The sequence below is a fragment of the Coregonus lavaretus genome (genome assembly GCF_964263955.1).
Source record: "Coregonus lavaretus genome assembly, contig: HAP1_SCAFFOLD_1505, whole genome shotgun sequence".
NCBI lineage: Eukaryota > Metazoa > Chordata > Actinopteri > Salmoniformes > Salmonidae > Coregonus > Coregonus lavaretus.
The window spans coordinates 1-72,089 of record NW_028163653.1 but is presented as its reverse complement, the minus strand read 5'-3'; the positions used below and the strand labels follow the sequence as shown (position 1 = coordinate 72,089).

Sequence of the window (72,089 nt, the reverse complement as noted above, 5' to 3'; positions counted from 1 at the left end):
GTATATATTTAATTTCTATATCAATAACGTTATAAATGGAAAAACTCTCTCACACAGAACTGGAAAACTCAGCTCACACAGAACTGGAAAACTCAGCTCACATTCACTCCACATTCACACTGGAGTTAGTCCCTGACAGCTCTCATTCACTCAATACATTATATCTAAATTTCAATCTCTTGTTAACCAAATTTAAATCAGCTTAATATCCACATTTCAATCAATCTTATTATCCAAATTCTAATCTTAATAGTAATAATTTCAATCCACTTATTATCCACATTTTCACATCCACATCCACTATTCCCAAACACACTTGGTAATCTCCCTTATTACCCTCTGTGCATCTTCAACGATTGTCTCTGTCGTTCCTTCCTATACACCATATGTATCTTCACTATACATGTAAAATAGCACAGGGTGCACCATGTGCTATTCTCTACTGTGGCTGCAGACCATGTAGACACTTCTCTTATAAAAGCCTACAGACAGCTGTCAGCGGGGCATGGTACAATTACTTGCCCTCGCTCTAGTCTTCTCTCTAAGACTAGCTCTAGTCTTCTTCCATATGTATCACTGCCGCGGTTCGTCTATAGTCTCTACAGTATCTATACTCTATAGTATATGTAGTCTCGCGTATCTATAGTCTCTCAGTGTCTGTAGTCTCAGTAGTTTATGTAGTCATAAATGCTATGGTCCCTATAGATTGTATAGTCTTGCCGCACACATGCACTTTCACACATTCACTCAGTAACTACACATTCACACAACTTTCACATCTACATTCACTTCACACACAACTCACATCCACATTCACTTCGTGCTATTACTTGACTTAAGACTAGTGGTACCCTCCTCCATTTTTATGTTTAGTTTTATTGGTTTTATTATAATAATATTTTTTAAAATTCAAATTCTTTTAAATTGACTTACTGAAGTCAGTTGCCGTCCCTCAATTGTTTGCGGATGATGTGTCTCCTCCTGGGCAGCTCACAGTAAGGGTTTGGTCTGGACGGGCATTCATAAAATGCGCCACCGGTTTTCCTCACAGACCCCCACTGGAAAGCTCCGCAGGCAGAATCAATCATTATTTTCGTGACGCCAAATTGTCGTGGAAATTCTACACAGGGACACACAAAGTCAATATTAAATTAATCATATTTTATTATCGGTGCGCTGGAGAGGTTCCAACCAACTCAATGCACCAAGTACACATGTCGATCAGGAGCTCACACGGGGCAGTCCCGTTAGTTCTCTTATATACTTACACAGAAAGTAATATTTGCATGATTTAGCTTATTCATTATTCAGAATTAATTCGTCATTAACATTTGCTTCATTCATGTGACCCACACACACACAATTATGTATTTTTCTTCACGAATTGACTGTGGGATTACAGAGGTGGTTGTAGATATGAAAGTCACAGTAATCACTCAGAACTACAGTTGGTTGATTAGAAATTAATTCTGTCCATACAACAGCTGTCACTAGGGGTCACATTCACTAGAAATAATGTATCTAGAAATGTATGCAATCACCTATTGATATGAGCAGCAGACAGCAGGGGCAGATTGGCCTTCTGGCAATTCTGGCAAAAAGCAGTGGGGCTGGACAATTTTTGTTTTTTTAATATAAAAATAAAACAACGAAAAAGGTGACATGGCCGGCGGCTCATGGGCCTGTGAAGATGTATTTTGTAAAGATTTGTGCGCAATTTCTCTGTTATACTAATCTATAATGATCCTTTGGATGATCAAGTAGGCAATGGCCGGCCCCCCCTACCAAGATGGGCAAGCCGGGTTTTCTGATAGGCTGAGGTCACGCAAACTCACATTCAAAGTCAAATGCTACATCAGCAAAGAGACCTGCTCTGACTCTGTCATCAGTTAGACGGCCAAGATCATGGTTTGAAAAAAATGGAAAGGGTGTCCATAAATGTAGAAAGAGCACATTCTACATTGTCACCTCACTCAAAACTTCCTATGTTTTGGGCGGCTAAAACCATGATTTGGTCAAACAGTAAAGTGCATTATCCTCATGATTCCTGTAATGAAAGTGTCTGCCCTCCCCATGTGCCTGTGCCCTCATTGTGGCCTGCTGCTGCATTGAGCGAGCCACTCTCCTCTCCCCCATGCGCTCGAGAGAAAAAATGCATTCTAAATGTACAACAAGCTTTGTTTCCTTGTCGAAGAGAGGAGGGTCTCAGCTTTCTGTATATATAGTCATGTATTTCTCAACATTCACCTCAATAGCAACTATTTTACAACCAAGATATTTGATATAGCTTTGACATATGGAGACCATGGGTAGTAGCCTACAACCACAATTTTTTTTAGGACATTACATTTACTGTTGGTTACTAGGAGTGGGTATTATATTTAGAGATAGCAATGAAGTTCATGTGTTTTTAGTTTCCAGTTCTTCAGGTGTTGAAACCCAAATTAATTAGCCTATGATATTATTTAGTGCACATAATCTTTTTTTTATTTAACCAGGTAAGTTGACTGAGAACATTCTCATTTACAACAACAACCTAGGGAAGAGGACAGGGGATGAATCAACCAATTGGAAGCTGGGGATGATTAGGTGGCCATGACAGTATGAGGGCCCGATTAGGAATCTAGCCAGGACACTGTAGTTAACACCCCTACTCTTACAATAAGTGCCATTGGATTTTTTATGACCACAGAGAATCTGGACACCTGCTTAACGTCCCATCTGAAAGACAGCAGCCTACACAGGGCAATGTCCCAATCACTTCCCTGGGGTTTTGGGATATTTTTATTTTAGAAGAGAGGAAAGAGTGCTTCCTACTGGCCCTCCAACACCACTTCTAGCAGCATCTGGTCTCCCATCCAAGGACTGACCAGGCCCAACCCTCCTTAGCTTCATAGGTAAGCACAGTGGTATTTTTATTTTTTTTAACCTTTATTTAACTAGGCAAGTCAGTTAAGAACAAATTCTTATTTACAATGACGGCCTACACCGGCCAAACCTGGAAAACGCTGGTGTCACACCCTGGCTCTGGGACTCATTATGTTGAGCCAGGGTGTGTGCATTTCTATGTGTTCATGTTCTATGTTGGGTGTCTAGGTTGTCGATGTCTATGTTTGTATTGAGTGACTCCCAATCGGAGGTAACGAGTGTCAGCTGTCGGCTCGTTATCTCTGATTGGGAGCCATATTTAAACTGTGTGTCTTCACCTTGTGTTTGTGGGTTTTTGTTCCTTATGCGGTCAGTGTAACCGTGGACTTCACGAGTCGTGTTTTGTTTGTAATTTAGACACTTTAATATAATAAAGTCATGTTCGTTTCACACGCTGCGCCTTGGTCTACTCTCCTTTACGACGATTGTGACAGCTGGGCCAGTTGTGCGCCGCCCTATGGGACTCCCAATCACGGCCGGTTATGATACAGCCTGGAATCGAACCAGGGGGTCTGTAGTGACGCCTCAAGCACTGAGATGCAGTGCCTTAGACCGCTGCGCCACTCGGGAGCCCTGCTAAACTACATAAATAAGATTTAAGTAATTCATCTCTATTGAACAAAAATAAATCAGGAAATTCTGGAGTCCTATTCTGACAGTAAAATATAGCAACTATTGTCTACCTGTGAACCCAAAATACATGGCAATCACTGGATTATGTTGCACATCAAAATATCTTGAAACATGCATTCCTGCTTGGATATGTTAGATGAAACAACTTATTTCTTGAATACCTCAGTAGTCTATTTATTATACTTCTTAATAAAGCACTATGAATGACTTTATAAGATAATTACTCGTGATTTGGGTTCGACCAAATCATGGGCTGGTGCCACAAACTGTAACAGTAAGTGGCAACAGTGACACCAGTGGAAAATGATCATCTGGAGGCCTGTAATAGTGATTAACACTTAGGATAGGTGTTGATTCAGGGGAACACATATGAAAGGCACTCATTTGCAATATAGCATTAGGCTAGATAGCTGATGTTTTGGCGGTGTCGGAGTTGTAACTACGTTGTAGCTGTCAAATTGGGGAGCAGCTGCTCTTGATTATTGTCACAAAGCCACACCCCTCCCACTCACGTTTGACGTTCAGAACGAGAAAGTGTAGAAATAATGACGCTCAAATTAAAAATCATGATTCAAAATAATGTATCAGCCTAATCGAGGTGTAGATTAACATTTCAGATTCCAGTGTTCGAAATTGTAATCAACGCTGCATGGGATTTCTCTTAATGCTAATGGCAGCCAATGGCAATGTCCGCTTTAGGTATAATGCCAGGAGCCGCTTGTGAATTTGACAGCTCTAACACTGTTCCACCCCCAAACACTGCCAAAACAACAGCTATGCGGGTGTTGGCTAAAGCAGATCTGATTGAATAGAGCTCTAAATCATTAGCTTGGCTTTTATAACGTATAACAACAGACAGGCAGACAGACTGACAGAGAACAAGAAAAAGCACAGAGTGACAGCAGAGAAGATGCTGAGACAGACAGACAGACAGACAGCACAACAGGGAGGCAAACAAAATAGCTAGAGCAGAGGCACAGTTATAGTGGTGAGTTGTGTCTCCAGTGGTGCTTTTACATATTGTATTTGTTTTAAATATGAGCTGGTTAAAAAAAGAGGACTGTCTCGTCAGTCACTGGTACAGAAATGGTTGAGAAACGCTGTACTGTTATGTGTCAGCACTACTGCCTGTGTCTACATCTAGAGTGGATGCTGAATGTCAGACAGAAGGCTCAAGCCTGGTGTAGATGTAGGTCTGTGATAGGGTATGGGCAGTGGCTGATAGGGTCTGGGCAGTGGCTGATGGGCTTGTGGCTGATAGGGTTTGGGCACCATTCCGGGGTGAGTTGGCGGCACAAGTAGTTGTCGGGGCTGGTGTGGATAAAATGCCAAGGCCGAATTCTTGTCCCTGGCAAACAGTATGGAAGAGCAATATAGTTGTCTCTCTGTAGTGGCTCCAGTTGGGATCCGCCCTCCTTGTCATTAGGCAGCCTTCTTTTCTTCATGTCTGCTGTTGTCTCTCGACCTAGTAATGCAGCTTGTGCTCCAGACAGTGTGTGTCAGCCAGGCTGGAGAAGCAAAGCCTCAATAAATGAATAAATGTGAACACCAGTCAAGAGTGGGTTTCCCTCGGAGGCTGTCTCGCCGCTGCATGTCGGCCACTGCACCGATGACTTGGTTGCTAATTTGGGAGACCCCTGTGTGTGTGTGTGTGTGTGTGTGAGAGAGAGAGAGAGAGAGAGAGAGAGAGAGAGAGAGAGAGAGAGAGAGAGAGAGAGAGAGAGAGAGAGAGAGAGAGAGAGAGAGAGAGAGAGAGAGAGAGAGAGAGAGAGAGAGAGAGAGAGAGAGAGAGAGAGAGAGAGAGAGAGAGATTGCACAGTGTGTAGTGTGTTTGACATAATAAACGATGTGACACAATTTCTCCCTAGTGGAAATAATAAGACCTGCATTATCACGTCCTCCGCTTTACAGGTTTCTTCAAAATGAAAGTTGTTGGTCAGAGTCGATTTTGGCCTCCTGCGTCCAGAGATCTATTTCTAAATGTTGACCATATAGTTGTACAGTATTTAAATCTCCACATATTTTCAAGACATTTCTGTTCATCTTGTGAAGTCTCACATCAACAACAACAATGTAACTTTTAAGCTTTTGTAAAAAGTAATCAGGTTTCATGGATTTCATGTTCTTTAAAGCCACACACACAACAATTGAAAATGTACACTGAAATCAAATTATTGTTAGATTTTATACACGCAGTACAAATGTATTAACACTTACTGTACACTTAGAAAAAAAGGTGCTATCTAGAACCTAAAAGAGTTATTCGGCTGTCCCCATAGGAGAACACTTTGAAGAACCCTTTTTGGTTCCAGGTAGAACCCTTTACACAGACGGTTCTACCTGGAACCAAAAAGGGTTTTACCTGGAACCAAAAAGGGTTCTCCTATGGGGACAGCAGAAAAAACCTTTTGGAACTGTAGTGTATGTTATTTGTAGGTGTTGTCGTCAATCAAGAAGTCTGCTTAAGTTGGATCGTGTTCAAAGGCCTTTATTCAAACCACGAGGTTCCAACGTAAGTACGGACACAATATCCGGAGAACCAGACCCCAAATAAATCTTGCTGCATTCTAACTCTTCGTCACCGCTCCCCCCTTTATATAGCCTTCCAAGAGTTGAATAGCTCCCTCTACTGTTCAATCCCCGTATCTTACCACCCACTTCCTGTTTGTCATAAGTGACGTCACGCTAAAACCTTCCCTCTGGATAACAATAATCAACCTTCCATTTCTTCATGAAAAACCTTTAACAAAGACATAATTTTAATATACTACATATTCCCCCCTTCGAGACAAAACTAAAAAGTCTCGACAACAATAGGATTATGACCAGTAACAATTTATCTTATTGAGTATTTTTAACCTTAAACCAAAAACATTCTTCTCTAGAGTGTAAATACCTTTCTTATGAAATAACTGTTTATGGAGTGTAAATACATTACTATGACATAGGAAGAAATCTCTATGGAGTGTAAGAGCGAAAAACTGTCTGGCAGCCATCTTTTCAATCAAGACAGTAAAATTCTCTTACGATCCCTCTGCCCCAGGCAACCACCTCGGTACTCCAGATAACCTCATAAAGCATGTAAATACATTTGAAACTATAATACAATTAACTACACATGTAAACCCCTGTAAACAAAATCCTATCCAGAAACATCCACTCTCAGGCTGGTCAACCCATAGGACCTGAAAGGGAATCTCTCCCTGTCTAAACGTCCTTTCCCTAACCCCATCGAAATAAACAAAAGCATCTAAGATCCTCATCTGCATTCAATAACATCAAACATCATTCTACTAAAATCAATACCTAAGAATATGACACAATTATGTATTACACATCAAATATGTCTATATTTCATTGCAGACACTGGAATGTAGTCCACTACACTTCATCTCCTCCGTAGTCTCGACTTCCAATTGACTTGTTAATGATGAAATCAGCCACACCCTCCTTGTTTCATCTCCTCCAGTCATATTGTCTTTGTTTGAGTATTCCAATCTCCACATGTTCTCCCACATGCCTCTGGAAGAAAAAGAAAAAGACCAAACAGTATCTTTTCCAAAAAAAACACTTTCAAATTAAACATCACTATCCACTAAGACTATAAAACTGATATATAAATGATGCATGAATCACATAAACCCATTCCCCCCTTGATTCATAAATCATACTAAAAATCACACTAATATTGAAAAAACATTGTAAAATGATCAAATAATCAAAAAGGATATTTATCCATCAGTAGTCCATCCAGACCCCCTCGTCCATCTTCGTCCAGATCAGGAACAATCAACAACGGCATCTGAGTGTTGTCTCCAGGCATCACAACACCAACCCATCTTAATATCATAGCTTTTGCAAAGGTCAGTAACAAAGTACAAAAGCAAAACATGACACACAACGCTATCAGAGCTGCGACTAAAATCTGAACCATCACTGCTCCTATTGGGCCTAACTGATCTTGCAACCAAGACTTCGCCGACCATCCAGCTTTCTCAGATCTTCCAAATGCATCCCTGATATTCTTCAAAGCATCTATAACACTTGTGATATTATCGGAACTATCTGGGATCAAAGTATAACAATCATCCCCCGTCAGATTCATAGCCAAACATAAGCCACCTTGTCTTGCCAAAATATAATCAAGAGCCATGTCATGTTTCAACAACGTCAGTCTGTGACTTCTTTGAGCATTTGACAGAAGGTGAAACCCTCTTATTGTTTCATTTGCAAAGCCCTGCAATGTATATGTAATATTATCAATATGATCTGCTAAGAATGTTACACCATACCATGGAAAAAGACCAAGTCCCCACTTCTCTCCCAGACTTATTCTCCAATGGTAGGCTTCAAGATTAGTAAATTTAGCCATTTCTCTTTTAACCCTATTTTCACCAGTAGTTTCAGATTGATCTGGATTCGGTGCTACTCCTCTCCTAATTGTAAAAACCTCATATGGCAACTTCAATGTTGACATGTAACAACACCCTTTCCATCCATAGGGTAAAAATATATATGCTTTATCACCACAAACCCACCAAATATCTCTAAAATTCCCAATAGTTGCATTGATAGGGAAAAATTGATCCATCACCATCAAAGTCCTGCCCTTCTTACTACCTGGAGCATAAAAAGTTACATTATATTTGTCACCTCTACCCTTTCGTCCGGGTTTACCCAAAATCAACATATACCCATCACAATCTGATATTCCCATGAACATACCATTTACCTCATCTGTATTATTAGCACAAATACAAGTTTTAGCTCTTACTGCTCTCACCTCAAATGCTTCAGGGATCACTGTCACCTGACTTTCTTTACCACCCACCATATGCACATAGGGAAATTCATTTAACCAAGAACACTTATAACTAGGCTTATACAAATGGTGTGACACCGACATGTCTTTGTCTGTCAATACTCGTTGATGATACAACAGCCATTTCAACGCATAGGCCTGACACCCACCCGCCAATGGTTGAGCGATCGTCTGTAAAATTGAACCCCACGTCTCTGGTGCTGGAATTCTCAACAGACATGGACCCTCAAGATTCCTCACTGATCTTACAGCATGAGTTAATTGCTGGAACCAAAGATTTCTACCTGCCCATTGATCTTTAATTTTCAAAACCGCCGCATCAAATCCATATGCTTTCCATTTAGCGTCTCTTTTCCCTACCGAGCGAGATTGATCAGATGTATCTTCTGATGTTAAGTTGAACCCAAAAAACCCATCCTGTTCTTCCATGATATTATCCTGTACTATTTCAGATGAACCTATATTGTTTTCAATGACTACTTGCTGAGTCATTTCAGTTACATCGTTTACTTTTAGAAAAGTTGTTGTTGGTGTCGGTATCATACCTCCTACATTTGTTATTGCCGTCGTACCCTTAAATCTTTTCAAAGTTGACATTAAAGTAGTTGATTTAGTTGATGTTTTTTGTTCTAAAATTGGTGCTGGCACTATCGGTTCCCTTGTAATCGAATGCGATATATTTATGGCTTTACCAACTGTCAATGTTGAAAGAGTAAAATTGCTTCCCATTGTTGTTCTAACAGACTGACGTGTTGATGTTATTGTTGTTACTTCATCCCTAGTTTTCGTAACGTTTTGGTCTGACTTTTCTCCTAACTGGTCTAGGCCTATTTTGTCCAATCGAATCACTAGCTTCTCCTTTAACCGAGTTGCCCTTGGTGATCTCTGCTGCTTCACATCCCACTGAAATACTCCCTGTTGCTTCTGGGACGTATTGGAAATCAATTTCTCCAAATCCTCCTTCCTTTCCAACCCCTGCATCGTCATCTCTGGCATAATCAGAAGTGTCATCATTATCAACGTTAATCCCAACATTGACAATCTCTCCCTCTTCCTGTTCTCCCCTATCTCCATCTTCTCTCTCTACGCGTGGCACCTCTTCTGTAGGCGCTTTAACACAATGTGACAAATGATACCACGTAGGAGATCCCTTAACCTGGACAGCTGTTCCAGTACTACGAACCACTTCAAATGGTCCGTCACGACGTTCGTTATACCACTTCCTCCTGAATACCTTTACGAATACTTTGTCTCCCGGTTGTACTGTATTCCTCTTATCCTCCTCAGGCGCCTTCTGCACCTCTCCTTGTCTTTGCCTGTCAGAAACATATGTGGACAACTTTTTATGAAAATTGGCCATATATGTAACGTACGCTCTCATTTCATCTTCCAACAGGGCCAAGCTTGGACCCTTTCCACTTGTTCGTAAACAAGGCGTTGGCATCCTTCTTCCTGTTAACAACTCATGGGGTGTCATACGTAGATCACGTAGCTCACTTGAGCGACACACCATTAGTGCTAAAGGAAGCGCCGCTATCCAGTTTAGACCTGTATGTTGACAAATCTTCACAATGCGGTTCTTCAAGACACCGTTCATTCTTTCACACATCCCCTGACTTTGTGGGTGATAAACTGCTCCAAGACGTTGCTTAATTCCCAATTTTTGCAACATCAATTTTACTGTTTTATCCACAAATTCTCTTCCATTGTCTGAGGATATTCGATCGGGTAATCCCCACCTGCTTATGACTTCTTTACATAAGAACTTGGCAACCGACTGAGCATCCTTACGCTTGGTTGGACAAGCTTCCGTCCATCGTGAAAATCTATCTACAACCACCAACATGTATCTTTTCCCATCAACTGGTTGTATCATATCAACAAAGTCAATGACCAACTCACGCATAGGACCCCTGGGTGTAGGAATGTAACCTGGATGAACAGGTATCCCTCTTCGAACATTATTTTTAAGACAGATAGTGCATCTTCCTATCAAATAATCAATTTGTTCAAACAAATATGGAGCCCAAAAACCATATTCCTTTGTGATCTTTCTGTGAACCTCCCCCCTCGCAACATGAGCTAAGCCATGTGCTTCTTGAATCATCAGACCTAAGAGGTCTAGAGGCGCTACTATCAACCCCTCATGGTTTCTCCACAGACCAGTAGCATCTTTGACCGCTCCTCGGTCTAGCCATAGCTGTTGGTCGATCATAGAAGCGGCTTCTTGCATCAAAATTACATCTCGAAGCGTAATTTTGTCTTCCAAGTCCACTACATGAGTGACCAGAAACACTTTCCCCAATTTGTCCGCTCCTGCAACGGCTTTTGCAGCTTCATCAGCAGCTTTGTTCCCTTGTGTCACTCTTGACATATCTGTCTTGTGAGCTGCACACTTAGCTATCGCTATCTCTGTAGGTTTCATCATAGCATGCAACAATTTCATGATTTGTGCATGATGCTGTATCGGAGAACCATCCGATTTCTTGAACCCTCGACCTTTCCATACCGCCCCAAACAAATGACATACACTATGTGCATATGCTGAATCAGTGTATATGGTTACTCGCTTACCTTCTGCTAACAAACATGCTTCTGTTAGCCCCACAAGTTCAGCAAGTTGTGCAGACGCAGGCTGTGGTATTACTTCAGCCTTTTCAACAACAAATCCCGTCCCTCTGCCTCTAATTACTGCATAACCAGCACATAACTTATCTCCTACCCGATAGCAAGACCCATCCGTCCAATACTCCAAGTCTGCTTCACGTAACGGAAAGGCTTGTAAATCTGATCGAAGCCTCGAATATCTCTCTGCTTCTTGGACACAATCATGTGGCTCACCATCCTCGGAAGTTGGTAAACTCTCGGCTGGATTTACTGTATCACATCTCACAAGGGTGACATCCTCCTGCTCTAAGAGTCTATGATAGTCTCTGAGCCTGGGCATAGTCAATGTATACTTCCCATAGTTCAGAAGATTTCTGAGACTATGATGGGTAAGAATTGTCACGGGATAGCCCATCGTAACCGATGATGCTTTGTCATACATGGAATACACCCCCACCATTGCTCTGTAGCATAGTGGTAACCCTAGTTCTACCTCTGAATAAGCAGTAGAGTAGTAGGAAATAGGCTGAGGATTCGTCCCCATGCCTGTCGGTTGACAAAGAACCGCACATGCATATCTACCTCCAGTAGAAGTAGACACATATAGCAAAAAGTTCTTTGAATAATCTGGTAGTGCAAGTGCAGGTGCCTCCTGCAACCTCTGTTTGATAGTTTCAAATGCCACATGGCCTTCCTGTGTCCAAGAAAGATTGCTATGGAGTTGACCACTCTCAGTACCCCTCACCATAGCCCTCAATGGTGCCATCAAACTAGTATAATCCTCTACCCAAGCTGAGGAATAACCAGCAATACCCAGAAATGTCATCATTTCCCTGACTGTTCTAGGTTTTGGAGCCTTACGAATAGTTTCCACCTGCTTGTCCGAAATGTTTCTGTGACCATGAGTTATGTTTTGACCTAAATATACAACTTTCTCCTGACAATATTGCAACTTTTTCTGTGACACCTTGTGTCCCTTTTCTGCCAAAACCTGTAGTAATTTAATTGAGTCCCTATGACATGTTTCCTTATTTTGTGAGCAAACCATTATATCATCCACGTACTGAATGACAGTGCTCTGCAATATCTGATCTATCCCTACCAAATCTTCCTTCAGTACTTTATTGAAGATATGCGGCGAATGCCGGTACCCCTGTGGCATTCTATTGTACTCATAGAACTGTCCCTTATAGGTGAACCCAAATAAATCCTGACTCTCTACACTAAGTGGAACACTGAAAAATGCTCCACATAAGTCCAGTACTGTAAAATGTGTCGCATCTGGAGGAACTTGAGCTAACAAGGTATGAGGATCTGGCACATCCGCTGGAAAGTCAATCACTATTTCATTCACTGCTCTCAAATCATGAGCTACACGATAGCTTCCATCTGGTTTTTTTACAGGCCACAAAGGCGTGTTACTCCGAGGGTGTTTTGTTGTCCTTAAAACCCCTACTGTCGAAAGTCCATCAATTTGTGGTTCAATCCCTTTGATTGCTTCCTCTGTCAATGGATATTGATTTTTCCATGGAGGTTTGGCTCCTGGTCGAAGTTCAACCTTCACAGGTTGAGCTGATTTTACAAGTCCAATATCAGTACTATGTTGAGACCACAACCCTTCTGGAACTTGTTTCAACATCTCCTCTTTCATAGGATCTGAATCAATCTTCATATTGCAAATAGATTCATGTGTCATTCCTACAGCCTGTGGCTCTCCTTGTCCTTGAGCCGAAATCATTATTTTGAGAAATCGTTGATCTTCACTTCTCCAAATCGCCAAATTTTCTTTTGTTGGTCTGAAAGTAAGTTTCTCTGCTTCTGTCATCATCTCTCCCATTTGCTTTTGCTCATAGCCTTCTGAAACCAACAAGGTAACATGTGGCACACTCTTCTCAATCTCAAACTCTTTATTCAGATAATCATCTGTGTTTATCTTCATAGCTGCTCCTTGTGGTCCTAAAATAATGCAACTTGAGCTAAGTTGAACATTCTTCGGTTGATGACTCAACCATTCCTCTGAGTGTGATTGAGCAGCCTTCTTGAAATACTTAAGCGTACAATGGAATGGATATTCCGGAAGCTTTGCATCAGGCATATTTGCAACAATAAATTTTTCCCATATCTTAGCTTGTTTCATAAAGTCTTCACTGAGATTTCCAATCCAGAATACTGAAGACGAATCCATCTCCGTCATCATCGACAATTGGTAAACCTTTTCCTTTGGCATTTCTATCAGACAGCCGTCTGGTGTACATCTGATTGTACAGTTCAACTTGCACAAGGCATCTCTTCCCAATAATGCAACAGGTGTATGTTCTGATACCAGTATGGGTATCTTAATTTTGTGATCTTTATAGCAGAGCTCAATTGGTTCCGTAAGAGGAATCAGCTGTTTTACTCCCTCAAATCCGATTGTCCTAACGAGTTGATTGGACATAGGGAGATGTGTAGCATCTTCAGGTCGAACACAGGTGAACGCTGCTCCGCTATCCGCCATTACTTCCAATGGTCGGTTGTTTATTTTCACCTCAATTGTTGGATCTCTTTCCGATCCTGACGCTACCAGCTGACACCTCCCTTTCGGATCATCTAGGCACCTCTAGAATCCGTGCTCCGGACCCCTGTAGGGGTTCACTGGTCCTCCAGATGATTTTGCCTGGCCCCTGTATCTTCCTCTGAAATTCCCTCTAATGTTTTCTCCTGCCCAATTGCACTCCCGGAAAAAGTGACCAACCTGTCCACAATTATAACACACCTCTGGAGACGGCGGGAAGTATGTCTTAACTCTTCCTCCCCTTTCTAATCCTTCTCGTCCTCTTCCTCTCCAATTCTGTGTCTGCCCAGAAATTGGCTGTGGGTATGAATTAACTGGTGCCGCCATTGGTGGCTGGTACAATTGCGGTTGGAACTGTTCTGGTTGAAGCTGTGGCAGTGCTTGTTGGTTCGGTACACACGGACTCTGCATAACCAAAGCTTGTTTCTTATCCTTTTTATTCTCTCCCAGTTGTATCAGATTAAGTTTCCGAAGAGTTTCTTCGTCCTGCTCTTTCTGATTGAGTTCCTTCTTCCTGTACAGATCCACTTGATGAGCTATGTGATCTGTATAGACACCTTTTGTCATGCTTCCCAGTCCAACCACTTCTGCCAGTTTGCTTCTTACTGGGGAGGGCAGTCCCATTTGCAGTTTAGCTCTCAAAATTGACTGCTCAATTTGACTCACATCTGGATCATTTCCAGTAATATTTCTCCACACTTGATGAACTCTTGACACATAAGCTCTCGGATTTTCTTGTTGTCCTAGTGGATCAATCAGAATATTATCAGGATGCACATTCGTTGGAAATGTATCTTTCAATGCTCTCCACAGACGATTCCTACTTGCAGCCAACAATTCAGGATCGTTCACTGCCGTCCCAACATATCTCATGAGTCCAGCCCTCTGGAAGACTTCTTCCATATCTGGAATCCCAATGAGATTAGCCAACAGTCTCTTAACGTCTCCTATAGCAGACTGTGTTCCCACCGTAATTTCTTCCAATTTCGAAATCCAAGGATAGGCCCCATTCTGAAGAATAGGCAACTTCTCAAGTATGTTTGACATATCGGTATTTTGCAACGGCTTATATTCAAAGTTTTGACCTCGAATGATAACTGGTACCATTTTGCTCGGGGTATCTTTCCTTGACCTCAATGCATATTTTGTCTCATCTTTTTCAGATTCTCTTCTCAGCTGTCTCTCCTTCCGTATGGTCAGCGACTGAAGTTGTTCCTGTACCTCTCTTACTTCTCCTGCAGTCCTTGCACTCTTCAGTTCTGATAAGCATTGGTCTATTTCTCCGTCTATTTCTTCTGCAACAGTCTTTGCAGGACAAACTCCTTTCGAATACGCAGCACCGTCAGTCTCCTCTTTATCGCTGTCTTCATCTTTGCTTCCCTCAGCACTCGAAGATATTGTATCCTTCTTCTTCGAATCTTCCTCAGCACTGTAATATCTTGTATCCTTCTTCAAACCTTCCTCAGAATATCTTGTATCCTTCTTCTTCAAACCTTCCTCAGAATACCTTGTATCCTTCTTCTTCAAACCTTCCTTACCCCTTCTCTCCGTTCTGGCCAACCTCCGTTTGATGACCGGATCATATCCACCCATGATCCCCTCTAAATCACTCTGATCATCATCGTCCTCCTCCAATTCCATCCTACTTAACCTCATACCACCCTTAGTTTTCAGACCTCTCGTTTTCTTTCCACCTTTGGCGCTTGGATGCATTTTTACGGTCGTTTCTGCTTGTCCTCTCTCTATAATTTGTTCATCCTCATCTCTGATGTAATAATCCCCCTGTTGGAGGATTACTGGAAGCTGAGGATAAGCATCCCTAAGCTCAACTTCCTTCTCATACGGTGGGGGTCTTCTCGCCGAATCCGTATGTGAGAAAGGTATACCGACCTCTACCCTCAGTTTTTCTGTCGACGTCTCTTCCTTTAGCTTCTTCTCCATACCTTTGCTTCCCTTGTCTTTGGTATCTTTCATCAGTTTTTGTCCTTCGTCTTCAAACAATTTAAGAACACCCAGCTCCCTTTGTCTCTTCTCTTTACGTCGTTCCTTTTGTTTTCCCTTCTTCTGATCTGCCTTGTAAATTGACAGAAGTACTTTCATGATGTTGATAACATCCGGATTAAGAGTCCCTTCCTCTGGCCAGGGTTGTTCAATGTCAGGCCAACGTTTGTTCCATTTGCCGGATAATCTCGCAATACCCTTAACTAAAGGATTACTATGTTCGACTATATTAACTGGTGTAATAACTTTCATAGCCTTGCTATCCTTTCTCCCCATTGTAAGTCCTCTCTTATCTTCCTTTATTGTGAACTATTTATTTTAGCCTATGGCTTCCCCCCCTTTAATTATTAATATAACCTAAACAACCAGAGAGAAAACAAACAAAACATTTTTTTTTTTTTTTTTTTTTTTTTTAAATCACCAAATAAAACGAAAAATTAAAAAAAAAATATGACTATTAAATTTTTTTTTTTTTAAATCTGAATATCAAAATTTTTTGAAAAATATGAATAATTAAAAATTTTTAAAATATGAATAAAATATGAATAATTAAAAATTTAAATATGAATATTAAACTTTTGGAAAAAATATGAATAATGAAAAAAATTAAAATATGAATATTAAAATTTTAATTAAAAATAACCCCCCCCAAAAAATCCATTAAATTATTCAATTAAAATTCTAATTAACAACTATGAATAATTATAAATAATTAAGACCAATATTTATTTCTACACCTATTTTACCAATTTAGGACCCACTTACCTTAACCCCTCCGGAAAGTGAATACCAGTAGTCAACGTCCACAGCAATCCAAACATGGAATTCTAATCTACAACACCATCACCCCAATAAATCCCATTGTTTAATATGCACCCAGAAGTATTTTACTATCACCGAATAAAACAACATGCACCCAAGTATTTTAATATCACAGAATAAAAAGACTTCCAATCTACAACAATACCACACCAATATAAACCATTGTTTAATATGAAGCCAAATATTGCAATATCACAGAATAATGTCAGTACCTGCTTTCCAACCGAATCCCCCAGTCAGGCCCAGTAATGCACCGAGACCCAAAACTGCAACTTTTATTCCCTGATCAGTCTGTTGCCAAGCGTGTAAGAGAGTATCATTGCATCCAACATCCTGTTGAGAGATTTTGTAGACAAAAAGTACTAGCCTGATTTTGGATGATCCTCTGTTTGCGTCACACCTTGTCACGTCACGCCACGCAACGCCGCGCACGTTAGCCCCCCTCTCTCTCCTTCGCTCCGTTCTACAGCCTCATATAACAAGGGAAGAAAACGATACAGCCAAGCATTTAAAGTTTACACTTAACCAAGGTATTCCCCACTCATATTTGCTACCAAACGGAACCTAGAAAGAAATAAATCAACACATTTTAAACCGGACCCCAAGAATAAATAAATCGCTCAAAACATTTTAATTTTATTTTAACCCGTCATTCAAATCAATGCATTATACTTCGTCACCATATATTTAATTTATAAATGTACTACATCTCAACAAATAGTTTAACGTTCACATAACAGTTACTTTAATAATTTTAAAAGAATCGTGTTCACCTTTTCCGGTAGTCATTACCCCTGAAAAGAACCCTGAAACAATCATATGACCGTACTGGCCACCATTTTGTTCCGTCGCCTCAGCACGACCGCATGTCGAAGATTCAGTGCCGTAAACCAAAACGTGTCCTAATCTCGTGTCATAAACTCCCCCTTTCTGGAGTGTAGTGTCGCAAAATTAAACGCATGCGCACAACCATTCAAAAATACTTTTCACCGTGGAAGAAAGATTCTCTCTTCTCTCTCCCCAAACAGAAAGAATAACAGCCAGCTGTAACTTCCCATTTCCCCCTTATAGTCAAACAACATTTAACAGCGCTCACAAAACATACAACCTGACTTACAGACAGTGACAAGTTTAAGAGACTTTAACCCATCGCAATGGAATCTCTAAGGATATCCGTTAGCATGTAGCACGCAACACAATTAGCATTCAACCTTAGCAGCTAGCTTAGCCTACGGTACATCGTGACACAAAACACAATTAGCACTAGCCTCCACGATGTAGCATGATTCACACTTTAGCCTTACAAAAAATTAGCCTTTAGCCTCAAGCCTTAGCATTTAGCATTTCGCCACGATGTACCACGTGACCCGAACCATACAATCAAGCCTTAGCAACGAGGCACCACGTGGCCTGAAACAATCCAGCCTTAACACCAACCTCCAGCTAATTGTAGCCTACTAGCTATACAAATGAACACCCCGCACCGCGGCCCAATCATTATCCATGATCATCAATAATCTCCTTCTAACTTTTTGTTGCCTTGAAAGATGAATCTCATATCAAGCGGTTATCCCCAAACCAATTTCCCGTCGACCAGAGGAGGGGTATAACATAAATACACCAATTCACTTCATAATTCCCGCTTAAGAAATCAACCTGACCCAATACTAACTAAGTCTGGATTTGTAGCCCATTCATAAAGAATCGCCTCCTCGAGGTCTTTTCCAGATTCACGGTGCCCTAATTATGCAGACGTCTTCCAACCTTTATTCTCTACCAATCTATTGTCCTAAACATGCTATTATTCCCCATTTACCCATCAACCCAATTTAGAATATTTGTTATCAGACTCCGAATTAACAACAACACCATACCTCAATAACGACCCAAGTACGTTTAACTGTACACCGTCAAAGCCCTCTCCCCCATCAACGAAATGACTAGTGTCCAAAGTTTGTGAATAATCTCACCTTTAGCCGGCTTGAACCGTAGTCAACTCGCGAATCCAGGAAAGGGACCAATAACGATGCAATCAGAATCTCAGCGGAGCCTCCAATTTGTAGTGTATGTTATTTGTAGGTGTTGTCGTCAATCAAGAAGTCTGCTTAAGTTGGATCGTGTTCAAAGGCCTTTATTCAAACCACGAGGTTCCAACGTAAGTACGGACACAATATCCGGAGAACCAGACCCCAAATAAATCTTGCTGCATTCTAACTCTTCGTCACCGCTCCCCCCTTTATATAGCCTTCCAAGAGTTGAATAGCTCCCTCTACTGTTCAATCCCCGTATCTTACCACCCACTTCCTGTTTGTCATAAGTGACGTCACGCTAAAACCTTCCCTCTGGATAACAATAATCAACCTTCCATTTCTTCATGAAAAACCTTTAACAAAGACATAATTTTAATATACTACAGAACCCTTTTTCTAAGAGGGAAGATCTGAAGTTTAGCATATCACAAACAGTCATTGCTACGGATCATTCTTTGACAGCACAACTGTTTGACAGCACACAAAATATTATAGAAGAGAATTAGTCTAAAATGTTAATATATTTTTTTATGTGGAACATTTTAAAAAAATAACATTATGTTCAATGGGTTCAGCTAATGCATCAAGACAATCACTCTTTTGAATCTCAAGTAAATAATATACACTAACGGTCAAAGTTTTAGAACAACTACTCATTCAAGGGTTTTTCTGTATTTTTTATTATTTTCTACATTATAGAATAATTGCGAAGACATCAAAACTATAAAATAACACATATGGAATCATGTAGTAACCAAAAAAGTGTTAAACAAATCAAAATATATTTTATATTTGAGATTCTTCAAATAGCCACCCTTTGCCTTGATGACAGCTTTGCACACTTTTGGCATTCTCTCAACCAGCTTCATGAGGTAGTCACCTGGAATGCATTTCAATTAACAGGTGTGCCTTCTTAAAAGTTAATTTGTGGAATTTCTTTCCTTCTTAATGCGTTTGAGTCAATCAGTTGTGTTGTGACAAGGTAGGGGGGGGGGGTATACAGAAGATAGCCCTATTTGGTAAAATACCAAGTCCATATTATGGCAAGAACAGCTCAAATAAGCAAAGAGAAACGACAGTCCATCATTGCTTTAAGACATGAAGGTCAGTCAATCCGGAAAATGTCAAGAACTTTGAATGTTTCTTCAAGTACAGTCGCAAAAACCATCAAGCCCTATGATGAAACTTGCTATCATGTCTTTGTGAGATGCAGTGTGGGTGAACGGATGTTCTACGCATGTGTATTTCTCACCGTAAAACATGGAGGAGGTGGCGTTATGGTGTGGGGGATGCTTTGCTGGTGACACTGTCTGTGATTTATTTAGAATTCAAGGCACACTTAACCAGTATGGCTACCACAGCATTCTGCGGTGATACGCCATCCCATCTGGTTTGGGCTTAGTGGGACTGTCATTTAATTTTCAACAGGACACTGACCCAACACACCTCCAGGCTGAGTAAGGGCTATTTTACCAAGAAGGAGAGTGATGGACTGCTGCATCAGATGACCTGGCCTCCACAATCCCCCGACCTCAACCCAATTGAGATGGCTTGGGATGAGTTGGACGGCAGAGTGAAGGAAAAGCAGCCAACAAGTGCTCAGCATATGTGGGAACTCCTTCAAGACTGTAGGAAAAGCATTCCAGGTGAAGCTGGTTGAGAGAATGCCAATAGTGTGCAAAGCTGTCATCAAGGCAAAGGGTGGCTACTTTGAAGAATCTCAAATATAAAATATATTTGGATTTGTTTAACACTTTTGTGTTTACTACATGATTCCATATGTGTTATTTCATAGTTTATTCTACAATGTAGAAAATTGTAAAAATAAAGAAAAACCCTTGAATGAGCAGGTGTGTCCAAACATTTGACTGGTACTGCATTTATTACCAATTTCTGTTGGATTTTCACTTTCTACTTCACACTTATTAAATGTCTATTATTTTAAGATTCATTTGTAATGCTTTGGAGGGATCAATATGTATTAGCTGTGCTGGCACTGTCTATCAGTCCCCTGTAGATGGCGTTCTCTGTCCATCATAAATCTCTACCTAGCACAAAATCTCATAAGCGTTTATAGTTTTATTGGTTATGGGTAAGTCAAGTCCCGTACAATGGTTTAACCTTATCTTTATCAAACGATCCACAAAGGGACCACTCTGAACATTTTTCACCTTTTACACCACTAACATACGTCTACGTGTGGGTGTGCAAGTTGTATATTATAATAATTGTTTCTATTGTTACCTCATCAGATCTCTAGTAACCCATTATACTCAATATTATGTTACTTTATCTCTAGTAACCAATTATACATTTGTGTTACATCACAAATTCCTCCTCTACACCAGTGTTCTATTCATACAGGGGTTTAAATATTCACTCTAGTGTTCTATTTAACAGCATATTCTGAAATAATACACTCTTCTTTCATATATCCATACAGAATCCCTATATAATGTTATTCATCTTTAGTTATTCACGTCCACACCGCAGCAACGATCACAGCACAGCGGCCCGAGAGGGACACATATCTTTCATTTTGAGGAAATCAGTGTCCGGGGGCTGTTACCCTCTCACATTTTTCAATGGCTTCTCCTGTCAGTGCTCACTACCTGTAGATCGATGGGCGGTGGTGGACAGAACCCCTAGATAACATTATAGATCTAAAAACTCAGCTCACACTCAACTGGTTGGGGTATTCATTATTTTCCCTATATGACGATACTTAGGTATTCACATCCACACCACTCCATGTGCATCTATGCACCATATGTATCTTCAACTGTTCTCTAGCCTCCCAGAGACCACATAGAAAATTCCCAGAAATGCCTATATACTGCTACTTCCTATACATATAAAACAACACCCCGTGTTCAATAACACTCATGCTATTATTAGTAGTCCCAAACTACTATGGGCGGTGGTGGATGGAACCCCTAGATAACTGTTATGAGAATTATTTACTCTCAATGGTTATACTCAAGTATTTCAGTGTCTCTGTACATCTCCCAAAAGGTTGTAAGTCTTTTGGATCAAGAAATGGCCAGAGTCCCGGTCTGCATAGTCAGAGTTCTTTATTCATTGAGAATTCTGCCCCTCACAATGAGGAACAACCTTATATACACACACATTCTTTGTCCCGAAAGACACTCCCTGACTTGGTTTCACAATATTATAACACAACAACAACAATTTCGCTCTCCATCCTCTTTCAGAAGCTATTCTGATTTCTCAGACTAGACTTCCCCATTCCCCACAACAGTTATGTTCTAACCTCATGATTGAAACCGCAACCGTTGCTCTTTAGCAATGGTACATAACCTGTTTACCCACTATCTGGAGACAACAGTCTAAGCCTATAATGAAAAGCATTTGCTTTAACACATTATCCAATATTGGTTAACTAGTACATCATAATTAAAACAAGAAGATTTCACAACTCTATTTAAGGGTGGAACATTTAGTAATTACTTTTTAACCTGTATATATTTAAGTTCTATATCAATAACGTTATAAATGGAAAAACTCTCTCACACAGAACTGGAAAACTCAGCTCACACAGAACTGGAAAACTCAGCTCACATTCACTCCACATTCACACTGGAGTTAGTCCCTGACAGCTCTCATTCACTCAATACATTATATCTAAATTTCAATCTCTTGTTAACCAAATTTAAATCAGCTTAATATCCACATTTCAATCAATCTTATTATCCAAATTCTAATCTTAATAGTAATAATTTCAATCCACTTATTATCCACATTTTCACATCCACATCCACTATTCCCAAACACACTTGGTAATCTCCCTTATTACCCTCTGTGCATCTTCAACGATTGTCTCTGTCGTTCCTTCCTATACACCATATGTATCTTCACTATACATGTAAAATAGCACAGAGTGCACCATGTGCTATTCTCTACTGTGGCTGCAGACCATGTAGACACTTCTCTTATAAATGCCTACAGACAGCTGTCAGCGGGGCATGGTACAATTACTTGCCCTCGCTCTAGTCTTCTCTCTAAGACTAGCTCTAGTCTTCTTCCATGTGTATCACTGCCGCGGTTCGTCTATAGTCTCTACAGTATCTATACTCTATAGTATATGTAGTCTCGCGTATCTATAGTCTCTCAGTGTCTGTAGTCTCAGTAGTTTATGTAGTCATAAATGCTATGGTCCCTATAGATTGTATAGTCTTGCCGCACACATGCACTTTCACACATTCACTCAGTAACTACACATTCACACAACTTTCACATCTACATTCACTTCACGCACAACTCACATCCACATTCACTTCGTGCTATTACTTGACTTAAGACTAGTGGTACCCTCCTCCATTTTTATGTTTAGTTTTATTGGTTTTATTATAATAATATTTTTTAAAATTCAAATTCTTTTAAATTGACTTACTGAAGTCAGTTGCCGTCCCTCAATTGTTTGCGGATGATGTGTCTCCTCCTGGGCAGCTCACAGTAAGGGTTTGGTCTGGACGGGCATTCATAAAATGCGCCACCGGTTTTCCTCACAGACCCCCACTGGAAAGCTCCGCAGGCAGAATCAATCATTATTTTCGTGACGCCAAATTGTCGTGGAAATTCTACACAGGGACACACAAAGTCAATATTAAATTAATCATATTTTATTATCGGTGCGCTGGAGAGGTTCCAACCAACTCAATGCACCAAGTACACATGTCGATCAGGAGCTCACACGGGGCAGTCCCGTTAGTTCTCTTATATACTTACACAGAAAGTAATATTTGCATGATTTAGCTTATTCATTATTCAGAATTAATTCGTCATTAACATTTGCTTCATTCATGTGACCCACACACACACAATTATGTATTTTTCTTCACGAATTGACTGTGGGATTACAGAGGTGGTTGTAGATATGAAAGTCACAGTAATCACTCAGAACTACAGTTGGTTGATTAGAAATTAATTCTGTCCATACAACAGCTGTCACTAGGGGTCACATTCACTAGAAATAATGTATCTAGAAATGTATGCAATCACCTATTGATATGAGCAGCAGACAGCAGGGGCAGATTGGCCTTCTGGCAATTCTGGCAAAAAGCAGTGGGGCTGGACAATTTTTGTTTTTTTAATATAAAAATAAAACAACGAAAAAGGTGACATGGCCGGCGGCTCATGGGCCTGTGAAGATGTATTTTGTAAAGATTTTTGCGCAATTTCTCTGTTATACTAATCTATAATGATCCTTTGGATGATCAAGTAGGCAATGGCCGGCCCCCCCTACCAAGATGGGCAAGCCGGGTTTTCTGATAGGCTGAGGTCACGCAAACTCACATTCAAAGTCAAATGCTACATCAGCAAAGAGACCTGCTCTGACTCTGTCATCAGTTAGACGGCCAAGATCATGGGTTGAAAAAAATGGAAAGGGTGTCCATAAATGTAGAAAGAGCACATTCTACATTGTCACCTCACTCAAAACTTCCTATGTTTTGGGCGGCTAAAACCATGATTTGGTCAAACAGTAAAGTGCATTATCCTCATGATTCCTGTAATGAAAGTGTCTGCCCTCCCCATGTGCCTGTGCCCTCATTGTGGCCTGCTGCTGCATTGAGCGAGCCACTCTCCTCTCCCCCATGCGCTCGAGAGAAAAAATGCATTCTAAATGTACAACAAGCTTTGTTTCCTTGTCGAAGAGAGGAGGGTCTCAGCTTTCTGTATATATAGTCATGTATTTCTCAACATTCACCTCAATAGCAACTATTTTACAACCAAGATATTTGATATAGCTTTGACATATGGAGACCATGGGTAGTAGCCTACAACCACAATTTTTTTTAGGACATTACATTTACTGTTGGTTACTAGGAGTGGGTATTATATTTAGAGATAGCAATGAAGTTCATGTGTTTTTAGTTTCCAGTTCTTCAGGTGTTGAAACCCAAATTAATTAGCCTATGATATTATTTAGTGCACATAATCTTTTTTTTATTTAACCAGGTAAGTTGACTGAGAACATTCTCATTTACAACAACAACCTAGGGAAGAGGACAGGGGATGAATCAACCAATTGGAAGCTGGGGATGATTAGGTGGCCATGACAGTATGAGGGCCCGATTAGGAATCTAGCCAGGACACTGTAGTTAACACCCCTACTCTTACAATAAGTGCCATTGGATTTTTTATGACCACAGAGAATCTGGACACCTGCTTAACGTCCCATCTGAAAGACAGCAGCCTACACAGGGCAATGTCCCAATCACTTCCCTGGGGTTTTGGGATATTTTTATTTTAGAAGAGAGGAAAGAGTGCTTCCTACTGGCCCTCCAACACCACTTCTAGCAGCATCTGGTCTCCCATCCAAGGACTGACCAGGCCCAACCCTCCTTAGCTTCATAGGTAAGCACAGTGGTATTTTTATTGTTTTTTACCTTTATTTAACTAGGCAAGTCAGTTAAGAACAAATTCTTATTTACAATGACGGCCTACACCGGCCAAACCTGGAAAACGCTGGGCCAGTTGTGCGCCGCCCTATGGGACTCCCAATCACAGCCGGTTATGATACAGCCTGGAATCGAACCAGGGGGTCTGTAGTGACGCCTCAAGCACTGAGATGCAGTGCCTTAGACCGCTGCGCCACTCGGGAGCCCTGCTAAACTACATAAATAAGATTTAAGTAATTCATCTCTATTGAACAAAAATAAATCAGGAAATTCTGGAGTCCTATTCTGACAGTAAAATATAGCAACTATTGTCTACTTGTGAACCCAAAATACATGGCAATCACTGGATTATGTTGCACATCAAAATATCTTGAAACATGCATTCCTGCTTGGATATGTTAGATGAAACAACTTATTTCTTGAATACCTCAGTAGTCTATTTATTATACTTCTTAATAAAGCACTATGAATGACTTTATAAGATAATTACTCGTGATTTGGGTTCGACCAAATCATGGGCTGGTGCCACAAACTGTAACAGTAAGTGGCAACAGTGACACCAGTGGAAAATGATCATCTGGAGGCCTGTAATAGTAATAATAATAATATGCCATTTAGCAGACGCTTTTATCCAAAGCGACTTACAGTCATGCGTGCATACATTATTTTTTTTTGTGTATGGGTGGTCCCGGGGATCGAACCCACTACCTTAGCGTTACAAGCGCCGTGCTCTACCAGCTGAGCTACAGAGGACTTGTGATTAACACTTAGGATAGGTGTTGATTCAGGGGAACACATATGAAAGGCACTCATTTGCAATATAGCATTAGGCTAGATAGCTGATGTTTTGGCGGTGTCGGAGTTGTAACTACGTTGTAGCTGTCAAATTGGGGAGCAGCTGCTCTTGATTATTGTCACAAAGCCACACCCCTCCCACTCACGTTTGACGTTCAGAACGAGAAAGTGTAGAAATAATGACGCTCAAATTAAAAATCATGATTCAAAATAATGTATCAGCCTAATCGAGGTGTAGATTAACATTTCAGATTCCAGTGTTCGAAATTGTAATCAACGCTGCATGGGATTTCTCTTAATGCTAATGGCAGCCAATGGCAATGTCCGCTTTAGGTATAATGCCAGGAGCCGCTTGTGAATTTGACAGCTCTAACACTGTTCCACCCCCAAACACTGCCAAAACAACAGCTATGCGGGTGTTGGCTAAAGCAGATCTGATTGAATAGAGCTCTAAATCATTAGCTTGGCTTTTATAACGTATAACAACAGACAGGCAGACAGACTGACAGAGAACAAGAAAAAGCACAGAGTGACAGCAGAGAAGATGCTGAGACAGACAGACAGACAGACAGCACAACAGGGAGGCAAACAAAATAGCTAGAGCAGAGGCACAGTTATAGTGGTGAGTTGTGTCTCCAGTGGTGCTTTTACATATTGTATTTGTTTTAAATATGAGCTGGTTAAAAAAAGAGGACTGTCTCGTCAGTCACTGGTACAGAAATGGTTGAGAAACGCTGTACTGTTATGTGTCAGCACTACTGCCTGTGTCTACATCTAGAGTGGATGCTGAATGTCAGACAGAAGGCTCAAGCCTGGTGTAGATGTAGGTCTGTGATAGGGTATGGGCAGTGGCTGATAGGGTCTGGGCAGTGGCTGATGGGCTTGTGGCTGATAGGGTTTGGGCACCATTCCGGGGTGAGTTGGCGGCACAAGTAGTTGTCGGGGCTGGTGTGGATAAAATGCCAAGGCCGAATTCTTGTCCCTGGCAAACAGTATGGAAGAGCAATATAGTTGTCTCTCTGTAGTGGCTCCAGTTGGGATCCGCCCTCCTTGTCATTAGGCAGCCTTCTTTTCTTCATGTCTGCTGTTGTCTCTCGACCTAGTAATGCAGCTTGTGCTCCAGACAGTGTGTGTCAGCCAGGCTGGAGAAGCAAAGCCTCAATAAATGAATAAATGTGAACACCAGTCAAGAGTGGGTTTCCCTCGGAGGCTGTCTCGCCGCTGCATGTCGGCCACTGCTCCGATGACTTGGTTGCTAATTTGGGAGACCCCTGTGTGTGTGTGTGTGAGAGAGAGAGAGAGAGAGAGAGAGAGAGAGAGAGAGAGAGAGAGAGAGAGAGAGAGAGAGAGAGAGAGAGAGAGAGAGAGAGATTGCACAGTGTGTAGTGTGTTTGACATAATAAACGATGTGACACAATTTCTCCCTAGTGGAAATAATAAGACCTGCATTATCACGTCCTCCGCTTTACAGGTTTCTTCAAAATGAAAGTTGTTGGTCAGAGTCGATTTTGGCCTCCTGCGTCCAGAGATCTATTTCTAAATGTTGACCATATAGTTGTACAGTATTTAAATCTCCACATATTTTCAAGACATTTCTGTTCATCTTGTGAAGTCTCACATCAACAACAACAATGTCACTTTTAAGCTTTTGTAAAAAGTAATCAGGTTTCATGGATTTCATGTTCTTTAAAGCCACACACACAACAATTGAAAATGTACACTGAAATCAAATTATTGTTAGATTTTATACACGCAGTACAAATGTATTAACACTTACTGTACACTTAGAAAAAAAGGTGCTATCTAGAACCTAAAAGAGTTATTCGGCTGTCCCCATAGGAGAACACTTTGAAGAACCCTTTTTGGTTCCAGGTAGAACCCTTTACACAGACGGTTCTACCTGGAACCAAAAAGGGTTTTACCTGGAACCAAAAAGGGTTCTCCTATGGGGACAGCAGAAAAAACCTTTTGGAACCCTTTTTCTAAGAGGGAAGATCTGAAGTTTAGCATATCACAAACAGTCATTGCTACGGATCATTCTTTGACAGCACAACTGTTTGACAGCACACAAAATATTATAGAAGAGAATTAGTCTAAAATATTAATATATTTTTTTATGTGGAACATTAAAAAAAAATAACATTATGTTCAATGGGTTCAGCTAATGCATCAAGACAATCACTCTTTTGAATCTCAAGTAAATAATATACACTAACGGTCAAAGTTTTAGAACAACTACTCATTCAAGGGTTTTTCTTTATTTTTTATTATTTTCTACATTATAGAATAATTGCGAAGACATCAAAACTATAAAATAACACATATGGAATCATGTAGTAACCAAAAAAGTGTTAAACAAATCAAAATATATTTTATATTTGAGATTCTTCAAATAGCCACCCTTTGCCTTGATGACAGCTTTGCACACTTTTGGCATTCTCTCAACCAGCTTCATGAGGTAGTCACCTGGAATGCATTTCAATTAACAGGTGTGCCTTCTTAAAAGTTAATTTGTGGAATTTCTTTCCTTCTTAATGCGTTTGAGTCAATCAGTTGTGTTGTGACAAGGTAGGGGGGGGGTATACAGAAGATAGCCCTATTTGGTAAAATACCAAGTCCATATTATGGCAAGAACAGCTCAAATAAGCAAAGAGAAACGACAGTCCATCATTGCTTTAAGACATGAAGGTCAGTCAATCCGGAAAATGTCAAGAACTTTGAATGTTTCTTCAAGTACAGTCGCAAAAACCATCAAGCGCTATGATGAAACTTGCTATCATGTCTTTGTGAGACGCAGTGTGGGTGAACGGATGTTCTACGCATGTGTATTTCTCACCGTAAAACATGGAGGAGGTGGCGTTATGGTGTGGGGGATGCTTTGCTGGTGACACTGTCTGTGATTTATTTAGAATTCAAGGCACACTTAACCAGTATGGCTACCACAGCATTCTGCGGTGATACGCCATCCCATCTGGTTTGGGCTTAGTGGGACTGTCATTTAATTTTCAACAGGACACTGACCCAACACACCTCCAGGCTGAGTAAGGGCTATTTTACCAAGAAGGAGAGTGATGGACTGCTGCATCAGATGACCTGGCCTCCACAATCCCCCGACCTCAACCCAATTGAGATGGTTTGGGATGAGTCTGACCGCAGAGTTGAGGAAAAGCAGCCAACAAGTGCTCAGCATATGTGGGAACTCCTTCAAGACTGTTGGAAAAGCATTCCAGGTGAAGCTGGTTGAGAGAATACCAAGAGTGTGCAAAGCTGTCATCAAGCCAAAGGGTGGCTATTTGAAGAATCTCAAATATAAAATATATTTTGATTTGTTTAACACTTTTTTGGGTTACTAGATGATTCCATACAGTGGGGAGAACAAGTATTTGATACACTGCCGATTTTGCAGGTTTTCCTACTTACAAAGCATGTAGAGGTCTGTAATTTTTATCATAGGTACACTTCAACTGTGAGAGACGGAATCTAAAACAAAAATGCAGAAAATCACATTGTATGATTTTTAAGTAATTATTTTGCATTTTATTGCATGACATAGGTACTTGATACATCAGAAAAGCAGAACTTAATATATGGTACAGAAACCTTTGTTTGCAATTACAGAGATCATACGTTTTCTGTAGGTCTTGACCAGGTTTGCACATACTGCAGCAGGGATTTTGGCCCACTCCTCCATACAGACTTTCTCCAGATCCTTCAGGTTTCGGGGCTGTCGCTGGGCAATACGGACTTTCAGCTCCCTCCAAAGATGTTCTATTAGGTTCAGGTCTGGATACTAGCTAGGCCACTCCAGGACCTTGAGATGCTTCTTACGGAGCCACTCCTTAGTTGCCCTGGCTCTGTGTTTCGGGTCGTTGTCATGCTGGAAGACCCAGCCACGACCCATCTTCAATGCTCTTACTGAGGGAAGGAGGTTGTTGGCCAAGATCTCGCGATACATGGCCCCATCCATCCTCCCCTCAATACGGTGCAGTCGTCTTGTCCCCTTCGCAGAAAAGCATCCCCAAAGAATGATGTTTCCACCACCATGCTTCACGGTTGGGATGGTGTTCTTGGGGTTGTACTCATCCTTCTTCTTCCTCCAAACACGGCGAGTGGAGTTTAGACCAAAAAGCTCTATTTTTGTCTCATCAGACCACATGACCTTCTCCCATTCCTCCTCTGGATCATCCAGATGGTCATTGCCAAACTTCAGACGGGCCTGGACATGCGCTGGCTTGAGCAGGGGGACCTTGCGTGCGCTGCAGGATTTTAATTCATGACGGCGTAGTGTGTTACTGTGGTCCCAGCTCTCTTCAGGTCATTGACCAGGTCCTGCCGTGTAGTTCTGGGCTGATCCCTCACCTTCCTCATGATCATTGATGCCCCACGAGGTGAGATCTTGCATGGAGCCCCAGACCGAGGGTGATTGACCGTCATCTTGAACTTCATCCATTTTCTAATAATTGCGCCAACAGTTGTTGCCTTCTCACCAAGCTGCTTGCCTATTGTCCTGTAGCCCATCCCAGCCTTGTGCAGGTCTACAATTTTATCCCTGATGTCCTTACACAGCTCTCTGGTCTTGGCCATTGTGGAGAGGTTGAAGTCTGTTTGATTGAGTGTGTGGAAAGGTGTCTTTTATACAGGTAACAGGAGGGCTTCTTAAAGAAAAACTAACAGGTCTGTGAGAGCCAGAATTCTTACTGGTTGGTAGGTGATCAAATACTTATGTCATGCAATAAAATGAAAATTAATTACTTAAAAATCATACAATGTGATTTTCTGGATTTTTGTTTTAGATTCCGTCTCTCACAGTTGAAGTGTACCTATGATAAAAATTACAGACCTCTACATGCTTTGTAAGTAGGAAAACCTGCAAAATCGGTAGTGTATCAAATACTTGTTCTCCCCACTGTATGTGTTAATTCATAGTTTTGATGTCTTCACTATTATTCTACAATGTAGAAAATAGTAAAAATAAAGAATAACCTTTGAATGAGTAGGTGTTCTAAAACTTTTGACCGGTTGTGTATATATATTTTTATTTAATGAATAATAAAAAAGATAAATAGAGCTACATGTGTTAGTCAAGGCAGAAAACTCATACAATTAACCAGCAAGAATACAACTAGAAATCATACACCCAACAAATGTACATTGAAATTCTAATTCACATTCAAACAAAGCATGTAATCTTATCTACTAACTGAACATTTTGATGAAAAGATTTATAATTCAACTCACCAAGCTAACCTTTCAAGCCTCTCCTGGTATCAATATCTCTGCATCAACATGCCTAGTACAAGGCCTTCACTCATAGTTTGAGTATATGTTGTCATATTCTTCATAGTCATTCTCCCCTCCAGCTTTACATTAAGTGAGCTGCTCCAGGTCTAAAGACTCATTGTCTTCATCATACATGTCTTCAGCATCATCCATCCCTGTGAAGGTATCTGGATTTTCATAGATGTCCTCATCTTCCTCACCTGCCTCCTTCACCTTGGTTGTTTCCACACTTGTTCATAGCTCCTGGAGCATTCCTGAGGATGAATACAAACATTTGAGTTACATGCCTGGATGTCAAGTCAGGATCTTAGCACAGGGTATCCATTCATAACTGCTGACATTTTCAAAATCATAACTTTTCGTGGTAAGTTTCTCCCTTTTCACATACATGCTTGCATGGCATCCTTTTTTCATGTCTTCATCTTTGCTCTTATTGACAAAGATTTCGGCGTTGATGTAATCCTCTTCATCAACTTCCTCACTCGCTGCACCCACAGTGTTTCCGTACTTGTTCATGCTCATGGCAGCTGAGGGATTAATTCATTTTAATTCATATAAATTACATCAATGAATGTAAGAAGGAATATCTATCATAAAGAGTACCCCAACTAGAAATCATACACTGAACAAAAATATAAACGCAACATGTAAAGTGTTGGTCCCATTTTTCATGAGCTGAAATAAAAGTTCCCTGAAATGTTACATACGCACAAAAGCGTATTTATCTCAGATCTTTGCACAAATTTGTGAGAATTTCTCCTTGGCCAAGATAATCCATCCACCTGACAGTTGTGGAATATCAAGAAGCTGATTAAACAGCATGATCATTACACAGGTGCACCTTCTGCTGGGGACAATAATAGGCCACTCTAAAATGTGAAGTTTTGTCACACAACACAATGCCACAGATGTCTCAAGTTTTGAGGGGGCATGCAATTGGCATGCTGACTGCAGGAATGTCCACCAGAGCTGTTGCCAGAGAATGTTAGGTTCATTTCTCTACCATTAGCTGCCTCCAATGTTGTTTTAGAGAGTTTGGCAGTACATCCAACTGGCGTCACAACTGCAGACCATGTGTATGGCATCGTGTGGGCGAGAGGTTTGCTGATATCAATGTTGTGAAAAGAGTTCCCAATGGTGGCGGTGGGGTTATGGTATGGGCAGGCATAAGCTATGGACATCGAACACAATTGCATTTTATCTATGGTAATTTGAAAGCACAAAAATACTGTGACGAGATCCTGAGGCCCATTGTGCGGCCATTTTCTTTTAAGGATATCTGTATTCCCAGTGATGTGAAATCCATAGATTAGGACCTAATGAATTTATTTAAATTGACTGATTTCCTGATATGAACTGTAACTGATTAAAATCTATGAAATTGTTGCTTGTTGCATTCATATTTTTGTTCAGCATACACTGACATTCTAATTCACAAGCATTTACTCTTATCTACTAACTGAACGTTTTGATGTTTTTTTTTTTTTTAAGCCCTTATAATTCAACTCAAGGTCTAAAGACTCATTGTCTTCATCATACATATCTTCAGCTAAATCCGTCTCTGTGAAGGTATTTGGATTTTCATAGTCTTCCTCATCTTCCTCACCTGCCTCTGGCCCTTCACCTTGGTTGTTTCCACACTTGTTCATGGCTCCTGGAGCATTCCTGAGGATGAATACAAACATTTGAGTTACATGCCTGGATGTCAAGTCAGGATCTTAGCACAGGGTATCCATTCATAACTGCTGACATTTTCAAAATCATAACTTTTCGTGGTAAGTTTCTCCCTTTTCACATACATGCTTGCATGGCATCCTTTTTTCATGTCTTCATCTTTGCTCTTATTGACAAAGATTTCTGCGTTGATGTAATCCTCTTCATCAACTTCCTCACTCGCTGCACCCACAGTGTTTCCGTACTTGTTCATGCTCATGGCAGCTGAGGGATTAATTCATTTTAATTCATATAAATTACATCAATGAATGTAAGAAGGAATATCTATCATAAAGAGTACCCCAACTAGAAATCATACACTGAACAAAAATATAAACGCAACATGTAAAGTGTTGGTCCCATTTTTCATGAGCTGAAATAAAAGTTCCCTGAAATGTTACATACGCACAAAAGCGTATTTATCTCAGATCTTTGCACAAATTTGTGAGAATTTCTCCTTGGCCAAGATAATCCATCCACCTGACAGTTGTGGAATATCAAGAAGCTGATTAAACAGCATGATCATTACACAGGTGCACCTTCTGCTGGGGACAATAATAGGCCACTCTAAAATGTGCAGTTTTGTCACACAACACAATGCCACAGATGTCTCAAGTTTTGAGGGGGCATGCAATTGGCATGCTGACTGCAGGAATGTCCACCAGAGCTGTTGCCAGAGAATGTTAGGTTCATTTCTCTACCATTAGCTGCCTCCAATGTTGTTTTAGAGAGTTTGGCAGTACATCCAACTGGCGTCACAACTGCAGACCATGTGTATGGCATCGTGTGGGCGAGAGGTTTGCTGATATCAATGTTGTGAAAAGAGTTCCCAATGGTGGCGGTGGGGTTATGGTATGGGCAGGCATAAGCTATGGACATCGAACACAATTGCATTTTATCTATGGTAATTTGAAAGCACAAAAATACTGTGACGAGATCCTGAGGCCCATTGTGCGGCCATTTTCTTTTAAGGATATCTGTATTCCCAGTGATGTGAAATCCATAGATTAGGACCTAATGAATTTATTTAAATTGACTGATTTCCTGATATGAACTGTAACTGATTAAAATCTATGAAATTGTTGCTTGTTGCATTCATATTTTTGTTCAGCATACACTGACATTCTAATTCACAAGCATTTACTCTTATCTACTAACTGAACGTTTTGATGTTTTTTTTTTTTTTAAGCCCTTATAATTCAACTCAAGGTCTAAAGACTCATTGTCTTCATCATACATATCTTCAGCTAAATCCGTCTCTGTGAAGGTATTTGGATTTTCATAGTCTTCCTCATCTTCCTCACCTGCCTCTGGCCCTTCACCTTGGTTGTTTCCACACTTGTTCATGGCTCCTGGAGCATTCCTGAGGATGAATACAAACATTTGAGTTACATTTCTGGATGTCAAGTCAGGATCTTAGCACAGGGTATCCATTCATAACTGCTGACATTTTCAAAATCATAACTTTTCGTGGTAAGTTTCTCCCTTTTCACATACATGCTTGCATGGCATCCTTTTTTCATGTCTTCATCTTTGCTCTTATTGACAAAGATTTCTGCGTTGATGTAATCCTCTTCATCAACTTCCTCACTCGCTGCACCCACAGTGTTTCCGTACTTGTTCATGCTCATGGCAGCTGAGGGATTAATTCATTTTAATTCATATAAATTACATCAGTGAATGTAAGAAGGAATAGCTATCATAAAGAGTACCCCAACTAGAAATCATACACTGAACAAAAATATAAACGCAACATGTAAAGTGTTGGTCCCATTTTTCATGAGCTGAAATAAAAGTTCCCTGAAATGTTACATACGCACAAAAGCGTATTTATCTCAGATTTTTGCACAAATTTGTAAGAATTTCTCCTTGGCCAAGATAATCCATCCACCTGACAGTTGTGGAATATCAAGAAGCTGATTAAACAGCATGATCATTACACAGGTGCACCTTCTGCTGGGGACAATAATAGGCCACTCTAAAATGTGTAGTTTTGTCACACAACACAATGCCACAGATGTCTCAAGTTTTGAGGGGGCATGCAATTGGCATGCTGACTGCAGGAATGTCCACCAGAGCTGTTGCCAGAGAATGTTAGGTTAATTTCTCTACCATTAGCTGCCTCCAATGTTGTTTTAGAGAGTTTGGCAGTACATCCAACCGGCGTCACAACTGCAGACCATGTGTATGGCATCGTGTGGGCGAGAGGTTTGCTGATATCAATGTTGTGAAAAGAGTTCCCAATGGTGGCGGTGGGGTTATGGTATGGGCAGGCATAAGCTATGGACATCGAACACAATTGCATTTTATCTATGGTAATTTGAAAGCACAAAAATACTGTGACGAGATCCTGAGGCCCATTGTGCGGCCATTTTCTTTTAAGGATATCTGTATTCCCAGTGATGTGAAATCCATAGATTAGGACCTAATGAATTTATTTAAATTGACTGATTTCCTGATATGAACTGTAACTGATTAAAATCTATGAAATTGTTGCTTGTTGCATTCATATTTTTGTTCAGTATACACTGACATTCTAATTCACAAGCATTTACTCTTATCTACTAACTGAACGTTTTGATGTTTTTTTTTTTTTTAAGCCCTTATAATTCAACTCACGGTCTAAAGACTCATTGTCTTCATCATACATATCTTCAGCTAAATCCGTCTCTGTGAAGGTATTTGGATTTTCATAGTCTTCCTCATCTTCCTCACCTGCCTCTGGCCCTTCACCTTGGTTGTTTCCACACTTGTTGATGGCTCCTGGAGCATTCCTGAGAAAGAACACAAACATTTGAGTTACATGCCTGGACTTCAAGTCAGGATCTTGGCACACGTTATCCCTTCATAACTGCAGACATTTTTTAAATCATTATTTTTAGTGGTAAGCGAATCCCTTTTCACATACATTCCTGCATGGCATCCTTTTTTCAAGTCTTCATCTTTGCTCTTGTTGACAAAGGTTTCTGCGTTGACGTAATCCTCTTCATAATCCTCTTCATAATCCTCTTCACTCGCTGCACCTCCAGTGTTTCCATATGCGTTCATGTTAATGGAAGCTCAGGGATTAATCAGTTAAATTCATATAAATGACATCAGTTAATGTAAGCAGGAATATATATCATAAACAGTACAAAACCATATACAAAATTAGGGTTGAAAAATTCTGGTTATCAAAATGTCCATGTTTTCTAAAGATCCTGGTTGGAGGATTCCAAATTTCCTGATTAATCCTTCCTGATTTCAGGAATCTTCGAACTGGGAGTTCTTGAAAAAAACGGAGAATTTTGCAACCCTAATCAAAATCCTAATTAGAGGAAGTAGAACTTACTTTCTCTTGGGTTTATCATAATAGACTGCTCTCTGCTGTTTCTCTTCCTCCAGACTAGACAAGGAATTAGCAGCAGCAGCAGGAGGAGGAGCCCACCTATTGCGCCAGCGGCAATAATGGGGACTATAGATGCTATGGAGAGAAACAACACCATATATACCATCTTTCAGAAGACTACATTTCAGAATTTGTATAGCTATCAAATTCTTCTGCAATGTAAAACATTGGTCTTTAAAAAATATTGCATGACTGATAGGACTGATAATATCTATATTTTTTTCTATTCACAATCCTTAAATATGGCCTTCATGGTAATGCATTTGAGAAACATGAAACAAACTTATTGTACCTTGAATGCTGACTGTCAGCATCTCTGTCTTGGTAGAATGGAATGACAGGGTGGAGACATTAACTTCATAAACACAACTGTAGTTCCCCTGGTCTTTATACACTGCAACAGGGAAGTGGAAGGAGGCAGAGTGGTTGACTGCTGGCTTAGTCTCAGTTCTGTTGGACCCAGAGAAGTCCAGATAGAAGAGGCCTCCAGGATACTGTGGCTGAATGGAGCAGGTGATGAAGAAGCTGTGGCCCCTGGTCACCTCTGGCCCCTGAAGTCCCCAGACCATCGATCCATTTGGAGCACTGAGAGAGATGTTGGGCTGTAGCAAGACGACTAGGAAAAGACAAGAGCAGGTTGTTAACGTGTGCACTGTGACTGCAGCATAACAATCATTTTTCTTGCCAAGAAAACACTATGCTAGAATACATTATGAAGAGAACTCTTGCATTAAAGAACGTATAATCTCGGAACCCAGTGTTCCTCTTGCATTAATGTTGAGTTGCTCACCTACAGTGGGGAGAACAAGTATTTGATACACTGCCGATTTTGAAGGTTTTCCTACTTACAAAGCATGTAGAGGTCTGTAATTTTTATCATAGATACACTTCAACTGCGAGAGACGGAATCTAGAAAATCCAGAAAATCACATTGTATGATTTTTAAGTAATTAATTTGCATTTTATTGCATGACATAAGTATTTGATACATCAGAAAAGCAGAACTTAATATTTGGTACAGAAACCTTTGTTTGCAATTACAGAGAACATACGTTTCCTGTAGGTCTTGACCAGGTTTGCACACACTGCAGCAGGCATTTTGGCCCACTCCTCCATACAGACCTTCTCCAGATCCTTCAGGTTTCGGGGCTGTTGCTGGGCAATACGGACTTTCAGCTCCCTCCAAAGATTTTCTATTGGGTTCAGGTCTGGAGACTGGCTAGGCCACTCCAGGACCTTGAGATGCTTCTTACAGAGCCACTCCTTAGTTGCCCTGGCTGTGTGTTTCGGGTCGTTGTCATGCTGGAAGACCCAGCCACGACCCATCTTCAATGCTCTTACTGAGGGAAGGAGGTTGTTGGCCAAGATCTTGCGATACATGGCCCCATCCATCCTCCCCTCAATACGGTGCAGTCGTCCTGTCCCCTTTGCAGAAAAGCATCCCCAAAGAATGATGTTTCCACCTCCATGCTTCACGGTTGGGATGGTGTTCTTGGGGTTGTACTCATCCTTCTTCTTCCTCCAAACACGGCGAGTGGAGTTTAGACCAAAAAGCTATATTTTTGTCTCATCAGACCACATGACCTTCTCCCATTCCTCCTCTGGATCATCCAGATGGTCATTGGCAAACTTCAGACGGGCCTGGACATGCGCTGGCTTGAGTAGGGGGACCTTGCGTGCGCTGCAGGATTTTAATCCATGACGGCGTAGTGTGTTACTAATGGTTTTCTTTGAGACTGTGGTCCCAGCTCTCTTCAGGTCTTTGACCAGGTCCTGCCGTGTAGTTCTGGGCTGATCCCTCACCTTCCTCATGATCATTGATGCCCCACGAGGTGAGATCTTGCATGGAGCCCCAGACCGAGGGTGATTGACCGTCATCTTGAACTTCTTCCATTTTCTAATAATTGCGCCAACAGTTGTTGCCTTCTCACCAAGCTGCTTGCCTATTGTCCTGTAGCCCATCCCAGCCTTGTGCAGGTCTACAATTTTATCCCTGATGTCCTTACACAGCTCTCTGGTCTTGGCCATTGTGGAGAGGTTGGCGTCTGTTTGATTGAGTGTGTGGACAGGTGTCTTTTATACAGGTAATGAGTTCAAACAGGTGCAGTTAATACAGGTAATGAGTGGAGAACAGGAGGGCTTCTTAAAGAAAAACTAACAGGTCTGTGAGAGCCGGAATTCTTACTGGTTGGTAGGTGATCAAATACGTATGTCATGCAATAAAATGCACATTAATTACTTAAAAATCATACAATGGGATTTTCTGGATTTTTGTTTTAGATTCCGTCTCTCACAGTTGAAGTGTACCTATGATAAAAAGTACAGACCTCTACATGCTTTGTAAGTAGGAAACCCTGCAAAATCGGCAGTGTATCAAATACTTGTTCTCCCCACTGTATAACCGAAAATTAAACAGAGTAACTTTGAGTGGAGCTGAAGTCTCGACTGGATACCCTTGTCTGATACTGACATCGGTATGACCCCTCGTAGTTAAAGTCCACTTTAGGAATGTTGAAAGTGACAGAGTTGCTACTTGTGGTTTTGTCCATTCTGAATGAGCCTGAAGTTGCGATGAATGTACAGACGCGGTCAAACGTATTGACACTCTTGCACGATTCACTATTTTTCTAAAATAAGTTGAAATTGATAAAACGTTTGGTGTTTACAATGTATAAGTTTGATTTACAACTGCATAGAACCCCCCCAAAAAAATCTAAACTGAAATTTAGATTTTCCACTTCAAAGTTTAAAGAAATGACCTGGAATTACCTCAAATTATTTTGTTTTGATGCAATGATTATCGTTAATGTGTAAATTATCTCACCTGTGGTAAGTTGCAGGTGCCTATAGGTAAAAACAGCCATTCAACAAGTTTTTAAAAGAAAAAACGAAACATTCTGCTCCGTATATTTGACCGCATACGTATGTTGGATTACTCAATTTAAAACCACTAAATGTAATATTTTAAGCTGCTCCTGCAAAATATTGACTTTAAAAACTTGGAAACCTCAGTCTTCATGTAGACTAAAGCATAAACTTGGGGGTTTATTTTGTTAGCTTCAGGCTTTCTCTTTTTGCCTTTGCTGCCTGAACTGGGAAACAATCTTGTCAGCTATCAGGACATTTTCAAAAAGTCCTCTTAACTCTAAACAAGAGATGGCAGTTGTGTATGTGGTGAACTATTGACCTACAGAGCCTTCAGAAAGTATTCACACTGCTTGACTTTTTCCACATTTTGTTGTGATACAGACTGAATTTAGATTCAATTGAGATTTTGTGTTACTGGCCCATAGACTATACCCCATAATGTCAAAGTGGAATAATGTTTTTCTAAATTGTCAAAGACTCCAGCCACCCAAGTCATAGACTGTTCTCTCTGCTACCACACGGCAAGTGGTACTGATGCACTAAATAAGTTCCGGAGTAAAAATGTGCTTATTAAGTCACATAATAAGTCACATAACAAGTCACGTAATAATAACTTCTGGTATGGCAACTGCTTGGCATCCGACCACATGACGCTACAGAGGGTAATGTATGGCCCAGTACATCACTGGGGCCGAGCTCCCTGCCATCCAGGACCTCTATACCAGGCGGTGTCATAGGAAGGCCCTAAAAATTGTCAAAGACTTCAGCCACCCAAGTCATAGACTGTCCTCTGTGCTACCCCACGGCAAGTCGGTACTGATGCATCATATCTGGAACCAACAGGACCCTGAACAGCTTCTACCCCCAAGCCATAACTACTAAATAGTTAACCAGAAACTAACCGGACTATCTGCATTGACTGTTTTTACACTAACACTTTTGACTCATCACTTACACTGCCGTTACTGTTTATTATCTATCCTGTTGCCTAGTTACTTTATCCCTACCTACAGGTCCGGCTCTAGGCATAACCGACATAAGCAGTCACTTAGGGCCCCAGACTGCTAGGGCACCTCCAAAATTAAAAAACACTTTTTTATTTAAAAAAATAAATAAAAAAATTGGGGGGGGGAACTCAGTCGGGGTCTCAACTTACTGTTGAGAGTTAAGACGTCTGCATGCCTCCCATCTGAAACACTAAAGAACAGTTTGTGCATATATTATGACATTTTGTGATGTTTTGGTTCGTTTTCGTCTTCTGCAAGGGTTTTTCTGGCTGTTCGTGCACACAACATTTTTTCTTGAGGCAAGCCGAAAGTCAGTGGCCGAAGTTTACGCCCCTTCGTCGGTGATTGGTCAACAGTAGGGATTCTTCAATGAAGTGTTTGTTGTCATTCAACTTGAGAAATACTGCACCAAACATCTTAGTTAGATGTAAAATTGCTCAACTAAGATCTCCTCAGCAAAAAAGGTTATTCTAACATGTATTGATTCAGGGTGTTGAATACTTATCTAATCATCATATCATTGGCATATACATTGCACTTACTGAATTTCCACGTGGGCGAGGATATTGGAAATTGAATCAAAGGCTATTGGATGATAACTTGTTTTTAACTAGGACAGAGGAATTTATAACTGATTTTTTTCCGACATAACATAGGTACAGCAAATTCCCTTATTGTATGGGACACTTTTAAATGTGCTTTTAGAGGCCATGCAATTCAGTCCTCATCTCGAAAACAAAGCAATTTAGGTCAAAAGAGTCCATACTAACAAAGGAAATAGAAGGTCTAACAGAACAGATAGATAGCAATAAAAACTGTAACATAGAGGCTCAGAATAAATTAGAGGAAAAACAAAAAGAAATTGAGAAACTTATTCAAGAAAGATCAAGTGTAATATGTTATTAAAATAAAGCAAACTGGATGGAATATGGGGAAAAATGCACCAAAATATTTTTAAACCTTCAACATAGAAATGCTACCAAAAATAATTTACTGAAACTGGTTACAAATGATGGAGTCACCAAAAAACGAGGAAACAAAGTACTTTAAGTATATGTTTTCGTTTCAGTCGCCTCCATCTCCTCCAACTGAAGCTAATTGTAGAGATGTTTTTTTCTATTGATAATGTAAAATTAACAGCCATACAGAAAGACTCATGTGAAAGTGAAATTACAGAGGAGGAACTTCTGGATGCAATTAAAGATTTTAAGTCCAGGAATACTCCAGGGTTGGATGGCATACCAGTCGAGGTATACCAAACCTTTTGATATACTCAGAGGACCGTTTTTAGCATGTTTTAACCACTCCTATGTAAATGGTAGATTATCAGACACTCAAGAAGAAGGTCTGATTTCATTATTACTGAAACAGGATTCAAGTGGAAAATATAAAGATCCAGTCCATTGAAAGAATTGGAGGCCCCTTACACTTCAGTGTTGTGATGCAAAATTCTAGCAAAATGTATAGCGCATAGAATTAAAAAGGTATTGTCGGACATTATTCATTCTAATCAGACAGGTTTTTTACATGGACGATACATTGGAGATAATATAAGGCAACTACTGGAACCAATAGAACACTATGAAAAATCTGGGAAACCAGGCCTGCTATTCATAGCAGACTTTGAAAAGGCATTTGATAAAGTACGACTGGGGTTTATATATAAATGCCTGGAGTATTTCAATTTTGGAGAATCTCTTATATAATGGGTTAAAATCATGTATAGTAACCCTAGGTGTAAAATAGTAAATAATGTATATTTCTCCGAAGGTTTTAAACTGTCAAGAGGAGTGAAACAAGGTTGTCCACTATCGGCATATCTATTTATTATGGCCATCGAAATGTTAGCTATTAAAATCAGATCCAATAATAATATCAAGGGATTAGAAATCCAGGGCTTAAAAACAAAGGTGTCATTGTACGCTGATGATTCATGTTTTCTTTTAAATCCACAACTTGAATCCCTCCACAGCCTCATAGAGGATCTAGATACATTTTCTAACCTCTCTGGATTACAACCAAATTATGATAAATGTTACGTATTGGATCACTAAAAAATACAATTTTTACATTACCATGTAGTTTACCAATAAAATGGTCTGATGGTGATGTGGATACTCGGAATACATATCCCAAAAGAAATAAATGATCTCACTCCAATACATTTTAATAGAAAGTTAGCAAAAATAGACATGATCTTGCTACCATGGAAAGGTAAATACCTGTCAATTTGTGGAAAAATCACCCTGATTAACTCTTTAGTATTATCCCAGTTTACCTATTTGCTTATGGTCTTGCCTACGCCTAGCGAATAGTTTTTAAAATTATATAGGAAAAAATATTCCATTTTATTTGGAACGGCAAGCCAGACAAAATTAAACGGGCCTATTTATATAATTAATATGAATTCGGAGGACAGAAATGATTAAATATTAAAGCATTAGACCTATTACTAAAAGCTTCAGTCATACAAAAGTTATACTTAAATCCAAACTGGTTCTCTAGCAAATTAGTAAGATTGTCTCACCCAATGTTCAAGAATGGCCTTTTTCCCTTTATTCAGATTACAACCTCTCACTTTCAGTTATTTGAAAAGGAAATAATCTCCCAAATATCACTATTTCTAAAACAAGCCATAGAAAGTTGGTTGCAATTTCAATTTAATCCTCCAGAAACAAATAACGCAACAAATATTGTGGTTAAACTCAAATATACTAATTGATAAAAAAACATTTTATTTCGACAAAATGTTTAAAAAAGGTATAATCTTCGTAAATGATATCATAGGTAGGACTGGTGGAGTTATGTGGCACATGCAGCTAACAAAAACATATGGAAATGTCTGCTCTACCCAAAATTACAACCAAATAATTTCAGCATTACCGCAAAATGGAAGAGGAAAGTGGAAGGGGGAAAAAGTAAGGAATTTGTCTGTCGGCCCTGCATTTAAGAACATAATTGGTTAAAGAAAATTGTGATGAATAAAGAAGTATACCAGTTTCATTTAAGGACCAAAGGATTGACAGCCGTCCCATATAGATTGCAAAATAGTTGGGAGGAGATTTTTGACATACCGATTCCATGTTATAGTGTTTATGAACAAATACGCAAAACAACGCCGGATTCAAAACTTTGAATTTTTCAATTTAAATTATTATATAAAATTATTGCTACCAATATAATGTTATTTATATGGGGGATACAATCTTCCCAGCTCTGCAGATTTTGCTGCGAAGAGACAGAATCATTAGATCATTTGTTTTGGTACTGTCCATTTGTAGCTTTACAACCCAATGGCTAAAGGATTGCAATATTTACCTGGAGCTAACCCTGCAGATAGCACTACTGGATAATCTGAAAAGTCATGGTCAATCGATCAATAATATAATAATACTTTTAGCAAAAATGTTTATTTTCAATTTACAATCTGTATAAACAATGAGAATAGAATGGTTCAGAACTTTTGTAAAACATCACAGTACGGTTGAAAAATATATGGCAAATAGAAATCCAATATGGATGGTGTTAAGAGATAGATGGGAGGTGTTGAATGGAGTTGAAGGATGGGACTAATAACAACTAACAGCAACTAATAACAACAAGATAACTAATGTAAAGCATACTGTGTCCATAATAAGTATATAGGTTATAGGTTGAGAACTTTTGTGAAAGAGCACAGTTAGAAAGATACGGCATATAGAAGCAAACCGGATGGATCATGAAAATGATCGGAGAGGTTGAGGGTAGAGGAAGTTCAGGAGTAAAAACAAACAAAATATAATTATTGTAAAATTGACTGTGTCCATAAAGAAATGATATCATTTTTTTCCACTTTGACATTACAGAGTATTTTGTGTAGATCATTGACGAAAAAATTTAAATGAAATCCATTTGAATCCTACTTTGTAACACAACAAAATGTGGAAAAAGTCAAGGGGTGTGAATATATTCTGAAGGCACTGTAATAACCTCACAGAAGTGGGCATTGAACAGTTTTTGGCAGAAGATTTTCTGCAGTGCGTGTGCAACAAGTTGCTCTAGCGTCTACTAGTGATAGTTTGTTACAAAAACCTGTACTGCAAAACACATTTTTTGAAAATGTTTTAGTGCCCTCAACTGTAGGTGTGTTCGCAGTCACTCACCAATAGTAATGTCCATGGAGTTGCTGGAAGAAGAGCTGATCATTTTCTGACCATTCTGGGTTATCTGTTGTAGACAACTGTACCTTCCCTGGTGTGAAGATTGCAGACTGGACAATGTGAAAGTCTCAGTGGTCTGAGTGGATGCAACTGCCTGGGTCATTATTGGAGATCCTCCCCTATATAAGTCAAAGTTTGCAGTGATGGCAATTCGCTGTGAGACAGAGCAGATGAACTGAACCGTTTCACCAGGTGAAAAAGCTGAATGGGAAGGCGTTTTAGAGAGGGTAGGTCTCTTCAGGGTTAAACCTGTACAAAAGTTGTGTGTATTAGTTACAAGACACAGACACAAGTAGGACTCCATTCCACTTTCTGTCCTGTTCACTTTATTTTAATCTAAAGTAAGCGTTGCACATAACTGACCATACATACATTAAAATCACAAGCAGCAGTAATTCAAATAAATGTTGTCGTAAGTGTCGACCCCAGGCTTTGTTTTTCATGTTTTTGCTTTTATCTCTCTGAGCTGTTTGTGCACTCATGTCACAAGATGTCTACAACACGATAAAACCACTCCCTACCTGAGAGGCAGAAAACACCAGCATCTTCACCATGATTACAGTTTTCAACTCCAAATCCTCCGTGTGAGCACTCTGAGAGGTAGCCTTCACTTCCAGAGCATTTCACATCATCCAGCCAGGTTGGTTCACTACCCTGACCAAAATGGGCAGCAAGTGGGGCACCTACAGTACTCCCACAACCCAGCTCTCCACACACCACTGCAGCATCTTTCATATCCCAGTCATTATCACACACTGTTCCCCACTGGCCACTGTAATAGATTTCCACTCTTCCTGAGCAGCGACCATTACCATTGACCAGCCTGATCTGGGAAGTGACTGTCAGGTAAAAAGACATGGGAAGTCATTCATCAAAATTCAGAGCTTTGGTTAATTTACCATCTTTTTTATAAACGTATTTAACAACTCAGTGAATGTATCTGATTTGTGCATCATACTACGATTTTTGTAAAAACAATACTCTATAGACTTTTCTTCACTCAATGGGAAAAATGTAATTGCCATGACTATCAGGAGATTCACTTACCAGCAGGTAACACATTTAGTAGATAAACTAATAGAGAAAAACAAAGTGATGAAATTAGTGGTAGGCAGCGTCTCAAATTATATGCATACAGTAAATGTACAACTGAAACCGCTTGATACTGTCAGCAAAATCAAACTGAAGACGAGCCAGCAGGCAGTTTTCTATGGTTCACCATATGAACTGTCACAAGCATCAATCCACATGCTCAAGAAGCATGTTGTGTGAGAGATCATGTTGTTCTGACCTCAGTCAGAGGTGTGACCTCTTGTTAGGGAATAGGTCAGGTAGTTTAGACAGCACACTACAGCTCACTACCACTTCCATACTCCATTCCCCCAGGGGCAGCAGCAACCTTGTCCACATCAGGTGCTGCCAATTAAGGGGATCATTAGTGAGTGTCCCAGCTTGCAAGTCGTGAGGTGGCTGGTTTTGTTTGGTGGCCATGAGCAATGTTCTCTTTAAGCTGCGTGCGGGCGCGCAGCTCCCTCCAGACTGCTGCGCAGAAGAAATATCAACCCGCGCAGAAACACACGAGATGGAACTTCATTCAACTTTACTAGAGTTACGCCCCGTTAGTTTACACAATCAATGTTTCCCTCTACTGTGGGAATTGTGATCGAATCAACACAATATTAGCCCGCTTCAATGCAACATACCGAAACAAAACAAACTATTATTGGGGATTTATTATTTTCATAATTGATGGGATGACTAACTTAGAAAGAATGCATTCTGGACTGTGCTAATGTAGGTTGTGACACCTGGCAAGCTGTGATTGATGTGAAGAGCTGTTTTAGGGGGTAAAATGAGATAAGGATTTGTGTCTCCGGATACTGGAATATACTGGTTCTTTGTGATCTGTGAACCTTCCTTGGACGTAGGAATGGTGTCTAAGGGAGCTGGCTCTTCTCACTATGACAGGTTGTTATGATGAACGTATGCCTGGAAACAGGGATGCGCTAAGAGGCGGGGGACTAGCCTGTGCGCCAACGGATAGGCTGAGTAAGTCTAAACCACGCTCAAGTCTCTACTCTAATTGGCCAGCAGAGAGGTGGGAAACTCTCTCTGTCAGAGTATTTGAGCAAGAACCTAGAACAATGGATTAGTTCTCTGAAGTGCCCTGCGAGGTATTTCAAAGAGCCCGTATATACGAAACATCATATTTACCATTGAAGGTTTTTGCATTAATTAAAGTAACTAGTATATCTTAGAAGTCGTGTTGACCTCTTTTGTTCCTAATACCAGATTTGAATTGACGCAACTTTGACACTATGCAGGCACAAGCGATCACGAGTAGATGTGCTTGTGTTGAGATCAAAGTGAAGAACTGCATGTAGCCGCATGTGCACATTTGTTCATATTCTTTGCTAATTAGTGAGTTATTAGCCCAGTTATAGCTAATTTCTGGTCAGCAATGGGGGAGTGATTGCTTCCCACAAGAGCACAAAACGTTTATATTTCTAGCCATCTTTGAAAAGTGAGTCAGCTAAATAGCTTTTTTTATGTCTTAAAGGGGCAGTGTTGTATTTTGAGATAGGCTTGAATTAGCAAAGTAGCCAATAGGCAGAGGGTAGCATACACTTTTGTCTGATTTGCTGTAATAATAATAATGTTATGGGAATAATAATGCATTTTATTTTGCATTAAACATCAAACAACACAATACAACATTTTCAGTCACATCCTTGTCTGAAGGACAAGTGGCTAAACAGATTAATGTCAAGCCCTGCATGTTTTCAAAAGTCTAATGGAATGTAGGCCTACATTGAACGCCACACATTGGCTGCTGCTGTCGGCTGTATCATAGAAGAGCTATTTCAATAGTTATTTCCATGTTAAAATGTTATGGGTAAAATTTTCTCCATTGTTTTTGATGGTAGGCCACTTTTGTAGGCATACATTATGAACAAATAGCCACAGTAGCATACTTGGCCACTGTTAAAGCTAACTTTAACAGGTACAGCCTCAGTGTTCACAGTAAACATGCACCAGAAGTTGCACAGAATTTTCACAACGTTCAACATTGCGCTCAGCAGACCTAACATTTGTTCAGTGGCGAAAAACATTTGAGGGAACATTGGCCATTAGGCTTTTCATTTGTTTTTTAGTCTTTAGTTCGGGCATGCCTTGTGTATTTTTCCTTCTTGTACATATTTAGATTTCTTCACAATCTGAACCAGCAATAATCTGCTTGGACTGGCCGAATAAGAGGTCAAGAGAGACAGCGCTGGCACTGGACCAAGGTAAGGTTGTTGTCTCCCTACATTCAACACCTAGGCCAGGGGTAGTCAACCCTGTTCCTGGAGAAACGCAGGGTATAAAGGAATTTGCTTTAATTGACCTGGAAGACCAGGTATGTTGAATTTAGTCAATCACTGAACTAATCAATTAGCTCAGGTGGTCAGTTCAGTGATTTACTAAATTCAACACAACTGGTCTTTCAGGTCAGTTAAAGCAAAATCCTGCATACCCTGCGGCTCTCCAGGAACAGGGTTGCCTGCTCCTGACCTAGGTGCATACACATATTTTTCACATAAATGCATACATTCATTCAGGTTACAGACTCAAGACCCCTAGACAAAGCGAAGGGCAACAACATCCGTAGGCTAGTTATAGGCTTCGTTACACCTCCCTACTTATCTATACATCTTCAGACTCAAGAAATTAGTTCAGTATGTGAGATCAAATGTCTGTTTGAAAAATATCTCACAATCCCAATGTTCCTCTTTCAAGTTAACCCTGTCAACCACTCTCCTCAGAGAACATGTTTTTTTAACACCCCTGCCTCCATAAAGGGGAAGCATGATGGATAGTAAGAATCTCAAGTTAGCATAAACTGAATTCAGTTGAACCTGAATGATGCGCTATGCTATGATTATGAACTATTAACTGCTTATAAGCGGCTCATATAACCATTTAGTTTGTGTGTTAAATTTTTACACCTAGAATAAAGAGATGGCCACTATGTGACCTTGGTTGGATTTCATGTTACACCTCCCTCACATTTACCTCAAGGCTGTGTTTCTAACCAGCCACTGCAACTACTTAAGAAGTGACCTACACAACCGTTCAAAAGTTTTGGGTCACTTAGAAATGTCCTCTTTTTCGAAAGAGAAGCATTTTTTTTTAAATTGATCAGAAATACAGTGTAGACATTGTTAATGTTGTAAATGGCTATTGTAGCTGGAAACTGCTGATTTTGTATGGAAAATCTACATAGGCGTACAGAGGCCCATTATCAGCAACCATCAGTCCTGTGTTCCAATGGCACGTTGTGTTTGCTAATCCAAGTTTATCATTTTAAAAGGCAAATTGATCATTAGAAAAGCATTTTGCAATTACGTTAGCACAGCTGAAAACTGTTGTGCTGATTAAAGAAGCAACAAAACTGTCCTTCTTGAGACTAGTTGAGTATCTGGAGCATCAGCAATTGTGGGGTCGATTACAGGCTCAAAATGGCCAGAAACAAATAACTTTCTTCTGAAACTATATTCTTGTACTGAGAAATTAAGGCTATTCCATGCGAGAAATTGCCAAAAACTTAAGATCTCGTACAACGCTGTGTACTACTCCCTTCACAGAACAGCGCAAACTGTCTCTAACCAGAATAGAAAGAGGAGTGGGAGGCCCCGGTGCACAACTGAGCAAGAGGACAAATACATTAGACTGTCTAGTTTGAGAAACAGACACCTCACAGGTCCTCAACTGGCAGCTTCATTAAATACTACGTGCAAAACACCAGTTTCAACGTCAACAGTGAAGAGGCGACTCCGGGATGCTGACCTTCTAGGCAGAGTTGCAAAGAAAAAGCCATATCTCAGACTGGCCAATAAAAATAAAAGATTAAGATGGGCAAAAGAACACAGACACTGGACAGAGGAAGATTGGAAAAAAGTGTTATGGACAGACAAATCGAAGTTTTAGGTTTTCGGATCACAAAGAAGAACATTTGTGAGATGCAGACCAAATGAAAAGATGCTGGAGGAGTGCTTGATGCCATCTGTCGAGCATGGTGGAGGCAATATGATGGTCTGGGGGTGCTTTGGTGTTGGTAAAGTGGGAGATTTGTACAGGGTAAAAGGGATATTGAAGAAGAAAGGCTATCACTCCATTTTGCAACGCCATGCCATACCCTGTGGACTGCGCTTGATTGGAGCCGATTTCCTCCTACAACAGGACAATGACCCAAAGCACAGCTCCAAACTATGCAATAACTATTTAGGGAAGAAGCAGTCAGCTGGTATTCTGTCTATAATGGAGTGGCCAGCACAGTCACCGGATCTCAACCCTATTGAGCTGTTGTGAGAGCAGCTTGACCGTAAGATGTGCCCATCAAGCCAATACAACTTGTGGGAGGTGCTTCAGGAAGCATGGGGTGAAATGTCTTCAGATTACCTCAACAAATTGACAACTAGAATGCCAAAGGTCTGCAAGTGTCACGCCCTGGCTCGGGGGACTCTCGTATGTTGAGCCAGGGTGTTAGTTTCTATGTTTTGCATTTCTATGTTGGCCAGGGTGGCTCCCAATCAGAGACGGCTGTAGCTCGTTGTCTCTGATTGGGAGTCATACTTAGGTAGCCGGTAGGCTTTCATTCTTTGTGGTTTCTTGTTCGTGTTTGGTTGTGTATTGACCATTGACTGTCACGTCGTTGTTTTGTTGTTTTGATTGGGTGATCATTTTAATAAATAATATGTTCACATTCAACGCTGCGCCTTGGTCCGCTTCATCATGTGTCAACGATCGTGACAGAAGATCCCACCTTCAACAGAGACGTTATGGGAGCTGCCACCTGTCCAAAACCCCGGATAAACCTCCGGTAATAATTCGCAAAACCCAAGAACTGTTGCACCTCTTTCACAGTGGTTGGGGTTTGCCAATTACGCACAGCTGACACCCGGTCAACCTCCATCTTCACCCCTGACGCAGACAACTGATAACCCAAAAAGGAGACCGACTTCTGAAAGAACAGACATTTCTCTGCCTTGACATATAGGTCATGCTCCAACAGTCTCCTCAACACTCGGCGCACCAGGGCTAAATGCTCAGCTCGGGTAGAACTGTACACCAGAATATCGTCTATGTACACGACTACTCCCTGCCCCTGCATGTCCCGGAAAATCTCATCTACAAAGGATTGGAAGACTGAGGGAGCATTCATTAACCCATATGGCATGACGAGATACTCGTAATGACCGGAGGTCGTGCTAAATGCTGTCTTCCATTCATCGCCCTCTCTAATGCGCACCAAGTTATATGCGCTCCTGAGATCCAATTTTGTGAAGAACTGCGCACCGTGTAATGACTCCGTCATAGTCGCAATCAGAGGAAGTGGATAACTGTACTTCACCGTAATCTGGTTGAGACCGCGGTAATCAATACACGGGCGCAAACCTCCATCTTTTTTCTTCACAAAAAAGAAGCTCGAGGAAGCGGGTGAAGTGGAGGCCCGTATGTATCCCTGTCTCAGAGACTCAGCGATGTAAGTTTCCATCGCCTTCCTCTCCTCTTGAGACAAGGGATACACATGGCTCCGCGGGAGTGCTGCTCCTAACTGGAGATCTATCGCACAATCCCCCTGTCTATGAGGCGGCAGCTGCGCCGCCCTTGTCTTACTAAACACCAGTGTCAAATCCTCATACTCGGGGGGAATATGCAGTGCGGGCATTTGATTTGGACTCTCCACCGAGGTCGCCCCTATGGAAACACCCAGACATAGCCCCTCACACTGAACAGACCACCAAGATGTGACCAAGCAGCGTGTCCAGGAGCCATCGCCAGGGAGATCCCTAACAGATCTCCTTCGCCTCCTCGACTGGGTCAAGCCGAGTGAGGAGGAGAAGGGCTTGACCTTGTGGCAGAAGGGCGAAAGGCTGGCGAGGGACATGGAGACCTGGTCCACGGGTAGGGGAGACGGCCAGAAAATTTTTAGGGGGGGGCTAACGCCGTGGACGACGGGCCAGCAGGAGACCGCGGCAGAGCGGCCCAGCGGATTGGCAGAGGAGGACGCCAGGTTACGGGAGTCACTGGTCACCAGGGGGAAGGAGGTTGTAGAGGCACGGCGAGAGGTACTGGCGTGTGTTGCCAGTCCGGTCCGGCCTGTTCCTGATCCCCACGTAGGGCCAGTGGTGTGTGTTCCCAGTACGGTCCGGCCTGTTCCTGCCACTCGCACCAAGTCAGTGGTGCGCGTCGTCAGCCCGGTCCGGCCCATTCCTGCTCCCCGCACCAAGTCAGTGGTGCGCGTCGTCAGCCCGGTCCGGCCCATTCCTGCTCCCCGCGCCAAGTCAGTGGTGCGCGTCGTCAGCCCGGTCCGGCCCATTCCTGCTCCCCGCACCAAGTCAGTGGTGCGCGTCGTCAGCCCGGTCCGGCCCATTCCTGCTCCCCGCACCAAGTCAGTGGTGCGTTTCGTCAGCCCGGCTCGGCCCGTTCCTGCTCTCCGCACCAAGTCTGTGGTGCGCGTCGCCAGCCCAGTCCGGCCCATCCAAGCTCCCCGCACCAAGTCAGTGGTGCGCGTCGCCAGCCCAGTCCGGCCCATCCAAGCTCCCCGCACCAAGTCAGTGGTGCGTTTCGTCAGCCCGGCTCGGTCCGCTCCTGCTCCCCACACCAAGCCAGTGGTGTGCGTCGTCAGTCCGGCACGGCCCGTGCCTGTTCCACCGGTGGCGGGTCCGGCACCGGTCAGGTGCTGCGTCACGCCGGAGCTAGAGCAATCCGCTCCACCAGTGTTCAGTTCAGCTCTGGTCAGCAGGGCCAGACCGGACCAGGGGTACTTTGGGGGGTTAGAGAAGGAGTGGGGGTCATGTCCGGAGCCGGATCCGCCGCCTAGGCGGAGTGCCCACCCGGTCCCTCCCCTGTTGTGTTTGGTTGGCGCGGTCGGAGTCCGCGCCTTTAGGGGGGGGTACTGTCACGCCCTGGCTCGGGGGACTCTCGTATGTTGAGCCAGGGTGTTAGTTTCTATGTTTTGCATTTCTATGTTGGCCAGGGTGGCTCCCAATCAGAGACGGCTGTAGCTCGTTGTCTCTGATTGGGAGTCATACTTAGGTAGCCGGTAGGCTTTCATTCTTTGTGGTTTCTTGTTCGTGTTTGGTTGTGTATTGACCATTGACTGTCACGTCGTTGTTTTGTTGTTTTGATTGGGTGATCATTCTAATAAATAATATGTTCACATTCAACGCTGCGCCTTGGTCCGCTTCATCATGTGTCAACGATCGTGACAGCAAGGCTGTAATTGCTGCAAATGGAGGTTTCTTTGACGGAAGCAAAGTTTGAAGGACACAATTTTTATTTCAATTAAAAATCATTATTTCTAACCTTGTCAATGACTACATTTCCTATTCATTTTGCTATATTTCCTATTCAAACTAATTCCATGTATGTTTTCATGGAAAACAAGGACATTTCTAAGTGACCCCAAACTTTTGAACGGTATTGTACTTTCATGTGTATTTTTTTTCATTCTTCAGACTCAAGAAATTAGTTCAATATGTGAGATCAAATGTCTGTTTGAAAAATATCTCACAAACCCAATGTTCCTCTTTCAAGTTAACCCTGTCAACCACTCTCCTCAGAGAACATGTTTTTTTAACACCCCTGCCTCCATAAAGGGGAAGCATGATGGATAGTAAGAATCTCAAGTTAGCAGAAACTGAATTCAGTTGAACCTGAATGATGCGCTATGCTATAATGATGAACTATTAACTGCTTATAAGCGGCTCATATAACCATTTAGTTTGTGTGTTAGATTTGGATACCTAGAATAAAGTGATGGCCACTATGTGACCTTGATTGGATTTCATGTTATACCTCCCTCACATTTACCTCAAGGTTGTTGTTTTTTTGCCTTAAACTATTACTGTGTTTCTAACCGGCCACTGCAACTACTTAAGAAGTGACCTACTTTCATTTGTTATTTTTTCACTATCTTCTGTGTGACAAATGTTTTTTTTTCACATGAAAATTAAGTGAGAAATAACACAGAAAATAGCCTATATTAGCTCCCGAGTGGCGCAGCGGTCTAAGGTACTGCATCTCAGTGCTTGAGGTGTCACTACAGACCCCCTGGTTCGATTCCAGACTGTATCACAACCGGCCGTGATTGGGAGTCCCATAGGGCAGCGCACAATTGGCCCAGCGTCGTCCGGGTTTGGCCGCTGTAGGCCGTCATTGTAAATAAGAATTTTTTCTTAACTGACTTGCCTAGTTAAATAAAGGTGAAATAAAAATATAAATAAAACTTCAGTATGTGTGGTAACTCCCACCCTTCCCCTGAACTTAATACCTCCCATTCATACAGATACTCTGTAATGTTGTAGGCTCGGCCCTAACGTATGTGCTCTCTGTCACCTGGAGCTGCATGGCAAATGGTCCAGGGACACAAGGAAAGCACAAAGGACAATGCCCAAGGACTAGTCAGCCCTTCCCCATCTGAGGGGCCAATATGTATCTCTCTGTTACAGTATTCAGAGGACTGACTATTGAATGGGTGATAGAATAATACTATAGTATCCATGTCTGTTATCAATCTGAAACTTGTTCACTGAGGATAACTCTGATGCTATCTATATGGATGTATGAGCTCTGTGGTAACTTGTATCTGTACAGTGTGAACTCTGAATTATTATGTTTTATTGTCTTCTCAGGAATTCTGTCTTACTTACGTTGGTCTCATCCCCCACACACACGCCTTTAAATGCTGTGACACCCTGTGGAGATTGGGCCTGGGAGTGTTTAGGTTACTGTAAACTTGGTATCATTTGATTGGTCAATGGTGGTTGGTTTTGGGTTGAGAAGGTTACACCTAAAGATGTTATGAATGTAATTAAATGCCTTTGTTCTCCTGCTTATCCTGTATCCAGTCCATGGAGGAAGGTTGTATGTTCTCTCTCTTATCCTGTATCCAGTCCATGGAGGAAGGTTGTATGATCAATTATCATTTCCTTGGCTTCTAGGCCTCTGGCCTAGTTGGCATCTCTTTGTTCATGCTTTGTCTTCTAAGTTAACTTTAGGATCTATATGCCTAGAAGTATGCTTTGTAATGCTTGTTAGTGATTGTAACTTAATGTTTATGCATTTTATGTGAATCCATTCATTGTACAATGTTAATTAAATATATGCCTTTGATATACAGTGCATTTGGAAAGTATTCAGACCCCTTGACCTTTTCCACATTTTGTTACATTACAGCCTTATCCTGAAATGGATTAAATAAATAAAAATCCTCATCAATCAACACAATACCCCATAATGACAAGGCGAAAACAGATTTAAAGAAATGTTTTCACATGTATTAAAAAATAAAAACAGAAATACCTAATTTACATAAGTATTCAGACTATGAGTCTCTAAATTGAGCTCAGGTGCATCCTGTTTCCATTGATCATCCTTGTGATGTTTCTACAACTTGATTGGAGTCCACCTGTGGTAAATTCAATTGATTGGACATGATTTGGAAAGGCACACAACTGTCTATATAAGGTCCCAGAGTTGACAGTGCGTGTCAGAGCAAAAAACAAGCCATGACGTCGAAGAAATTGTCCGTAGAGCTCAGAGACAGGATTGTGTCGCGGCACAGATCTGGGGAAGGGTAACAAAAAATGTCTGCAACATTGAAGGTCCCCAAGAACACAGTGGCCTCCATCATTCTTAAATGGAAGAAGTTTGGAACCACCAAGACTCTTCCTAGTGCTGGCCCACCTTTATGGTAGAGTGGCCAGACGTAAGCCACTCCTCAGTAAAAGGCACAAGACAGCACGCTAGGAGTTTGCCAAAAGGCACCTAAAGGACTCTCAGACCATGAGAAACAAGATTCTCTGGTCTGATGAAACCATGATTGAACTCTTTGGTCCTGAATGCCAAGCGTCACGTCTGGAGGAAACCTGTTACCATCCCTACGATGAAGTGTGGTGGTGGCAGCATCATGCTGTGGGGATTTTTTTCAGCTGCAGGGACTGGGAGGTTAGTCAGGATTGAGGGAAAGATGAACAGAACAAAGTGCAGAGAGATCCTTGATGAAAACCTGCTCCAGGGCGCTCAGGACCTCAGACTGGGGTGAAGGTTCACCTTCCAACAGGACAACGACCCTAAGCACACAGCCAAGACAATGCAGGTGTTGCTTCGGGATAAGTCTCTGAATGTCCTTGAGTGGCCCAGCCAGAGCCTGGACTTGAACCCAATACAACATGTCTGGAGAGACCTGAAAATAGCTGTGCAGAGAAGCTCCCCATCCAACCTGACAGAACTTGAGAGGATCTGCAGAGAAGAATGGGAGAAACTCCCCAAATTCAGGTGTGCCAAGCTTGTAGTGTCGTACCCAAGAAGACTCCAGGCTGTAATCGCTGCCAAATTTGCTTCAACAAAGCAATGTAAATGTGATATTTAGAATAAGGCTGTAACGTAGGAAAATGTGGAAAAAGTCAAGGGGTCTGAATACTTTCCGAATGCACTGTAGAACATTCTCAGACCAATTCTTGAAAACAATAGTTTTGAATTTGAATTGCACAAATTGAATTACAAATTGAAATATAGCTGCGAGCAGCATTGAACGGTGTTCACAGGATGACAGAAAGAACACAAGATCAGTTGGATAACAAAGCAAGCACTTCCCTTATGTGCAATCGTGAATGCTTAACCATGTTTAATCTTTCAATACTACAAGGATGACGCAAGTGATGTTTAGTCTAGTGCTGTAGGTTCGTGGAGTGGCCATTGTGGGGCCATCATAGGCCATTGTGGAGTGGTTTTACCAAGGATTTAAATGGATTTCGTGATTGATCAGTAACTCAGCCATCTCTTAACCAATTCCTTAGCTTTTCTAAAACTATGTTAAGAGACATACCATGGTGCTATTCTGTGTTATTTGGACTTATGGTTCATGAGAATATGTTTTTCAAGGTGGAGGAAAATCTATCCTGATGGACCTTATGGGTCCTTGAGGCAAATTTGTTCAACATGAGGAAAGACACCTACATACAGTTTCAAGTCTCTAGATCAAATGGGGTGACGGATGTTAGGGTTTAATTGAGACTGCTTATAACAGCGTCCCCATAGGGCAATCGGTGCCATCGATGCCATTATTTTTGATCAACTTACTCATGGCCTCTAGTTTCTGTGTGCAAATGTATCTCAAAAAAATTACCAATCTATGCTTCATTTATTTGACCGCTAATTACTGACCGCATTAGATTTCATTATTTGAAATTTAATTGGATGGATATTGGATTCAGAATTTAAACGTATTTAATACATATTCTAAAATGTGTTTGTATATAAAATCAATATTACATTAATTGCCTGTATCAATTATCTGGCAGAAGTCAGTCTTTCCTTCTTAGTCAATGATATGCTTGAGAAAATCAACCCCTTTACTAAACATTGATAGGTCATTTGACTATTGGCTGGAAATGTATGATAGTCTGGACAGATTACTCTATTCATTCTTCCCCATTACTGACAGAGACTCAAATCTTTACTTGAGATTCAAAGTTTTGAAACTTTAAAGGTTCAAGCAAATCTCCCGTTGACATTGATTTAGATTGACATGAACATTTGATACACATTTCTCTCAACTGAATGTAGGATTCATCCCTGAGTACTTGTATTCAATATGCAGCCGTTAATAACATATTAATTTCAAGCAAAGTAGTGTTCTCCCTTTGCTGACAGATATGAAATTAAATTGGAGATTTTGGAAGTTAAACTCACCCATTGTCAGATAGAGGAGACTTCTCAATATTTGTATCTTCATGTCAGAAATAAAGAAAGGTATTTTCTCTTGTAGAACTGAACAAGCTTTCTGGTGAAAAGTGTGATGACCAGTCTCTGTCGCGGACTGTCTGGTGAATGTAAGATGTTACTGTATATGAGGACGCATTTCCTGTGCACAGCTCCTCTGTCACTTCCTAATTTGTGCTGTTGTATCTAGGGTAGACAATTTTGTTGCCAGTGAAGCCCATGTACCCTGTATGATTGATAGACAAACCAGGGAGAATCAAAAGCAAGAGCATAGCTTGATGGTCTTGACCTAAGGAAGTGGATTAGGAAGGCAAAGGCCCAAAGTAGTGAGTCGAGAGTCGCACCTTTTTCTTCCCAATGCTCATATTATTTTAATGGTTGGACCTCATATCACTTGGTTGAACACCTTCTACTCCTCTTCTAAGAAGAAGTGGAGAAATAAAAGTGAAATTCAAAAACATGCAATGAGGATCCAGTTCAGTTTAGTGCAATCACCCAACAGTTTCACACATAATGCTAGCTCCTCAACAACACTGGAACTGATCAAAGACACAGAAAGTGAAACCCCACTAATGCATACAAAAACTACAGTTTGGACTTTGACCCAATGCATCAAATATGCTGAACATTTCGATTGGTTACAAAAGCAAAATAAAATAAAGCAATACAATTATTTCATGTGTCTACTTGTATATGTTTGAGGTTAAGTGTCAACTATAGCAACCGTAGTTGTCACTATTGCATCTGAATGAGTATTATTTAAATACATTTACATGTCACGAAGGACCAAATCAATGTGTTGATGCCAATGAGTTACTTTATTGACAGGTTGCATACAGTTACTTTTCCTAAAAGTTTTGATAAATGTCTTCATTCATATCATGTGCTACAGCATTATCATAGACAGAGACATTAACGTAATCTTCATCATCGTCTTCACTATTCATTTTCTCATGAGACCCCCCACAAACACCCTTTCTTTGAATGTTTCCCTCCTCGTTGTCATAGACATCCTCTGATTTCCCATAGCTGTGCCCTTTTTCCTTCCCATTCTTCTTTTCACCCGTCACTCTTTCCAGACCTCCCTTGTAACAGTCGTTTTCTAAATTCACATAGTCCTCTTCCTCTTCCTCTTCCTCTTCGTGGTCCTCCCCTCTGCTGTCAATACCTGTTGTATAACAATTTGCTCATTAATATTTCCAACAGCAAACTCCTGGGAATAGAAAAGATTTACAAACAAAATGATATCAACAAAAGTATTTTGAGATGCTGCTTAACTTAACTTTTCAAGCTCAAGGCCTAAATCAAGTTCAGATTCAGCCTCAGAGTTTACATAATTGTGATATCACTTACATTCTCTCTGGCCAGTCTCTGTAGATGGCTTTCTGCTCCTCCTTGTCCTCAAGATGACTAGACAGATGACAAGCAGAAGCAGAAACAGCAGTGCTACCCCACCAGTCCCTCCAGAAACAATGATGGGGACCATGAATGCTGAAGAAAATGTAGGTATTTCAAGGTTTAGACCTACAGATCAAGACTTGTAAATGGCAAATTAATAGAATATAAAAACAAACAAAAATGTGATATGAAGGATGATAAGTCATGTTACAATACTATTACTTTTCTCTCACGTAAAAGCTATTTTAAATACTTTTTTTTTTTAAACATGTGTTATTTTACCTCTAATGGTGACAGCTAGTTCACTATTAGCCGACCTGAATAACCGGGTGGAGACGTTGACTCCATAGCTGCAGCTGTATTTCCCCTGGTCTTTATACTCTGCAACAGGGAAGTGGAAAGAGGCAGAGTGGTTGACTGCTGGCGTAGTCTCAGTTCTGTTGGATCCAGAGAAGTTCAGATAGAAGAGGCCTCCAGGATACTGTGGCTGAATGGAGCAGGTGATGGAGAAGCTGTGGCCCCTGATCACCTCTGGCCCCTGAGGTTCCCAAAACATCCCTCCATTTGGAGGACTGAGAGAGATGTTGGGCTGTAGCAGGACCACTGGAAAGAAAGTAAACAGCAATTTGACAGTAATGTAATTCCATATTCATACCTTCTAACTGAGAAATGTGTGTGCGATGGACAAGGTAGTCAGTCTCTTGTCTCTATCAAGGCTCTGAATCATAAAAAAATACAGTGAGTTTAGTATTTGGTCCCATATTCATAGCACGCAATGACTACATCAAACTTGTGACTCTAGACATTTGTTGGATGCATTTGCTTTGGTTGTGTTTCAGATGATTTTGTGCCCAATAGAAATGAATGGTAAATAATGTATTGTGTCATTTTGGATGTACTTTTATTGTAAATAAGAATATAGTATGTTTCTAAACATTTCTATATTAATGTGCTACCATGATTACGGATAGTCCTGAATAAATCGTGAATAATGATTTAGAAAGTGAGAAAGTTAGACGCAAAAATATCATACCCCACAAAATAATCTGAAACACAACCAAAGCAAACAGCAAATGCATCCAACAAATGTGTAGAGTCACAAGTTTGATGTAGTCATTGCGTGCTATGAATATGGGACCAATTACTAAACTTTTGACTACTTTAATAAACATACTGTATAAGTGAATTTGTCCCAATACTTTTGGTATTTAATTTCTAAACGGTTTGCCCACTATATACAGTGGGGAGAACAAGTATTTGATACACTGCCGATTTTGCAGGTTTTCCTACTTACAAAGCATGTAGAGGTCTGTAATTTTTATCATAGGTACACTTCAACTGTGAGAGACGGAATCTAAAACAAAAATCCAGAAAATCACATTGTATGATTTTTAAGTAATTAATTTGCATTTTATTGCATGACATAAGTATTTGATACATCAGAAAAGCAGAACATAATATTTGGTACAGAAACCTTTGTTTGCAATTACAGAGATCATATGTTTCCTGTAGGTCTTGACCAGGTTTGCACACACTGCAGCAGGGATTTTGGCCCACTCCTCCATACAGACCTTCTCCAGATCCTTCAGGTTTCGGGGCTATCGCTGGGCAATACGGACTTTCAGCTCCCTCCAGAGATTTTCTATTGGGTTCAGGTCTGGACACTGGCTAGGCCACTCCAGGACCTTGAGATGCTTCTTACGGAGCCACTCCTTAGTTTCCCTGGCTGTGTGTTTTCGGTCGTTGTCATGCTGGAAGACCCAGCCACGACCCATCTTCAATGCTCTTACCGAGGGAAGGAGGTTGTTGGCCAAGATCTCGCGATACATGGCCCCATCCATCCTCTCCTCAATACGGTGCAGTCGTCCTGTCCCCTTTGCAGAAAAGCATCCCCAAAGAATGATGTTTGCACCTCCATGCTTCATGGTTGGGATGGTGTTCTTGGGGTTGTACTCATCCTTCTTCTTCCTCCAAACACGGCGAGTGGAGTTTAGACCAAAAAGCTCAATTTTTGTCTCATCAGACCACATGACCTTCTCCCATTCATCCTCTGGATCATCCAGATGGTCATTGGCAAACTTCAGATGGGCCTGGACATGCGCTGGCTTGAGCAGGGGAACCTTGCGTGCGCTGCAGGATTTTAATCCATGACGGCATAGTGTGTTACTAATGGTTTTCTTTGAGACTGTGGTCCCAGCTCTCTTCAGGTCATTGACCAGGTCCTGCCGTGTAGTTCTGGGCTGATCCCTCACCTTCCTCATGATCATTGATGCCCCATGAGGTGAGATCATGCATGGAGCCCCAGACCGAGGGTGATTGACCGTCATCTTGAACTTCTTCCATTTTCTAATAATTGCGCCAACAGTTGTTGCCTTCTCACCAAGCTGCTTGCCTATTGTCCTGTAGCCCATCCCAGCCTTGTGCAGGTCTACAATTTTATCCCTGATGTCCTTACACAGCTCTCTGGTCTTGGCCATTGTGGAGAGGTTGGAGTCTGTTTGATTGAGTGTGTGGACAGGTGTCTTTTATACAGGTAACGAGTTCAAACAGGTGCAGTTAATACAGGTAATGAGTGGAGAACATAATGGCTTCTTAAAGAAAAACTAACAGGTCTGTGAGAGCCGGAATTCTTACTGGTTGGTAGGTGATCAAATACTTATGTCATGCAATAAAATGCAAATTAATTACTTAAAAATCATACAATGTGATTTTCTGGATCTTTGTTTTAGATTCCGTCTCTCACAGTTGATGTGTACCTATGATAAAAATTACAGACCTCTACAAGCTTTGTATGTAGGAAAACCTGCAAAATCGGCAGTGTATCAAATACTTGTTCTCCCCACTGTAGGAACATACCCTCAAATTAAAGCTGACAGTCTGCACTTTGACCTCAGTCATTGTATCTTTTCTAATCTAAAGTGCTGTAGTACAGAGCCAAAACAAAACATTTGTCACTCTCCCAATACTTTTGGAGCTCACTGTAGATTATGCAACACTTGTTTCCCAACTACCACCTCACCTTTAGTAACGTTGCTGTAAGGGGAGCTGATGACTTGGCCGTTGGAGAGGGTTCTGTAGAGACAGCGGTAACTGCCCTGGTGTGAAGCATCCATCTTAAACTTTGTTAAAGTAGCCCTGGGCTGTGAGGATCCAACGGTCACGGACATGATGGAGTCTCTATTCAGATAGAAGAGGAATTCCACAGCATTACAGAGGATACAGGATGGAAGAGTGCAGGTGAGATGGACCTCCTCTCCATGCAAGAAGGCAGAATAGGCCGGGTCTGTGGAGAGTGAAGGCTTCTGCAAGACAACACCTGTTGGTCAAATACAGGTAGTTTAGTGAGGCAACAGTAATCACAACCTATCTGCTGGTCTTCATACTGTATTAGCCACATGCTCTGTTCTAGGCTGCCCCCATCTGGTCACATATCACCAAGTCTGGCTTGGGTTAAGATTATTTCTGCAACGGTCAACTCTCCACTAGGTGGCAGAGCAGGCAATAATACTGCAGTAATATGCTTTTTAGGATTTTCTCTATGATGAGACCTTTTTGCACAATTCAAACCAAACCCTGATAAAACTCTAGTCTAGACAAGGCAAAGAGACTCCCTTACCTGAACAAATAACACCTGCGTCGTTACCATGATTACAGTCATGTGTTCCTCCTCCTGTGTGTGGGCACTGTGTGATGGAGCACTCACTGCCAGAGCAGCCAACATCATCCTGCCAAATGGACCCACTGCCCTGACCAAAGTAGGCCCTCTCTGTGGCACTATCAGCTCTCCCACAGCCCAGCTGTCTACACACCACAGCAGTGTCATTCAAGTCCCACACGTCATCACACACGGTTCGCCAGTGACCAATTTGATAGACCTCCACCCTCCCAGAGCAGAGGTCACTCCCATTGACCAGTCTGACGTTAGGTTTAACTAGGAATGAAAGAAAATTAGAAAAGTAGAAAATTAAGGAGAAAATAAATGCATTTCAGTAGCACATTCAACTAAATCAATGGCAAGTTGACACAAGCATAATGAACTGTAATTTGACTTTTATCAACCACAATAGCAACCCAGGGACTTTTACCTGAGCAGACAACTCTGGCGTCTTGAGACTGTAAACAGTCATGGTGTTTCAATCCTCCATGTGAGCATTCTGTGAGGGAGCTCTCACTGCCGTTACACCCAACATCATCCAGCCAAGTAGGTCTGCCACCACTACCCTGACCTACGTGGGCAGTACCTTGGAAACTCACAGTCCTTCCACAGCCCAGCTGGCCACACACCACATTGGCATCGTTTACGTCCCACTTCTGACCACACACTCTTCCCCAATGGCCCTTGTAAAGAATCTCTACTGTCCCCGAGCAGAGACTAGTGCCATTGACCAGCCTGATCTCTTCACCAGCTCACAAAGAGGAAATGAGATGATTGGAAAAATGATTAATAATGATTAATGAGCAATTAAAAACAGCCAGTATTGTCAAAGCTGTTCTATTAAAAGTTGTTACAAACGTGTTGCTTAACCTTTTTGGACTTTAACAGCATTTTTTTTTTGTTCCCCTTTTTCTCCCCAATTTCAATCTTGTCTCATCGCTGCAACTCCCCGACCGGCTCGGGAGGCGAAGGTCGAGTCATGCATCCTCCGAAAGATGACCCGCCAAGCCGCGCTTCTTAACACACGCTCGCTTAACCCGGAAGCCAGCCGCACCAATGTGTTGGAGGAAATACCATTGAAAAATGTATGCACTCACTAACTGTAAGTCGCTCTGGAGTAAAGCCCCCCCAGCCAAACCCTACCCTAACCCGGACGTCGCTGGGACAATTGTGCGCCGCCCTATGGGACTCCCGATCACGGCCGGTTGCGATACAGCCCGGGATAGAACAGGGGTCTGTACTGACGCCTCTAGCACTATGACGCAGTGCCTTAGACCGCTGCGCCACTCAGGAGGCCTTTAACAGCATTTTAAAAGTATTTTAAAACTTTTTTGAGACTTGTGTTCACATGTAAATGAACACTTACCTGCCAATGTAGATAACACCATTTGATGAGCTGTTTGGGAGAAACACAGACAACCAAAACAATACAATTAAACACACATTTGCTGAGGTTGCCATTTCTAAATGGATAATGCCTTATAATAATGTCCAGTAAAAAAATCAGATTTTTTTTTAAATATATGTTTGCTCACCATTTATGAATTGTTATTGTTACATTTGTAAATGTTAGTAAGCTATATATACAGTGGGGGAAAAAAGTATTTAGTCAGCCACCAATTGTGCATGTTATCCCACTTAAAAAGATGAGAGAGGCCTGTAATTTTCATCATAGGTACACGTCAACTATGACAGACAAAATGAGAAAAAAAATCCAGAAAATCACATTGTAGGATTTTTAATGAATTTATTTGCAAATTATGGTGGAAAATAAGTATTTGGTCAATAACAAAAGTTTCTCAATACTTTGTTATATACCCTTTGTTGGCAATGACACAGGTCAAACGTTTTCTGTAAGTCTTCACAAGGTTTTCACACACTGTTGCTGGCATTTGGGCCCATTCCTCCATGCAGATCTCCTCTAGAGCAGTGATGTTTTGGGGCTGTCGCTGGGCAACACAGACTTTCAACTCCCTCCAAAGATTTTCTATGGGGTTGAGATCTGGAGACTGGCTAGGCCACTCCAGGACCTTGAAATGCTTCTTACAAAGCCACTCCTTCGTTGCCCGGGCGGTGTGTTTGGGATCATTGTCATGCTGAAAGACCCAGCCACGTTTCATTTTCAATGCCCTTGCTGATGGAAGGAGGTTTTCACTCAAAATCTCACGATACATGGCCCCATTCATTCTTTCCTTTACACGGATCAGTCGTCCTGGTCCCTTTGCAGAAAAACAGCCCCAAAGAATGATGTTTCCAACCCCATGCTTCACAGTAGGTATGGTGGTCTTTGGATGCTACTCAGCATTCTTTGTCCTCCAAACACGACGAGTTGAGTTTTTACCAAAAAGTTATATTTTGGTTTCATCTGACCATATGACATTCTCCCAATCCTCTTCTGGATCATCCAAATGCACTCTAGCAAACTTCAGACGGGCCTGGACATGTACTGGCTTAAGCAGGGGGACACGTCTGGCACTGCAGGATTTGAGTCCCTGGCGGCGTAGTGTGTTACTGATGGTAGGCTTTGTTACTTTGGTCCCAGCTCTCTGCAGGTCATTCACTAGGTCCCCCTGTGTGGTTCTGGGATTTTTGCTCACCGTTCTTGTGATCATTTTGACCCCACGGGGTGAGATCTTGCGTGGAGCCCCAGATCGAGGGAGATTATCAGTGGTCTTGTATGTCTTCCATTTCCTAATAATTGCTCCCACAGTTGATTTCTTCAAACCAAGCTGCTTACCTATTGCAGATTCAGTCTTCCCAGCCTGGTGCAGGTCTACAATTTTGTTTCTGGTGTCCTTTGACAGCTCTTTGGTCTTGGCCATAGTGGAGTTTGGTGTGTGACTGTTTGAGGTTGTGGACAGGTGTCTTTTATACTGATAACAAGTTCAAACAGGTGCCATTAATACAGGTAACGAGTGGAGGACAGAGGAGCCTCTTAAAGAAGAAGTTACAGGTCTGTGAGAGCCAGAAATCTTGCTTGTTTGTAGGTGACCAAATACTTATTTTCCACCATGATTTGCAAATAAATTCATTAAAAATCCTACAATGTGACTTTCTGGAGAAAAAAATTCTCAATTTGTCTGTCATAGTTGACGTGTACCTATGATGAAAATTACAGGCCTCTCTCATCTTTTTAAGTGGGAGAACTTGCACAATTGGTGGCTGACTAAATACTTTTTTCCCCCACTGTAGATAGTTATTGACACATTTATAAACAACTTTAAATGTAAACCAAGCAAGCAACCAGTATTTTGCATATGCTGTTGTGCTATTTACACCATTTGTAAAGCTGGATAGTTAGGTCTATCTCGAGCTCAAAGATTTCCTTTGTGAAACTGCCCTGTGAGAGATGCACAGTATGTCACTTGTTGTGGTTAACATTAGCCAGATTCTCACAGAACAACTGTTTAGTATACAGATGAAACATACTTATTTTTTTATCAGTTTCACACATTATAGCACCCTTCTTTTGTTTAAAATCGGCTAGTCCTGCTTTCTGCAAAATGTTATTAATGACTCTCAACACTTTATTTTGTGAAATAGTTTTTCCACTTAATGTTGACTTATGTTATTTCCTATATATCAAATGTCAGCAGTGTTGGGGAAGCTTAATTTTTTGCCCCTTTCCCCTAGTTGGAGGACTTGGTGGAAAACATACAAATTCTCTATACATGTAGCGACGTGTCACTTTAATGGTACCCCCCTTTACTATAGTTAATTTTGTAAATCATTTCTTAACTCTATTTTCTTAAAACTGCATTGTTGGTTAAGGGCTTGTAAGTAAGCATTTCACGGTAAGATCTACACCTGTTGTATTCGGCGCATGTGACAAATAACATTTGATTTGATTTGTTGAACATCCTATTACTGTCTGTCCATAATGCTGAACTGTTATGGACCACTGACTTCCTCCAAACTCCTTCAATTTCCATTCAATTCAATTTCAATTCAAGTGGCTTTATTGACATGGGAAACATATGTTTACATTGCCAAAGCCAGTGAAATAGATAATAAACAAAAGTGAAATAAACAAGAAAAAATTAACAGTAAATATTACACTCACAAAAGTTCCAAAAGAATAAAGACATTTCCAAATGTCATATTATGTCTATATACAGTGTTGTAACGATGTGCAAATAGTTAAAGTACAAAAGGGAAAATAAATCAACATAAATATGGGTTGTATTTACAATGGTGTTTGTTTTTCACTGGTTGACCTTTTCTCTCTCTCCAAGACAAAGATTTATAAAAGTGGCCCTTCACTCCTAGGTCTGATACCATGTGACCTCACAGGACTACAAAAGGACTCTGCTGTCTCCCCCTCACTCTCTTAGCTGTTAGCCGCTTATCCTGCTGGACCTCTCAAACTGGACCTTTCTCGAGGAGGGAGAAGAACCTCCATCCTCAGTAGGCCGGCCACAGGTCCTGGACCTTCGCCTTTAATGGCAAGAACTGGTGAACTGATAAGTTAGGGAAAGTACCTTTTAGGGAATAGCATCTGTAATCCAGTACATACATTGGGACGGAAGAGCCCATGCACTAAACAGTCTCAGAAGGAGACTTAGTCATTAAAGAGCTATTGTAGCCTCAATGGTACATTTAAGGTTTCCTTCTTCAAGTAAAGAAGGAGATGACTATTAGAGCACAGCCTCTGCAACTCAAGCAAGGAGCCAACAGAGAAGAGCAACAAGCATAAGGACACCAACTCCTGACAAAGGAGGAATCACCCAACTCAACCAGAAAGGACACACCTTCTTCCTTTGTTCTCATCCATGCGGCCTGAACAATCAAGAAGCCACAACATACTTTGTCTTGATCACGTTGAGGGAGAGGTTGTTATCCTGGCACCACACAACCAGGTCTCTGACCTCCTCCCTATAGGCTGTCTCATCGTTGTCGGTAATCAGGCCTTCCACTGTTGTGTCGTCGGCAAACTTAATGATTTTAAGTTGGAGTCGTGCCTGGCCTTGCAGTCATGGGTGAACAGGGAATACAGGAGGGGACAGAGCACGCACCCCTGAGGGGCCCCCGTGTTGAGGATCAGCGTGGCAGATGTGTTGTTACCTACATTTTGTTATTTCGTTTCTGTAAGCCATTTAACAAACTATAACGGACTAACATTGGAATTGGAGTTGACTCCAAGGCAATTCATAAAAGACCGTAAATACTGAACTTTCAAGCAACCACATATTTTGCCATGGAGCACGTTCTGATTGGCCAGTGAGGCGCCTAGCCTCGACACACCCACAATGTCACGACTTCCGCCGAGGCTGCCTCCCCTCCTTATTCGGGCAGGCTTCGGCGTTCGTCGTCACTGGCTTACTAACCACTGCCGCCCCAATTATCATCATCACATTTGTCTTGTCTTGTCAATCACACACACCTGGTTCTAATCCCCTCATTAGTCTGTGTATAAGTGTTCCCTCTGCCCCCTTGTCCTTGTGGGTGATCGTTTGAATGTGAGAGTAGTGTAGCTCGGTGGAGCTACTCATACCATTTTGTTGCCAGGGTAGATATTTCCCCTGTGCCTATGTATTGTATGGAGATACCGTTACAGTGTATTACCAGGGTAGATAGTTTCCCCTGTGCCTGTTTCGTTTGTCGCTATTCCAGCGTATTTTGTGTAACTAAGGAATAAACTCTGTATTCAGTGATTACCCTCCTGCGCCTGACTCCTTCCATCACACTCATCACACACAACTTGTTCATGTATCAGAACCCAGCCCTTTCGCCCCAAAGCCAGCAAGTGTGCGATAATTGTGATAGTGAAAATAGCACAAATATGCCTGACACAGCCCTGAACATATAGCGCTACCACATGCACTTAGATTTACTATTGGGTTAGGTTTGTTAAATAGAGCCCTACAGTGCATTCGGAAAGTTTTCAGACCTCTTGACTTTCTTCACATTTTGTTACATTACAGCCTTATTCTAAAATGGATTGAATAGTATTTACCCTCATCCATCTACACACAATACCCCATAATGACAAAGCAAAAACAAGTTTTTAGAAATGTTTGCAAATGGAAATATCACATTTACGTTAGAATTCAGACCCTTTACTCAGCACCTTTGGCAGCGATTACAGCCTCAAGTCTTCTTGGGTATGACGCAACAAGCTTGGTACACCTGTATTTGGGGAGTTTCTCCCATTCTTCTCTGCAGATCCTCTCAAGCTCTGTCAGGTTGGTTGGACAGCATCGCTGCACAGCTATTTTGAGGTCTCTCCAGAGATGTTCGATATGGTTAAAGTCCGGGCTCTGTTTGGGCCACTCAAGGACATTCAGAGACTAGCCCCAAAGCAACTCCTGTGTTGTCTTGGCTGTGTACTTAGGGTCATTGTCGTGTTGGAAGGTAAATCTTCACCCCATTCTGAGGTCGAGCGCTCTGGAGCAGGTTTTCATCAAGGATCTCTCTGTACTTTGCTCCGTTCATCTTTCCCTCGATCCTGACTAGTCTCCCCAGTCCCTGCAGCTGAAAAACATCCACACAGCATGATGCTGCCACCACCATGCTTCACCGTAGGGAGGGTGCCAAGTTTCTTCCAGACGTGACGATTGGCATTCAGGCCAAAGAGTTAAATCTTGGTTTCATCAGACCAGAGAATCTTGTTTCTCATGGTCTGGGAGCCCTTTAGGTGCCTTTTTGGCAAACTCCAAGCGGGCTGTCATGTGCCTTTTACTGAAGATTAGCTACCGTCTGGCCACTCAACCATAAAGGCCTGATTGGTGGAGTGCTGCAGAGATGGTTGTCCTTCTGGAAGGTTCTCCCATCTCCACAGACAAACTCTGGAGCTCTGTCCGAGTGACCATCGGGTTCTTGGTCACCTCCCTGACCAAGGCCCTTCTCCCCAGTTGCTCAGTTTGGCCGGGCTGCCAGCTCTAGGAAGAGTCTTGGTGGTTCCAAACTTCTTCCATTTAAGAATGATGGAGGTCACTGTGTTCTTGGGGACCTTCAATGCTGAATAAATATTTTGATACCCTTCCCCAGATCTGTGCCTCGATACAATCCTGTCTAGGAGCTCTACAGACAATTCCTTCGACCTCACGGCTTGGTTTTTGCTCTGACATGCACTGTCAACTGTGGAACCTTATATAGACAGGCATGTGCCTTTCCAAATCATGTCAAATCAATTGAATTTACCACAGGTGGACTCCAATCAAGTTGTAGAAACATCTCAAAGATGATCAATGGAAACAGGATGCACCTGATCTCAATTTCGAGTCTTATAGCAAAGGGTCTGAATACTTATGTAAATATTGTTTTAATAGATTTGTGTCGATTAATGAGGATTTTTATTTATTTAATCCATTTTAGAATAAGGCTGTAATGTAACAAAATGTGGAAAAATGGAAGGGGTCTGAATACTTTCCAAATGCACTGTAAGTGCATTCATTCCATTAACAGGGAGATGTACAAATATTGAATTCTAATTTAATTGCAATCAAAACATTCCAAACAGTTCAATTTCAATTCCTACATTTGAAGATCCAATTCAATTCAAATTTAAACAATGTAAATTCTCCACTTCATGAGTGAATTCAATAATTGAATATGGCCCCAACGCTGGTTTAAACCCTCCAAAATCATGTTAGTTAGATAAATATGCCCGTTTTAACTTTATCTGGTTTGCCATTCCAAATAAAATGACATTTTTTTCTCGCATGACTTGAAAGAGGATTCTAGACCATGAATAAATATGTAAACGGCAATATCACTAGAGAATTAATCAGGTGTTATCCTCTCTGCAATTTCAAGATCCTGTTTTGCTACATTTTCTATCAAAGTTAATAATTGCAAAATTGCTCAACTTTTCCGGGATATGTACACAAAGCACATCAACTTTTAACCTTGAAGTCACAGTTGTGTGAGACTAGAAAGTAGACATGAGAACTGGAAATGAGTCCTTTGTTATAGGTCAGTTTGATTATGTGACTGTCTAACAAGTCGCTCGTGAGCGATGTTCATGGAGACCAAAATGCACAAATTAGCCAGTTAAAATTGCATTGCAGACATTAATGTATCCAATATATAAATAATAGCCTATTGAAACAAGGCTAGGCTAGACAGAGACAATATCATCCTGTATTTGTAAAAAGCAGAAGGCACAGAGACAACAGATACCTGTCTATATATATATAATCGATTGTTGTTCATGTAAGGCACTTGAAAGACCTTCCTTTATGACAACTTAGTCACTGTAATACACAAAGACTCACCTAATGCCATAAAGAGTAGAATTGTCACCATCTTTATCCTTGTAATGTCCTCCAATATCAGCTAGTATTCTCACCAACACTTGGCAGTAAATGATTGCAATATTTACCCCAGATTTAACTGCTTTTAAGTTACAAAACAATGGATGAACAAAACAAAAATTCAGAGGAACCAAAATTGAGAGTTAAATTACCATGCTCTGGCAATGCTACCTCCATGTACAAGAGGTCAATGTGTGACCTTCCAGATACTTTCCGGTATTAGCATTACCATGACAGAGAAGAGCGGTACACTGTCACAAAACAGGAAATCCCAGCCCACTAGTCTCTGGTCTGGTCGCTGATTCCACTAAACTGCGTGTGCACACAACACTGAACTCAACACCACAAACCCCATTTATTTATTTTTTTACCAAGAATATAAGATGCATAAAACACGACGATTGAGCTATCTATACAGACCAGTCAAAAGTCTAGTTAGGGCATATATATAGCTCAATCGTCGTGTTTTATGAGTCTTATATTCTTGGTTAAAAAAATACAACAAATGGGGTTTGTGGTGGAATCAGCTACCAGACCAGAGACTAACCACATCCTGTTTTGTGACAGTGTACCGCTCTTCTCTGTCATGGTAATGCTAATGCTGGAAAGTGTCAAGAAGATCACACATTGAACTCTTGTCCATGGGGGTAGCATTGCCAGAGCATGGTAATTTAACTGTCAATTTTGGTTAATCACAATTTTTGTTTTACTCATCCATCGTATTGTACCTTAAAAACAGTAAACTCTGGGGTAAATATTGCAATAATATATGTACACTGTATATACTGTACACACTGAGCTTACAAAGCAATAAGAACACCTTCCTAATATTGTGTTTTGCCCTCAGAACAGCCTCAATTCTTCAGGGCATGGAGCCTACAAGGTGTAAAAAGCGTTCCACAGAGATGCTGGCCCATGAATGCTCCCAACAGTTGTGTGAAGTTGGCTGGATGTCCTTTGGGTGGTGGACCATTCTTGATACAGACGGGAATCTGCTGAGCATGAAAAACCCAGCAGCGTTGCAGTTCTTGACACAAACCGGTACACCTGGCACCCACTACCTTACCCCATTCAAAGGCACTTAAATCTTTGTCATTCACCGTCTGAATGGCGCAAACACACAGTCATGTCATAATTGTCTCAAGGCTTGAAAATCCTTCTTTAACCTGTCTCCTCCTTCATCTACACAGATTGAAGTGGATTTAACAATCAGTAAGGGATCATAACTTTCACCTTCATTCACCTGGTCAGTCTGTCATGGAAAGAGCAGGTGTTACTTATGTTTGTACACTCAGTGTATTGTCTAAACTATTTTGAGGGGCCAATAAGGAACCTAAAAATAAGTCCCCCCCCCCCCCCCAAACATAAATTGTAGTATAACCCTTAAAGGGTTTCTGAACTTTGTATTTGTTCTTGTAACGTGACCTGCTATAGTCCCAGGCCCAATGAAATACTGCTCTTAAAGTCCCACCACAATCTTCTTTTCAGCCTAATGGTGGACCCACCCCCAGTTAAGAAACATTTAAAAACACACAGACAGGGTTCTTTATTAAATGTTATTCTCTTTGTCCAATGATCTGACATAATCAAAACAGTTATTTATTTTATCCCCAAATCCTGGTTGTGCATCTGATTGCATTACAAGTGAGAGTGCCGGGGAAAAAACAGTTGTGCGTTGTGATATTGGCTGCAGTGAGGTTGGCCACGAGCAGCGTTCGATCCATTGTGAAGGACAGATCCACTCCTACTTAACAGCAGAGTCGGTGGTGTTGTGGGGAAAGGAGATGGGTAGGTAGGTTACACTAGTGTGTGTAAACAGTGGTTAGAGGTGGGGGAATAGCTAGCCTGATCCCAGATCAGTTTGTGCTGTCTTGACTCCTTTCTCATTGTCATGCATTGGCAAGACAGCAGAAACTGATCTAGGGCAAGGCTAGGGAA

General features: G+C 41.2%; 2 protein-coding genes and 1 long non-coding RNA gene across 3 annotated transcripts; all 3 read right to left on the bottom strand.

Annotated features, from left to right (window-relative positions):
* Nucleotides 1-27,648: 27,648 nt before the first annotated feature.
* LOC311117906 (uncharacterized protein) lies at nt 27,649-38,544 on the bottom strand (the record flags this gene model as incomplete). Its single annotated transcript, XM_084192805.1, has 12 exons — nt 27,649-27,667; nt 31,095-31,148; nt 31,283-31,421; nt 32,501-32,559; nt 32,694-32,832; nt 33,912-33,970; nt 34,105-34,243; nt 35,227-35,381; nt 35,516-35,666; nt 35,939-36,070; nt 36,288-36,611; nt 38,466-38,544. The coding sequence occupies 12 exons, from the start codon at nt 38,542-38,544 to the stop codon at nt 27,649-27,651; spliced, it is 1,449 nt and encodes a 482-aa protein (XP_084048931.1).
* Nucleotides 38,545-57,600: 19,056 nt separating this feature from the next.
* LOC311117903 lies at nt 57,601-58,891 on the bottom strand. The gene is made up of 3 exons (XR_014611733.1): nt 58,521-58,891; nt 58,194-58,331; nt 57,601-58,008 (listed from the first exon to the last, which is right to left on the bottom strand). It is a non-coding gene; the product is annotated as an uncharacterized lncRNA (long non-coding RNA).
* A 2,322-nt stretch (nt 58,892-61,213) lies between these two features.
* On the bottom strand, nt 61,214-62,644 carry LOC311117905 (scavenger receptor cysteine-rich domain-containing protein DMBT1-like; the record flags this gene model as incomplete). Its single annotated transcript, XM_084192804.1, has 3 exons — nt 61,214-61,554; nt 61,855-62,169; nt 62,324-62,644. Coding segments are annotated over 3 exons (977 nt in total), but the record flags the coding sequence as incomplete, so codon positions are not given.
* Nucleotides 62,645-72,089: the final 9,445 nt, after the last annotated feature.